The sequence below is a fragment of the Eucalyptus grandis genome, chromosome 8, assembly GCF_016545825.1.
Source record: "Eucalyptus grandis isolate ANBG69807.140 chromosome 8, ASM1654582v1, whole genome shotgun sequence".
Taxonomy (NCBI): domain Eukaryota; kingdom Viridiplantae; phylum Streptophyta; class Magnoliopsida; order Myrtales; family Myrtaceae; genus Eucalyptus; species Eucalyptus grandis.
Window position 1 is genome coordinate 29,955,962 of NC_052619.1, and position 72,089 is coordinate 30,028,050.

The 72,089-nt window shown below is 37.7% G+C and overlaps 4 protein-coding genes across 4 annotated transcripts; all 4 read left to right on the forward strand.

The window, feature by feature from the left end:
• Positions 1–21,330: 21,330 nt before the first annotated feature.
• On the forward strand, positions 21,331–28,960 carry LOC104414041 (GTP-binding protein At3g49725, chloroplastic). The gene is made up of 13 exons (XM_039300938.1): positions 21,331–21,755; positions 21,966–22,030; positions 22,114–22,176; positions 22,275–22,364; positions 22,477–22,589; positions 24,548–24,614; positions 25,935–26,081; positions 26,172–26,227; positions 26,349–26,399; positions 26,526–26,580; positions 26,671–26,727; positions 27,708–27,827; positions 28,064–28,960. Exons 1-13 carry the CDS (start codon positions 21,359–21,361, stop codon positions 28,571–28,573), a joined length of 1,791 nt encoding a protein of 596 aa, XP_039156872.1. The 5' UTR covers positions 21,331–21,358; the 3' UTR covers positions 28,574–28,960.
• Positions 28,961–30,368: 1,408 nt separating this feature from the next.
• LOC104414042 (DEAD-box ATP-dependent RNA helicase 16) lies at positions 30,369–39,304 on the forward strand. Its single transcript, XM_010025036.3, has 15 exons — positions 30,369–30,679; positions 30,798–30,956; positions 31,052–31,132; positions 31,240–31,368; positions 31,488–31,588; positions 31,775–31,889; positions 34,117–34,248; positions 35,603–35,668; positions 35,831–36,010; positions 36,482–36,577; positions 37,474–37,608; positions 38,064–38,146; positions 38,282–38,319; positions 38,404–38,618; positions 39,048–39,304. Exons 1-15 carry the CDS (start codon positions 30,470–30,472, stop codon positions 39,138–39,140), a joined length of 1,833 nt encoding a protein of 610 aa, XP_010023338.2. The 5' UTR covers positions 30,369–30,469; the 3' UTR covers positions 39,141–39,304.
• Positions 39,305–41,071: 1,767 nt separating this feature from the next.
• LOC104414043 (probable pectin methylesterase CGR2) lies at positions 41,072–46,052 on the forward strand. The gene is given in 8 exon segments (XM_010025038.3): positions 41,072–41,257; positions 42,046–42,173; positions 42,176–42,207; positions 42,312–42,351; positions 42,566–42,607; positions 42,989–43,363; positions 43,598–43,653; positions 45,658–46,052. Coding segments are annotated over 7 exon segments (786 nt in total). The 5' UTR covers positions 41,072–41,257; positions 42,046–42,085; the 3' UTR covers positions 45,811–46,052.
• A 16,700-nt stretch (positions 46,053–62,752) lies between these two features.
• LOC104416907 (1-aminocyclopropane-1-carboxylate synthase 3-like) lies at positions 62,753–65,403 on the forward strand. The gene is given in 6 exon segments (XM_010028241.3): positions 62,753–63,092; positions 63,346–63,373; positions 63,376–63,411; positions 63,414–63,475; positions 63,592–63,752; positions 64,222–65,403. Coding segments are annotated over 6 exon segments (1,404 nt in total). The 5' UTR covers positions 62,753–62,942; the 3' UTR covers positions 65,189–65,403.
• Positions 65,404–72,089: the final 6,686 nt, after the last annotated feature.

The window sequence follows — 72,089 nt, forward strand, 5'->3', positions numbered from 1 at the left end:
CAATTGATGAAGATGGCGCTGATGATGATAGATGGTGATGAATGATGGGGATGAGGCGATGAAGTAATGTTGGTCGTGGAGTTGTGCTAGCGGCCATAAATGAAAGAACCGAACATGGAGAGAGAAACGTGGAGGTTGGTAGAAGATTGAGGGGAAAGGAAGAAAGAAAAGATGAGGGGCAGAAGCAAGGGGGAAAGAAGTGGGCGTGCGCGAGAGAAGGGGGAGGGAGAGAGAGAGGGAGGGAGATAAAGTCAAAAAAAAATATCCAAATTACCCATTACATGTCCTAAAAGTCCTTGCCCCTACAGTCTTTGCCCCCAACCAATTCCAAATTTAAGCTCTAATTTCCTAAAATAAACCTTCTTGGCAACCAAAAAAGCCCTCCCAACAACCCATACGAATTTCTAATTCTTTTCCAAATTGTTTGAAAACTTATTTTTCCGCAAAATTTCAAACTTGTCAAAATTTCTCCGAAAAAGGAGACAATATTTTAAAAATAAATCATGACACATTTGAATATTCGATTCCCAAAACCGAGTTCAATTTAGTAGTTAAAATCAACCGAACGCGATTTTAGTCCAATCTAACATATCGAGTAGCTTTTAAGGATGTTAACGCAATTATATACATTGATGGCTTCACATAATAGGTTAGTTAACTTGTGAGTAATCAGCTCAGAGAAAAATGACTATAGGCGAGTTAGTGAAAAGCCCATTTCATTTTATTAAAATGGGATTGAAAATTTAGGATGTCACATCCAGCGAACTCGTCGGACCTCACCCTGGCCTAGCAACCCTCCAGCGAGCTTGTCGGACCTCGCCCTAAACCGGTGACCCTCTAGTGAGCTTGCTGGACCTCGTCACCAGCAATTGAAGAAGAAGAACAAGAAGAAAGAAGAGAAAGGAGAAAAAAATAAATTGGCTTGATTCTGAAATTGTTCTCGGGATCAAAGAATCAATTTTTTTTTTTTTTTTTTTACTTCTCGATTATATTCCAAATCTACTTTCGGCAACAACAAAAAATAGAAATTTTTTTTCGAAAACAAAAATTTTATCAAACATATTTCTATTCCAAATCTACTCTCGAAAACAAAAGAATAGACATTTTCACCGTTTGGTTGGTTGCCACCGTTTGGCTGGTTGCCAAACGCGCCCTAATTGATTTTCCATATCATCTTGGATGCACCGGTGAATAAATAAGCTAACAAATTAGTAAGATGATAGCCAAATTCGAAACCACGCTATAAAAACAAAGTATAGGATTGAATGGATATATTCTTCCAATATTCTTCTACTTCTCAACCTTTAGTTTCCTAATAAATCAAGGATTTTGACTATCAACAAGGTGTTCTCATCTTGACTGCGAAGAACTAAAGCTCCGGATAAATAAGAACTAAGAAAAATGTTCATGAGACTGAATAAGTTTCATATATTATAATCTTTAAGGCCTAATCCCCTAAAAAAAACTCTCAACTTTAACTCCAATTCCAATTTTACCATAAACTTTTTTTAATCTCATAAAAAATCACCAACTTTATATTCAATCCCAATTTTACCCTAATTTTTTTGTCTCATAAAAAACCATTGACTTTTACTTAAATCTCATATCTCCCCCATTAATACTCCATCCAAAATCACCTTTAGCGATGTAGTCTTTCCACATGTTACTCTAATTTTCCCCAAATTTCAGATCCAAGAAGACATTTTTTGGAGATTAATGTCCACATCAATCAAAATGATGTTCTTGGATTTGTAATTTGGGTAAAAACTAGAGCAATCAAGGTTAAATATGGTTGGCTTTCTTTAATTGCTCTTACTTTTAAGAAAGTCTTCCTTCTATCTAGCTCAAGGATCTTTGATTTTTGGCTTAGTATTCAATCTCTTGTGCTTATTAGTCTTCCATCTCTTTTGGTTGGAGTGCTCGTGCTTGAGATGCTCGAACAAGAGTTTTTCATCTCAAATTTTATATGGAAGGTTAATAAGGACAAATTTGAAAATTAAATAATAGTTGATGATTTTTTATGAGACAAAAATAAGTTTAGGGTAGATTGGGACTTCACCTAAAGTTGAGGGTTTTTTTTTTTGGGATAAAAAAAGTTTATGGTAGAATTGGAATTGAACCTAAAGTTAAGATTGTTTTAGGTCTCAAGCCATTAAAGTTAATATCATTAGATCCTCATTGAACAATGTAATTTGAAATGTAACTTCCAAGTCCATATAGTACTGATTAGACAAATGAGAAATTTTAAATGCATCACAAACTAGAGCGGCTTGGTAGGGTGAGTTTGTAATGTATGATGTCGGAGACAAGTTGGGAAAATTTCCTAATTAATCTTAAATATATCATACGAAAATCAATTTAATTTTAAACTTTTAAATATTGTCAATTTAGCATTAAATCTTGGCGTGAAATTTTAATGTAGTCCTCTTTTAAATAATGTTAATTTAGTATTAAATATATGCATGAAAATTTAATATAGTCCTTTCAGTCAATTTCATTATAAATTACTAACACGATAATCTAGTCATCATCGGTCATCCATGTGGCATAACGCTATGTAAGCATTTCCAATGAAATTGGCTAGAAAGATTATATTAAATTTTCACATGGAATTTTAGGCTTAAATTACAAAAATTTAAAAGTTTATGACTAAATTAGTAGTGGTGTGCAAAACAAACCGCCCAAACTAAGAATTGTCCGAACCAAACCGAACTAGCTAGTTGTGTCACGCCCCGAACCTCGAGTGCGCCAACATCCCACCATGGTCATTCAAATATGCGACGTTCCTAGGCACTTGTCGCAAACCCATTCATTTTAAATGCACATACGGAAGTGTGTTATAAAACCCTTGACAATGAAATACGAGATAGAAAAGCAGGAAGCGATTCCACAACATAACACTTTCATAAATCAACGGAGTTACAAACGAAGGCCCACAGCCAAAAGTCTACAAAAGACCGGCTCTTAAAAAGAGGACTGTCCTACGACCTACAAGTCGGACACGTTCTCCAACCCTCATGACTTTACCTCTGCAACTCCTTAAGGCCAACCAAAGCTATTTGGCCGCTCCGTCCATAAGGTGTTAGGGAAATCCCTTATGATGTTTTGAAGATGACAAAATAAATCAAAGGCTACTAACATGTTTGATGGTTGAGTAATAGACCATGCAGATAATATAACATGTAAAGGATATTATCAAAGTCCAAGACTCGCGACTCAAGACTCAAAGTCCGAAGACCGCCGCCTCGAGACTCAAAGTCCGAAGACCGCGACTCAAGACTCAAAGTCCGAAGACCGCCGGACTTTAGTATCAAAGTCTGTTCTACCTTAGAAGTCTGTCAACTCGACTAATTCCAGATTGAACGTGAATGATGAACCGGAAGACGGACTCTATGCTGAAGTTGAACCAAGATAGACTCTATGCTGAAGCCGAACTGGGTACGAGACCTTAAAGTCTAAAGACCCAGGTTGTAAAGTCTCAAGACTCATATCGTAAAGTCTCAAGACTCGACTTTACATCCAGTTCGATGAATCGTAACTCAAGCCCAATCATACAACGGCTAGAGATCTGGTTTGGATTCCACATCAAGATTGATTTGATTGATTCAATCTAATTGATTGACAATTGGATGTTGAAGACAAGAACTTTCTATACGAAGAAGCTTTACTTATGGAAACCAAGATTTCGTTTGTATGGGCGATCGGAATCAATTTGGGATTCTACCTTTGTCACTCAACGGCTACCAAATCTTCTAAGATACGTAGCTGTCCAATGGGTATATTGGAAGACGATTCTCCGGATACCGTCCAACGGTAGTTTGGAAGTGGAGGAGTATTTAAGGAGATCATGGACCGATGAGCAAGTAAGAGACGGAGCGTAGAATTTATAATTCCAAAGTCTAAGCGACTTTAGATCATATACTTGTCTCTTGAGAGTTTAAACGTTTGTAATCGTGAGAGAAATACCAAGAGAGTGACTTAGTGAGTTGGTGTGATCTACTACTAAGTGTTTACACTCGAAGTTGTAATCTCTTGTTGATTACATAGTGGAATCCAGCCAAGAAGGCTGTTATCGTGGGAGAGTGGACGTAGGCTTGGATTAAGCCGAACCACTATAATTTCTGTGTTCTTATTCTCTTCCCTAACTCCTTTATTTTGTTCATACTAGATATATCACAAGGGACCTAAAAATGTAATCCCACAACCGGGATGAGACATTGTCTCAGCAAGTTCAACCCCCTAAACCCTTATTAGAAAGAAAATACACCCAATGGTGACCTAGCCACACCACATAGAGAACTTACCTTGCCTCCGTTCCTTCCTGCAGGTTATCACAATTCAAATCACTCAATCACGTTCATATCACTCAAGCATATACGATAATAGAATTCAAACAATTCAATTACTCGGATCGACTCAGCAATCAATCGACTCAGTCGATTACATGACATCGAGGTCATCACATGGTCATTCTGACTATTCATTCTCGACCCTCAAACACAACCCTCCAAGCGAATCTAAATTTAGTAGTAATCATAGTTACACTCGGCAACTTTCAATATTTAGTGGCTTTACGGTCCCACTCGACCCTTTCAAGATTCAATTGCTTTACGGTCCCACTTGACCCTTTCAAGATTAAATGGTTTTACGGTCCCACTCGACCATTTCCATAAATCCCACCATTTTCTGTAGTCTACCAAAACATTTTTGGCATTGTCAACCGATGCCCGGTTATTTTTCAATTAATAACCAAAGATTATTCAATTTAGGAATAAATCCTAAAATCACTCATAAATCAATTTAGCACAAAATAAAACTCAAATAAATAAACTAACTGCACCACGATGATCAACATAAAATTCCGGTCATCGGTCATCCTCACCTAATTTCTGAAAATAATTAATTAATAAAATTTATTCCGAAAATTAAATAAAATAATATTCATATTTTTCACAATCCACACTCAGTTTATAATATCCAACCATCAATTTCAAAATCTAAACACACAGCGCGATTAGCATGAAATTCCGAGAATATAGGATCCCGACAAAATTTTCGAAATTTAATAAATAATTAAATTTATTCCAAAACTAATTAAATAATAATATTATAATAATTTTCGTAATATAATATTTTATTAAATAATCCAATAATTTCGAAACATTTATTTAAATCAAAATTAAATTCATTTAAGTCACATCAAGGCTTATATTAATATAAACATCCATTTAGCCCTAAATTAAACACACTTTAAGTTAATTAAACACCTTAATCTAATCTACACTTAAATAAATTAAACTAACCACCTAATAACACTTAACATAAACTAAACCTCCCTAAACATAATTAACCCTCTAATCGAGGTTTAGTTAGCTAAACTCACTCAATTAGTGAGCCGAGCGGACCAAAACGATGGGGACGCAATGGGGATCAACTTTTCTCAAGGCAAGCCAAGCATCCGGGGTCGGGAAGCCAGCCAAAACGGGCCAAAACCAGGCTGAAATACCCATTTTTTTGGCTGCTGCTCACGGTCATACGAAGGGGTGTTGGTCGCTAGTCAGGCAAGGAAACGGCAGAGAGAGGTAGCGGTAGCTCACAGCGGTGACTCACAGCGGCCAAGGAAGACCTCCGGCGACCTTGGCGACAATGAGCTGCAGCTGGACGACGCAGGCAACGGTGTTGGAGGCGGAACGGCGAGCTGGCCTGCGAGGCGCGCGCACGGATGAGCAACGATCGCGACGGACTCCGGCAACGTGCAGGTGAGGGGCTGCTCGGCTGGCTTCCAATCGACTTGGTGGCTAACAAACGGTGAGGTAGATGGCCAAAGAACACAGAACAACGACGGAGCAGAGGCTAGACTCGTGGCTGCACGCAGCTGGGCGCAACGGGTGAAGGAGCGGCCATTGGCGGCGAGTGAGCAGGCGGTCGAGTGGGCGGCGAAGGAGGAGCCGGACGAGCTGGTCTGCATAGCCTTTTCTCTCCCCTCCCATCAGTTCCCAAGAAGTCCCTTGAATCAAGGAAGAAGATGATGTTGATAGCCCACATTTGCCAAAACCAATCCCCACCATCCAATTGTCAAGATCTCCTTCAATTTGGCCCAACCACCATGACATCACATGATGTCATACTCCACTATCTCCAATCTCCCACAACCTTATTCCAATGGTTGCAATTTCTTTTCCGTCGTGGCATGACATCCCGTACTTTAAATTCTTCAATTCCATTCGATCTTCTTCCAATTGAACCAAATTGAAGTCCATAAATTTAATCCAACGTCACCACACTTCAATTCACATCTTCACTTGTCCATAGAACCAACTTAAGTCCCAAAAGCACGACCAAAAGCGAGCCTACCAATTTTCCCGAACTAAATTAACCATATGCTTTTTCTTCGCTAAAAACTCAGCTTGCATGAAAAAATTTTCGGAGATGAGTCAACCTTCCTAAAATGATTTGTGACACAACAGAACTCTCAATTTCTGAATTCGGGTTCGATTTCATGGTTAATTTCAATTCGGTGCGAATTTAGTGCGTCCTAATCTACTAGGAAGCTTTTAGGAATTTTCGTGCATTTGACCTATGGTTGATTATTTTCAAGCCACAAAGTACATCTTCGACACATTGGCGACTCTCGGTTGTCGTAGAAATCTCAAGGTTTTAAATACGGACACAGGGTACCAAAATGACAGAAGAATTGGTCTAGTGCTGATTGACAGGAAATGTGCAATTAGGTGGAATCACCCACACTTAATCACATACCTTTGTCGAGTCAACCTATCTCCGAATTTCTAATCAATCTTACTGTGTCGTAGTGATCTCTTGCAGATTTGCACAGTCGATCAATCGTTTCCTGGTTGAATTCTCAAGTCTAATGCGTTAGAATCCCTTAATGGTTTCACCTAATAGACTAGTTATCCCATGAGTGATCAGTTCAGGAAAATGACCATAAGCGCGTCGATGAAATGCCCAACTATTTTGATCGAAATCAGAACCTGAAATTTAGGATGTCACAAGTTGGGTCCATGTCCTAGGAGTGTCATTATAGTTCCTAGTTCCTAAAAGTAGAATCAATATCCGGATAGGCGGTTCCTAGTCCTGGACCCAAATGACTATATATACTTTTTTTATTATTATTTCTTCAAAAAAATTGATGGTTTAGTTTATTGTATAAGAGCCTAATTGGACAATAATATATTTGGAAGATTTGTCTTGAACTTTGAATTTATACCTGATCATGCTTTAGACAATAAGATTTCCATATAGAAACATGAAAAAAAAAAATGATTGGTTCAATTTGATCGGATTGGGAATTGATTATCTCTATAAATTAGTAAATGTATAATATATTTAGGAATGATGATAATTTTCTCGAGATGTCCCATATAAGAAAAAAATTGATAATATTGAGTTCTATCTGTGAGTACCATATATTAGGATATTGATTTAGATTGTGAGCTATCTAGGGCGCACATAACAACTTTTCTTGGCTGGGGAAGAGTTTTTCTTTCAGAAATAGTTATTTTTTATTTCTATTCCGGAGAACAATTTCTAAGTAAAAGAATGCGTTTGGTAACTATACAAAATTTCTACTCTTAGAATAGAAAAAGAATAAAAATGTGTTTGGTAACACAACAGTTTCTTTTTTGTATTTATTCGTTTTTTATTCTTGCTCATAGATTATCGACTGCCAACCGCCGGTCGCTGGCGCTACACGATCGCCACTCTCCAACCATCACCGCCGACCGCCGTCGCACAGCCCATCGGCCGCCACCTCCCGCCCAGCCGTCGCCATTGCCGCCGCCGCAGCGACGGCGATGCCGGCGGCGGCAATGGCTCCCGGCACTTGGAGGTGGCCGCCACAAGAGAGAGCAATAAAAGAAAAATAAAAAAGAAAATTGACTTATTTCTAGAAATTGTTCCTGGGAACAAGAAGTAACTTTTTTTTTTCTCGTTTCTGCTCCAAATCTATTCACAGACTAATTTTCTATTTCGGGGAATAGAAAAATAACTTGGCGTTACCAAACGGATTTCTATTCTTTTTTTGTTCCGAGGAACAAAAGAACAGAAATCCGAAGGAACAGAAACATTCTCATGTGGAGCCCTAGTGGACCGATAAGCATCAAGCATTACTTGACTTGCTTCACTACGACTAATCCTGACTTGGGCTCTTGGGCTCTTGGGCTCTTGGGCCTCTTCAGCTATAAATTATCTCATTAAACTTTATTTCTTGAGCAAATCGAAATTTTTTAAAAGTTGGCAGAGTTTCAAAATTATGATAACTTCTGCACTTATCCATTGGTTAGTTATACTCAAGGTTGAAATTTTGGGGTTTTTTCATCACTACTCTTAAAGAGATATCACTTTTAGATTTCTTCCCCTTAAATTTTTACCTTTTTCTTAAAAAAATTTGGTAGATAGAAAAATCAAATAGTAATAACACTCACTAGCATATTGTTTAGTTTCTAACACCCACAATCCGTCATCATCTATCTTTTAAGAAAAGTAAAATGTATATTTTTCACTTTAAATTCGCGTATAACAACTATTTGAGTAATTCAATTTTGAATTTGTCTTATCTCTATATGGCTTAAAACTTCGTTGATTTACTTGATCTTTCGAGTACTTCATTAGTTTTCATCTCCTAGATCTTGTCATCTCACCTACAATGATCATGGCTTAAAACTTCAATAGATTTACTTGATCTTTTGAATACTCCATTGGTTTTCATCCCTAGATCTTGCCATCTCACCTATAATGACCAGTTTCAAGGTAAGTCAAGTCCCTGATTACAAAAAATTGAAATTGGAAACCAAAATGGACGTTTATGGAGCCTGGGCCGATCTGGTTCCCAAATCTACATGGGAATCGACCCGTTTTATGTTGTGGGTAAAATACCAAATTCTTATAATGAAATATAAAAGTTCCACCATTTTACTATAAAAACAAGCGGTTGCGTTATTGATTTCTTTATGTTGAAGACCACGGTTTGATTCCCAATGGGTGCCGAAATATGCCTTTGAAAGAGGCTTCAAAAGGTTCTAAAACCGGCCATCCAAACCAGATCCCAGGACCAATGCTCATCCCTAATTCCATCCACGTACACACAAGAGAGTACATTTGGAATTCTTGTAACAATACGAACAAAACGAAATTAAAAATAAAATAAAAAGCATGTTAATGTCGTATTTTGCAAAAAAGCAAAAGACTCTTGTGCATCCTAACGTTATAAAGAAACTTGAAGAAGGTAAGCACGAGAGGAAGAAAAAAGCGAAGAGCGAGCGAGAGAGAGAGAGAGAGAGAGAGAGACGCTAAGGTCATATCTCTTGCAAAATTCAATCTCCTCTTCGCAGCAACTTAAAGTGAAAAACTTGAGTCCGAATATCCCAAAGCAGCCCAACCTCGTCGCCGGAGTTGAATACCCGATTTTGGACAATGTCCAGCCACCCCAGTAGGTAGGTCTCGTTCGGTCCCCATTCCCATCACCACGTGGTTGCACATCTCGAGTGTCCAGTAGCGGAACACGTGATGAAAGATGTCGTTGTGCGAGAGCATGAGTTTTCCCGTCATGATCTCACTGCTGCCGACGGCCTTCCGTATCAGCCACGGGTAGTTGGGGTCGGCGAGGAACTGCCCCGGGCCGATGTCGTTGATCTCGACAAGGATCCGGGTCACTTGGTAGTGCAAGGTTTGCGCCTTCGCGGCCTCTTCTTCGGCTTTTGTGGGGATGAAATTGTAGAACCATATCTTCGCCATCATAGTGGAGTGTTTGGTGTCTCCTCTTATGTGCTTGAGCTATAGAGAGAGAGATTAGGGTTTTCGAAGTTTATGGTTCTATATTTTGGATGTTACCAATGTTATAAATATATAGGTGAAAAGAAGATACGCGTTTGTTTAGGAAATAAAAAGATTTCTAACTTAAAAAGATTTCAGACCTCTTTTATAAGCAGATAGAAGTTGAATTGCGAAGGTATGTCTTTGCCGAGGGATAGAGATATGAGATTAACGAGAATTTTGCTTGCTATTTCGCTTATAAGTAACAATAATGAGATCACAGTTGTTCCCTCCTTTGAAAGTGGAGATTCATCTAAGCGTAACATAACAACTAAGAGCCGAAAAATTTGAAGGGATTACTGTAGTGGAAAGTATGTCTGTCTTCCCTGATCAATGAATGGTTTTAAAAGCACCATACTTACGTATTACTTTCGGCCTTCCCAATAGTACAAATCTGTGTATTTCCGGCTATTAAACCTGAATTGGCAAGTTTTCTCAACATAACAAGTGAGAGCCAACATTTCGTAGGAATTACTCCAGTGGAAAGTATGTTTGTCTTCCTCAATCCATGAATGGCTTTAAAACATCACCCTTACGTACTTACGTATCTTGATCGGCCCTTCCAATAGTATAGATTTGTGTATTCCAGCTATTAGACCCGGATTGGCAAGTTTGCTCAACATAAAAACTAAGAGTCGACAATTTGAAGGGATTACTGTAGTGGAACAGTATGTTTCTTTCTCAATAAATGAATGACTTTAAAAACATCATACTTAATTTACCTGAGCCTTCCCGGTAGTACCTATCTCTGTATTTCTGATTATTGAACCCGTCTCATCCTGTAGGAATTAATTGGATAGTCAAATATAGGTTGGATACTCTACTGTTTGGAAGAAGAAAGATAATAAAATAAAATAAAAAAGTGACACTTGCGCACCTACACAGAAATCGAAAGAAAAATATATGAAATTCCGAAGAATCCGAATATTGATTAATTCTTTTTGTCATAATCCGAATATTGATTAAGATGCACTTCTTTCATTGGAGAGACTTGAAAAATCAGACTCATGCGGATATTTAGTATTCCATGGTAGAATCATTAAGTCAGATTTTTATGCTATTGCTGGATTTGAACGATCAGAGGCATCATCTATTACAAAAGGTTCAAAAGGCCGTTGTGAATTTTGTAGTTGAGTAGGGATATTTAGTAATTTCGAACAGTCTATAATTGGTCAATTAAATTAGAAGATAATTTGTACTTCAAATTTAAGAGATAGACATTACATTACATCACCAACAATAAATAGATAATAGAAAAAAGCTAATGATTGCTATAAAATTTAAAATCCCTCTATATTTATCTTGTCTTTTTGTTATTTTATGTGTTGCTAAGTTATTTCCGTATTATTTTGGATAGACTGGTTGGTGAATAATCTACATCAGTAATATGATGACCATATTATATACATGTATACATATCTATTTATTTAATAAACGGACGAATTCTAGAGGTTTGCAAGTGTTTTTAGCCATTTTGCTTAGGAGGCAATATTAGCACTATTTTTTTCCACCATTAGGCTAAGCTATTTATTGCATTTGCTCCTTTCACTCTCCTTATTACACTCCATCATTGAAAAGATGTATCCACTTAAAAAAAAAAAAAAAAAAAAAAGTTAAACAAAAGAAAATTTTGATACATGAAATACTCAGAAAGAGAGAGAGAGAGAATGGCTTTACCATTCAATCATAACCCTTTCAATTTAGGTACTAAAGTGGACATCAGTATTACATGGCGTAATCAATGCTATTGTATATATTTTTAATAATATTTTATTTTTTCTTTCTTTTTTCTCTTCATTTTGGGGGGCGAGGTTAAAGGGCCGTTGCTACCAAAGGCTATCATCAAATTTGGGTAAGGGCTGCCTCACTTGCTATCCAAAGATTGTTACCAGATCTAGGCAAGCTCACTACCTCACCTATCACCCAAAGACAATTGCCAGATCTTGACAAGGGCTACCTCACCTGTAGGCTATCGCCAGATCTGGGCGAGGGCTAGCTTACCTACTACCCGAAGACTAGTGCCAGACCTAGGCAAGCTTGTTGCCTCACCTGATGCCCGAAGACTATTGCCAACCCTAGGGAAGCTCATTGCCTCACCTACCCGAAGACTATCGCCGTACCTCACTTGTGATTGCTGGCCCTCACCAGCCAAAATGAAAAGAAAAAAGAACAATAGTTGAAATGTATATTGAATTATTATTTAAAAAATGTCCACGTTGCCTAGGGTCATTTTTTAGCCTAAGTTGGCTTGTATCGAGGTGAAAATGTTTAAGATTAAAATGGTGGTTTATGATTGAATAAGTATTTGTACAATAAGTTTAGGAATTTTTTAATACTTTTTTCCGGGTTGTTTTGAATTCAAGATGCAATTGGGGTGCACGTTTTTCCAGATTGTCGAAAAATTAAAATTAGAGGGGAATTTTCGGCTCAAAGGTTTTTACATCGATGTGCGAGACATCATTACCAACCCCTCATTTGCCGGAAGTTCTTATACTCTCTAGATCACTGAAGATGTCCTTTCGGAATTCTTATAACCATGCCCACGTATCGAAATTAAAGAAAAAACACACAGAGCAATCTAAAGGAAAAGGGCATTCAAATGCTACGCGAGAAAAAAAAAAAAAACTAAAAAGCACCAGAAAAGGAGCAAAAAAAAAAAAAAAAAAAGCACACATAACAACCGAACGCCCTAGCTGTGTCTTCGGAGAATCTTGAAGTAAAAACTCCCGGATCGGACATCCCAAAACAACAAGACCTCCCAAAACAACCGGACCTCACCGGGCTTGATCTCATCGGGGATCAAGCGGCGGTTGTGGACTATGTCGAGCCACCCCAGGAGGTAGGTCCCGTTCATGCCCCGCTCCAGGAAGGTGTTCTCACTCTGGTACCTCTTCGGGCTCTTCTCGTCAGTGAAGTCGACCAGCGCCACCAGGTACCGGCCGCCCTTTTCCACGTGATTGCACATCTCGACCGACCAGTAGTGGAACACATGGCCGAAGGTGTCGTCGCACGAGAGCACAAGCTTCCCCGTCGTGATCTCGCTGTCGCTGACAGCCTTCCGGATCAGCCACGGGTAGTTGGGGTCGGGGAACAGCTGCGGCAAGCCGAAGTGGTAGGTCTCTATGACGAACCGGGTCACTTGGTGGGACACGTTGCGGGCCTTCGCGGCCTCCTCCTCAGCTTTGGTGGGTATGAAGTTGTGGAAAAGTGTCTTCCTGGCTACCAGGACCTTTGGTGTCTCCATGAGATTAGAGGCTCTAGAGAGACTGATTAGGGTTTTCAAAGTTCATGTTTTTTTCTCTTGCTGCTCCATGGTGCTAAATACTCGTTTGATCGGGATATAAAAGACAAGGCACGTTTGTTTGGGAAATAACAGATTTCAAATCTCTTTTTGAAATATCTATTGCAAGTGTTCTTTTCGGACAGTAAATCCTAACAACCCATCTCCACATATTCCTAGTTCCCTTTGTTATCTTTAAGGAAGAGATCAGAAACATGAGATCACGAGAACTTTGCACGTAATCCTTGCCGGTCAAGAGTAGTAATGACAGCATTTATGGGTAATAATGGTGAGTATCATATTTTAGGGTCGATTAAGGGAAAAGCCATTCAACGGCTGTTTTCATTGGCACCATTTCGTTTCTCGAGCACTACCGTTATGGACCGTCATTAAATGTCTTCTTATCTCTTATGATAATGATTTTGAATTTCTTCGTGACTTTCCTTGTTATTGAATCCCATATTATGAGCGATAATTTTAGGTGATATCCAAAGTATACGTGGAAAATACTTAATTCAGAAGGATTCTACGAATGTGGCACGTATATTGATAAGTTACTCAGTAAGAAATATTACAAATTTCAATGGATTGAGTTTTCTGACTGTGCGCGTAGTCAACATGTTGAAAATTGACAAAACCTTCCATATGATGGGATAACTCATGGCATTCAGTGGAACTTCGCTGTAAAAATTTGAGGTGGAAGTAGTCATTCGATTTGCTTTAACCGGTAGCATAGAAAATACATTACACACATATATTTCAATTTCTATAGATTATTCTCTCTCTCTCTCTCTCTCTCTCTCTCTCTCTCTCTCTCTCTCTCTCTCTCTCTCTCTCTCTCTCTCTCTCTCTAGAAAAGATTATTCTCAATGACATAGTTTACTTATGAGAATGGTCAATTAAGGTATTTGTGAATTCACCAAAAAAAAAAATGTGCATAGGTCAAGTTTATTACGGGGAAAATTGTTGAAAAAATTCTAAATTTCAATACTAAACTTTTTAATTGTGCTAATTGAGTTCTAAATATTTTCATGTTTTGCTAATAAAGTCCATCCAACCAATTTTAACTAAAAATCTCTTACATAGACTTTGAACGTCTTATATGACAAAACCAGTGCTAACCTGGACAATTTCTTTTCATATTATTCTTAAATTTTTTATTATATTTTTTCAATTTTGGCTGTATAAGGAGTTTACCAACATTAAGAGCATTGAAAAAGCATTAGTTACTGTTCCACACATTGTGTAAGTTAGTCTATAGTAAAGAGATTGTCGTGTACACGAATAAAACAACTATACAACTAAGCAAATTACTAAGTAGAAAGAAACTACAGGTTGGACTCATTAGCAGGAGCAGAAGGAGTTCTTGGAACCTAAAAGCAATATGAAGACTCATTGGATAAAAAAAAAAAAAAAAAAATCCATCCAAAATCCTGACCGTGTTATCTTTTTGGTACTCTACAATGGCAACATGAGTTCCTAAAGGTAATTTATGCTCCAACCCTCATCGAGTGTCATGAAGGCACTTTTTAAATGAAATCCGAAATGGAAAATGACACATAAGTATAAAGAGACCAAAGAGACCTTCTCAAGATTTTTAACATTCTTCGAGATCAAATTAATTTAGTTGCTATTGATATGGTCTTTGAGATACTTCAAGCCTATCTTCATCAGCTTCGTGGCGTAACCCATTGTCACTAGGTTATCCAAATAAAGCCACCTACTATCAGAATACCAATTAATGTTATAAACGTAGGTATTCAGAAAATTCATAAAATAGTAAGAGACTCACTGGACATAGAAAACTCATCAAAGCTGGTGACCATGTTATACTTTAGTACGTTACAATAGCAATATGATTTCCTAAAGGTAATTTACACTCCAGCCCTTATCGAGTGTCGTAAAAGCACTCTTTTCTAATGAGATCCGAAATGGAAAATAACACATGAACATAAAGAGACAAGAAAGACATTTATCATTCTTCAACGTCAAAGTAATTCAGATCCTACTGATATGGTCCTAAGATCCTCCAATCCTATCTTCATCAGCTTCGTGGCATAAGCCATCATCATTAGGTTATCCAATAAAGCCACATACTTGTCATAATATCAATTAATGATATAGATTCACAGGGTTTGGAAAATTCATAAAACAATATAGAGACTCAATAAATATAAAAAACTCATCTATACTTGTGATCATATTTTCTTATTAGGACATTATAATAGCAATATGATTTCCTAAAGGTAATTTACACTACACCCATTATAGAGTGTCGCAAAAGCACTATTTTCTAACAAAATCTGAAACGGAAAGAGACAAGAAAGACATTTATCATTCTTCAATATCAAAGTAATTCAGATCCTACTGATATGGTCCTAAGATCCTCCAAACCTATCTTCATTGGCTTCGTGGCATAAGCCATCATCATTAGATTATCCAAATAAAGCCGCATACTATCATAATATCAATTAATGATATAAATTCAAGGGGTTTGGAAAATTCATAAAACAGTATAGAGACTCACTGGATATAAAAAAACTCATCCATGCTTGTGACCGTAATATCTTTTTAGTACGTTACAATAACAATATGATTTCTTAAAGGTAATTTACACTACAACCCTTATCTAGTGTCTTAAAAGCACTCTTTTCTAGTGAAATAGGAAACGGAAAATAACGCGTGAACATAAAGAGACAAGAAAGACATTTTTCAAGATATTTATCATTCTTAGATATCAAAGCAATTCAGATCCTATGGTCCTGAGAACCTCCAAGCCTATCTTCAATGGTTTCATGGCATAAGCTATCATCATTAGGTTATCCGAATAAAGTCACATACTATCATAATATCAATTAATGATATAAACTCAAGGGGTTTGGAAAATTCATAAAACATTACACAGACTCACTGGATATAAAAAAACTCATCCATGCTTGTGACTGTCTTATCTTTTAAGTACGTCACAGTAGCAATATGATTTCCTTAAGGTAATAACACTCCAACCATTTTCGAGTGTCGAAAAGGCATTCTTTTAATGAAATCCAAAACTGAAAATAACTCAAGCATAAAAAGACAAGAGAGACCTTTCTCAAGATTTTTTAAATATTCTTCGATATCAAAGTAATCTAGATCCTACTGATATGATCCCAAAACACTCCAAGCCTATCTTCGTCGGCTTCATGGCATAAGCCATCATCACTAGGTTATCCAAATAAAGCAACATACTATCATAATATCAATTAATGATATAAACTTAGGGGGTTTGGAAAATTCATAAACTGTGCAAAGACTCAATAGATATAAAAACCCATCCAAACTTGTGGCCGTTTTATCTTTTTAGTATGTTACAATAGCAATATGATTTCCTAAAGGTAATTTACACTCCAACCCTTGTTGAGTAAAGGGGTTTTCCGAAATGCCCTTGGGAGAATGCAAATACCTTTGAGGTAAAGAGGTTTTCCGAAATGCTAGACTGTTTGGTAAACTATAACTGAAAAGTGCAAAATGCAAGACTGTTTGGTAAACATATATTTGAAAAGCCATTTAGTGTAATCAAATTAAGTTTTTTAGTTTTAGCATTTTTAAAATTGCAAAAAAGAAATAATAATTATATAACATTTTACATTTTCATATTGAGAGTAATGTAAAAGATATATATTAGTAAATTTATTTAAAAATTATATTAAAAGAATTTGATTATAGATTAGATGCAAAGCTCAACTTTTGGCCTAGGGTTCTTTTAGGTTTGTTTTCAATTTTGAATAATTTTTATTTATTTATTGTAGTATTAATCATCTTCGTTAATTAATGATCATTCTAGTGTATTGATAAAAAGTTGGGCTATTGATTGTCAAAAGTTAAAAATGACAAAAAATTCTTACCTTTTACCAAAAAAAAAAAAAAGTTAAAAATGACAACAACAAAAAGGCGAACCCAACATTTGCAAAGAGTTTTTATTATTTTTAAAAATAAAAATAAAATCCGATGAAACTCCGTCGCCGATCAACAACAGTTGGAGTGTGGGGAAGATGATCAGTTTAAAAAAGAAAGAAAAAGAAGTCAACAGATGAATAGTAGATGTGGATTTACATTTTCGAAATGCTGAAAGCTCAAAGTAGGTCCCCACATGCTTTGGACCTGCTTTGGACTTTCAGCATTTTAAAGGTCAGTATTTGGCCAAGGACATCTCCAAATGCTAAACCAAATATCTAAATTTTTTCCTAATGGGCTTTCAGTCATTGGGAATGCTGAACCAAACAAGGCCATAAAAGCCCCCTTTTAATGAAATCTAAAATGGAAACTAATGCATAATCTTTCTCAAACTTGTTAACATTCTCTAAGATCAAAATAATTTAGATACCAACCACCAGGGTCATAAGATCCTCCAAGCCTATCTTCGGCGGATAGCCATCACCGCTATGTTATCCAAATAACGCCACATAATATCATATTTTCGATTAATGTTATAAACAAGGGGGTTTGGAAGATTTATAAATCAATAGAGAGACTCACTAGATAAACAAACCCATCCAAAATTGTGACCATGTTATCTTTTTATTAGTACATTACAATAGCAATATGATTTCCTAAAGGTAATTTACAATCCAACCCTTACCAAGCGTCGTAAAGGCACTCTTTTAATGAAATCAAAATGGAAAAAAAAAAAAACGAAAGCATAAAGAGACGAGAGGGATTTTTCTCGAGATATTTAATATTCTTTGAGATCAAAGTAATACAAAACCTACTGATGTGGTCCTCAGATAATCCAAGACTATCTTCGTTGGCTTCATGGCATAAGCCATTGTCACTAAGTTATCCAAATAAAGCCCCATACCATCAGAATGTCAATTAATGATATACATTCAAGGGGTTTGGAAAATTCATAAACAGTACAGACTCACTGGATATAAAAAAATATATATCCAAGCTTGTAACCATGTTATTGTCTAGTACGTTACGATAGCAATATGATTTCTTAAAGGTAATTTACACTCCAAAGTCTCACCGAATGTCGTAAGGACTCTTTAATGAAATTCGAAACTGAAAATAACGCATAAGCATAAAGAGACAAGAGAGACCTTTCTTGAGATTTTAAACATTTTTCGAGATCAAAGTAATTCAAATCCTACTAATATCCTCCGGAAATCTTTCGAAACCCATCTTCGTCCCACTTTGTGGCATAAGCTATCATTACTATGTTATCCAAATAAAGCCCTGATCCATCAAAATATTAATTAATGATATAAATTTAGGGGGTTTGGAAAATTCACAAAATCTCTTCAATTCTCTAGATCAAGAAACCAAAAATAAATAAATTATAATACAGGTGTATGATCAAGGGTGCTTGTAATAATTAACAAAAATAGTGCAGTAGCTGCCATGATATCACAATATTAATTGGCCATTTCACTGGATCAGAAACGACTCAAACATAGATTCACCAGTCAAGCTTTTGATATCAGTGACATAGCCCCAACTTATAAGGTTTACCCAACTTATAGGGAAGCAAAAAATGGGAAAAAAAAAAAAAAAAAACCCAAAACCCTAATAAGCAATAGAGTCATTAACCAGAGAGAAGTAGAGAAAAATAGTACCTTCGATGGAGAGAGAGAGAGAGAGAGAGAGAGAGAGAGAGAGAGAGAGCAACTAGGGCTGAAAGAGGAACTTGAATACTTGACAGAGTTTATTAGGTCAAGGGTTTGCTTCTTTGCTGTTGAAGTTTTACTACATCTATGGGTTCGGACTCAAACTGATCTTATGGAAATACAATGTGTCGTTAGTTTTGTGGCCCGAGTGATGTGTAGTTTTGATGATTCTTTCTTAAAATATATCTATTTTGAAATTTAATATTCAAAATAGATTCCTCTCAAGAAAAGTTTATTTTATCAAGAAACTCACCATTTTATTGATGTTACACAAATTTACCCCAAACTATTTTTTTGACCATGAAAAACCCCAAACTGGTAAACTTTTGACAAATTTACCCCGACTGATTATAAAAAACCATCGTGGACTGCAAAAAAACTCTAAACCTAATCATCAGGTGACAAATTATCCTATGAATTGTTAAACTCACCATTGAATGTTAAAGTGATTTAACAATAATTTGAGAATAAAATTAACAAAAACTAACATCCACATATATTTGTCAAAAGTATACCATTTGTTTTTGTTCGTTTGGGGTAAATATTAAATTTTTTTTTAATATCCCTAAATTTTAAATATAAATATCTTGTCAATTTTTAATAATTTGGTTTGTAATTACCATCTAATGTTAATTACATATTATGTGACTATATTGAAAAAAAAATGTTATATCATAACATAGTTAACCTTGTGGTTGAATTAACCTATACAACAATTTGAGAAATTTTTAATATAATTAGTAATAAAGGTTGTCATTGTAATCATACCTAATAGTAAGCAACTGTTATTATGCTAATTATCACTTGATAAGTAATCTTTAATCGAATCAATAACTATATAATATCACAATAAATGATTGTTAATACATAATTTATTTAAGTATTATTTGATCATTTATTTGCCAACTAATATACGATAATGTAAAATTAATTTAGTTATAACCTTGTGGTGAATTAACCTATACAACAATTTGAGCAATTTTTAATATAATTAGTAATAAAGGTTGTCATTGTAATCATACCTAATAGTAAGCAACTATTATTATGCTAATTATCACTTGATAAGTAATCTTTAATCAAATCAATAACTATATAATATCACAATAAATGATTGTTAATACATAATTTATTTAAGTATTATTTGATCATTTATTTGCCAACTAATATACGATAATGTAAAATTAATTTAGTTATAGTTTATATAAATTTTGATAATAGTTGATAAAATATAACATTGGTAGAGTGAATAGAAAAAGAGACGGAAGAATTCAGACTATACCAGGTACTACATAGAGGATCGTGTAATAAATATTATAATTGTAATAGGGAATGCATTAAGATCGTTGTTATGATAGCAAATGCTATTCAATGATTGAGAAAAGAATATTATGAGTGTCATAACTTTTTTTTTATGTCAAAACTTTTAGCTAGATCACTTTAATGCCACTTTTGGAAAAGACGATTACTTAAGTACCATAGCTGATTCGAGACACTAAAAATTTCAGTATAGTAATATTTTACCATTTTTCCAGTCAACATGACTTGCCAATAATAATTTGGACAAATCAAGTCATTTCCCTCTTCTTCAAACTTTAATTCGGACCAAGGCAATTTGGGGCAAAAACGAGAGCTCAATTTTGCAATGGAAAGTACAAGCAGCTCAAGTTCATTTTAACAAAGCCCGGACAAATGTGAGTATTACTATTATTAGAGATTCAAAAGTCTAAGAAAAACATCTAGATAAGGTTGAATATGGGGAGAAGATTATGGGAATACACCAGATAGAAAGAAGATTTACAGTGTAAATATATAAGATGAGTCGGTGCTAAATTTTTAAGTCAAACAGTAGATGTGATCGAACTGTAAATATATAAGATGAGTAAGTGCTAAATTTTTAAGTCAAGTAGTAGATGTGATCGAATTGAGATTAGGAAATTTTTTTTAATGTCATGCAAGATTTTCACCTCTTTCTTCTCATCTTTCTCACTTCCCTTTCAAATGAAGAGCCTTCTCATGCCATGATTAGGGTCGTGCTCCTATTGCTCCTGGTTGCAGCTTCTTCAGCTTCAACATCTTTGCTTGCAAGTGAGTTCTCAAGTTACCTTTTACTTGCCGATCAAACAAGCGAGCGAGTCAAAATAGTGGAGGGGGCCGGGGGAGAGAGGAATCAAAAGAACCATGTGGGGAGTGACTAAAGTTCTTGTCGCCTGTTTTTTATTCTCAATATATTTGGACTTTCTAGTAATCATTTAATTTAGAAATGTTACGCATGAAATTCACATACCATTTTTTTAATACACATATTCCGAATTTACACAAGCTAATTTAACCTCAAATAGTACATTTATAATAATGTTACCCTATGTTATGTTAAATTTTGATAATCTCGAAACTAATTTAGAATTTGTCACAAATATATCGATTTATAATTTTAATAGTATTCACAAAAATATCAATTTAATTTTTTTGATAATTAAAAAATTAATTTGAGATAATTTATCATAAATATACAATTTAAGATTTTGAGTGATAAAAGCCCTTGCTCCAAGTGAAGTTTATACGGCAGATGCTCAGACCACCTTAAACCCCTCGAAGAGAGATGCTCAGAACAGCTTCTTCTCTCTGTCGACGCCACCTCGCCCCTCTCCCGACACCCCTGCGCCCGCCCTCGCCATTCCAATTCCTCGCTCGCCCCTTCTCCCGCACCTGGACGCGCGGCGGCGACGGCGGCGGGGAGGATGGCGGCGGCGGCGGCGGCGGAGGAGGCGAGTCGCTGATCAACAGGGACCCGAGGAGCCCGCCCCGGCTCTTCGTGGTCCAGCCGCGGATCCGGCCCGACACCCTCCTGCGGGCGAAGCTGGACGAGGCCCTCTGCCTCGCGAACTCCCTCGAGGACCAGCGCGATGGGTTCTTCGACACCGACTTCCTCGACAAGGCCCTGCCTCCCCACGCCCTCGTGCAGAACCCGCTCGTCCGGTCCCACCGGGCCCGTGCAGGTTCGGTCGATTCTTGAACTCTTTTTAGCTGCAGTTGCCCAGCTTAGTCCTGATGCGAGAAAATGCGATTGAATGGGCGGAAGATGGAGTGTTTTTTTTAACGTTCGGCTAGTTTCTTGGGGAATGTTTGTGGCTTACTGTGTGTGGAAGTGCCCTTCTGGCTATAGCTTCGGTTCTGAGTTTCTTGTGGTTCTGTTCTACTTTGAGCAGACACTTATTTTGGACCCGGCACTGTGGACACGATTAAAATCCATTTGAATGAAGCGGAGACCAAGGCAAGAATTTGTTGCTATATGCATGATTAGGCCATTTTATTAAGGGTTGGATCGCTAACTTAGCGAAAGATGCCAATTTGCAGGGTGAGGTTGATGCTGTTTTTGTCAACACAAACTTGTCTGGGATTCAGTTGAGGAATTTGGAGGTGATGCATGTTTTCTTCTAGTCATATATGATCTGGTGCTAGGATTTTTGGTTATGAATTGCATTTGGCTTTAAGTATTCTACTTTTTCATGTGCCAGAGGCGCTGGGGTAAACCAGTACTGGACCGCGTGGGTCTTATCATAGAGATCTTCAATGCTCATGCATTCACAAAGGAGGCAAAGCTACAGGTGCTATATAAGATTACCCTTATTGAGAACGATCCTTTTGTGGTCTTTGATACTTAATATATCTAGTAAAATGGTCTGGTTTGATAACTTATCATACCTTTTGTGGTTGAAGGCTGAACTAGCAGCCTTAATGTACAAGAAAACTAGGCTTGTTCGTGTTCGGGGGCCTGATGGAAGATACGCATTTGGAGTAGGAGGTGAGGCTGAAGTTGTTAGTGCACGAGGGTGAGGCCACTCTTCCTGTTTTGGTCAAATGGCTTCATGTCGTCACCTGTGCCTTCAATTATTATGCATATTCTGGACAGAATCTGTTTTGCATGTGTGGGAGTATTTAACACACTGCTGATGTTTCTTGTCAATGTCAAAGTACCCAGAGTTCCATCATCTTCAGTTTCGCTATTTTTTATCTGCATCAGTTGCTCATTATTGGAAACTGTGATATGCAGAGTATTAGGCTTTGTAGTCAGCACATATATATGTCTCTTTGCTGGTTTTATAGGAACCAATTTAAGATATATTCCTTAATTGTATATAAATAGGGACAATCTAATGGTAAAGCTGCTAGCAATTTACTCATGCTACATGTTACACGCTTGTTTGGCTCGTGACATGAGTCGATCTTGTGATTCTCCTTACTTTACTATTATGGGCAAGGGACACTATAAGAGTCTTCTAGAAAGGGTCTGCACTTGTAATGCACTCTATAAGTATTTTTCTGTTGTCTTTGATTTATCAGTCTAGATTAACTTCATCACATGCCACACCAGTGCATTGGAAATTGCTAGCCCCAACTCTCACATAGTGGGATTGACTTTGAGTTGAGTACTTCTCTTGGGCAAATGTGCATGGCTTTGATGCAGGTCACTACAAAAATAGTAGTGGAGCATGAAATCTCTTCAAGTTCAATTAGTAAGCTAGCTTTTATTGCTTGACTGTAGTGGACACATTGAAAAACTGTTTCTGAACAAAGCAGATGTAAAGAGATTACTTGCATAATACCCAATAGATGTACATTTCAATATGCCTCTCTCTTACAAATTTTCTCTCCACACCGGGCAATGGAAAAAGCCTGAACTTCATTTTGTGCACCATTTTATCTGAGATTGCTTCAGCACCATGTATCTCCAAATGTCATTGACAGCAGCAAACCAAGACAATTTCTAGAAATAAACTTGGATTAAGATCCCTTTCAGATGCATTGTGGACCAACTAAAGCTTCTGATCACCCAATTGCTTCTGGTTCTGGCATCTTGAAAACACTCATTCAAGAACAGCTTTGGATACTCAATATGAAGTTCACAGAAACTGGAGGGCCACCCATTAATAAAATTTTATGTTGGTAACCATCTAGGGTAGCAGTCAATGCAATAAAGAGAGTTTAGGAATAGGTTGTGAGACATTGTGATATGAACGAAATATTTGGTTGTCATCAAGCATGGTTGTGGCCCTTGTGGGGGTAAGGAAGTGCTTGAGTTTCGTTATACTAGTACCTAGCATGGTGAGCCCACAACCTCTAGAATCCGGAATTACATGATTCAACATGCTAGGCGGTGTGCCTAGGACAACAACAATAACATTTTTGGGGGGGTTGGGGTTGTGGGGGGTGGGTGTTTATTGCAGGTTTGTGATATCATAAGTCTCACTCTTACATAGAGAGAAATTGAATGTGAATGTGATATTTAAGTCGAGACCCTCTCCTCATTGAAAACTTTAAAAATCTTTTTCTCCAACAAAGCTAACTTATGGAAAAATTGTGATTAGTTTGGTTTTTGCCTCTCTATACGCTGGTATTGATGGCAGAACCTATTTAATGTTTAGAGTCTGTTTGGTATAAATTCCCCTTAGAAGCTATAATTATGAAAAGGAGTGTTGTGGCTTTTATAACGTGTTTGGCAAATTCTTCTTAACTCATTATGCCTCACAACTACAATAGCTTATAGAAATTTTTAGGAAGTTGCCTCACCCACTTTGAGATGTTGCAGTTTTAATATAGACATTACTAAAAATGCAAGTTATGACACTTCATAGCACAACCAAGTGTAAATGTTACGGCACAACCATAGCCATTTTAAGTAGACACTTATATTAAAAAGTTCATTTATTTTTATCTAGATAAGAAGTAAGGTTTCCTATCAGTGGTTCCATTTGTATTAACATTTTCTAACTCTTGTGTCTTGTTTCAGGAGAGGAAGTGGAGGACATGGTTTTCTTAGTGGTGCTGGAGAAAGTGAACTTCATCTCCAAAGGAGGGGTATTTTATTGAGTGCAACTGATACTTGTATTCTCAATTGAAATTGCTTCTTGTATTAATCTGTCTTTTTGTGTGGAAAAGTTATCCTCCTACTTACCAAAGACAAGACTAGTGAACCCTCGAACTCAAATATAGTTTTAAGTTTTCTGGTGTGCTTCTAATGATAATGTGTAGAATTATGCGTGCTTTGTTGGTTTTAATTGGAGATAAACTTATTCTTGACAAAGTAATTGATTGAGTCAAAAGTGATAAGCAAAAGCTTTAGTTGGATGTCAAAGGATTGACTTTTGTAATCCTGTTATGTCCTCATTGCACTATACTATGTACATTGGTATAATATTTGATTCAACCTTCATTGCATTACCCAATAGTATATCAGTTTGTATATTCCACATCCCATTTTACTCTGAAGTACTCGCTGTCTTCACGCCTTACACGTTCCTTTTTACATGTTCCTTTTCTTGGGTTTTCAGAAGTTTTTTTGGTTTCAATTTGACATTCACTTAGTGCAATAAAGAATTGGTTTTCTTGAACCTAGTAAAGAGTTTGTTGCTTTACCTTTTTTCGATCATCTTTTGTTTAATTCTTCCCTCAATTCACTATTTGCGTGACTTAGCCGGCTACTTTCTTTCTGTCCTCTTCTCCAACATTGAGAAAGCTATTGAGAGCTAGTAAAGCACCAAGTCAGATCTCTCTCTCTCTCTCTCTCTCTCTCTCTCTCTCTCTCTCTCTCTCTCTCTCTCTCTCTCTCTGAGTCTCCATTTCAATTGTATACGTGATAATTCAATAATCTTATGGGAAAGATTTATTAGATTACAACTATAGGAATATGCTCAACTGTCTTTTAATAGTAGTAAACCATATTCAGATTGGTAGATGTCCAAGATTTATGGGAAAATAGTCCTCTTTTTTATTTTATTTTCTTTTAAAAGAATTAGAAGTCCTCTATATTCTTATATGTCTATGCCTGTACTTGTACAATTAGTCCTCATCTAACCTTGTACCAAACCTCGTGAATTTCACAATTGCTGTTTCTTATTGGACTAAGGTCATCCGAATTCTATCTCAAGTTGTACAAAGGTGTTATGTAGGGCAATTCCCATTCTAGGGATTTTTCACTCTCTTGAAAAATTGAATTTTTTTTTGCATCTGGATGAATTTGTTGATGGTGTTATCTGATTCATTATATGTATTTTGGTCCTTCAAGTGAGATTATGTGGGATGAATATGTTGCCTTATCAGTTCTCATGTTGCCCTTTTCAATCTGCTTTCGGTCTTATTATGATCCCTTTTATGATTAAAAGAAATGTTAGTTTCACAGGATTTTAGAACGCCGGCGTGTTTTGGAATCACAAATTGAAGAGGTCCGGCGCACAAGAGCTTCACAAAGGGCTGGTCGGAAGAGGCATAAAGACTCACATGAGTGCAGTTTAGCAACTGTTGCTGTTGTTGGCTACACAAATGCTGTAGGTGGTCAAGAAGCATTTTTTTTGGATGATTTACTTGAGATAATCAGAAAAGCAATAAAGTTTTGGGTTATTTCCTTTATCTTTCAGGGAAAATCAACTTTAGTTGGAGCACTTTCAGATACTGATCTCTATAGTGATGATAGGTACCTGATATGCTTCAGCTGTTTGTTTGAATTTAATTACCGAAACATTATTTAAGGCTTTCATTTTCTTTAATTTTAATATATCTCATGGCTTGTTGGCTGGTATGCAAAACTTCTGCAGATTATTTGCAACTCTGGATCCTCGACTAAGAAGTGTTATTCTTCCTTCTGGGTAATGCAAAGGAAAGAACGACTTTCACATTCACATGATCAAAGTTTATTTAGATAGGAAATTTCTTTTAGATAGGAAATTTCTTTTCATCGAAGTTGTTTAGCTGATTAAGCATACTATGTTTAGGAGGAAAGTGCTTCTTAGTGATACGGTGGGGTTTATATCAGATCTGCCCGTGCAGGTAACATGGATACCTACTGGAGTAAAAATTCAATATTTTATTTTTTCGGGGTAATTCGTCTCTGTTAAAAAGCTATAAGCATTATTGCAGTTGGTGAAAGCTTTTCAAGCAACTCTTGAAGAAGTAATTGAAGCAGACCTTCTTGTGGTACAGTGATTCTCACTCTTCTCTAAAAGGTTTTTATTTCCAATATTCGAAAGGGGTCATTGGATTTTACTCTGCATCTTCTTTCCTTTGGTCATCTTTGCAGTATTGTTATCGGAAGTTTGACTTATCAAAAATTTTATATGGCTGGGATATATATATATATATATATATATATATATATATATATATATATTTGTTGTATCCTGTGCAGCCATTTATCAGAGAGCACCAGGATCTGTTGCAATTTGTATTATATTTTTATGTAAGTCGTACGGAGGTGTCTGGAAACATTTGCAGAAACACATGGAAGCTTATGTTCAATGTGGTCTGTGTTTGTCTTTGTGAATTGAAATAGAAACTGTATGCACAGATGGTTGATGATTCACTTCTTGAATATCAATGTGTTTATGGCCTTATCCATTGGAAAAGAATTAGAATATCGTTGCACTTTAAGTTAGATTGAGAGCAAATTAGTTCTTGGTCCTATTTGGATCCAATTGCACGGTCTTGTAAATGTGCTGTTTATCTCGATCTTGCTGAAGAAACTGATATCAGATAGAGCGCAAATGGTGTAAAGACAATCCATGTAACTTATTCCACGGAACGCAATAAAGCTTTATCCTGGCCGTCATTCTTTACAAGCTCTGCCAATTGAGTCCTTATGGGACCCCTTTTTCCTTGGCTTGTTCCAATGTGGTGGATGAGTTTCGAACCCGTTTCGCCAGGCTGATTTTCTCCTAGTCTATGTATCACAGAAAAAGTACATATATTGTTTAAGTGCTAGTCTATTCATATTGTGGGCTAATTCTGGACCAACCATTAAAAAAATTCTCATGTTATGCTTGCAGATTGTGATGCTTTAAGAGGGAAATTTTATACCTATCCTTATCAACTGCAGGAACTTGCACCATTGTTATGACAAGAGATTGAAAGGCAATAGCTAAACTTTGGTTTCACTGACATGCTTTATTGATCTGCAGCATGTACTAGATTCCAGTGCCCCAAATTTGGATGAGCATCGTTCTTCAGTATTGCAAGTTCTCGAACAAATAGGTGTATCTGAGGAGAAACTTCAGAATATGATTGAAGTTTGGAATAAGGTTGGTACTTGGTCATCTCTTCCCTCTTCCTTACCCTCAAACATGAGATGAGTATACTGGAAGTCCTACAGCTTGTCTCTGGAGTGCAGTTACATCAGGATGCTTTATTGAAAGTTTAAGAATTAAATTGCACTCCGTATATAAATTTTAGGATTGCGAGTGTAGTTATCCCTCTCAAACACGTAGTGTAGACTTTAGGGGGAATATTCTAATGTTCAGACGTGTATTTTTGTCAGATTGATCTTCAAGAAGATGATGGAAGTCATTTTGATGCTAATGATGGCGAAGGAGCGACATGTACAGATGTAATAGATGAGGATGTCATCTCTGATGGTGGGGATGATTGCGGTGAAGGTGAAGAATCTATCGATAGGCTCTCTGAAGGAGAGCTTGAAGAAATTATTGAGAGTGAAGAAGACCAGTATTCTGATACCTGGCTATCACAGGAAGATGGTATAAAATGGGGTTCATCGATCTGCGGGGACACTTCAAATAATGAACCAAATGCTTCCTTGGGAGAATGGAGGACAAAGAATGTTTCCGATTCCGCTCAAGCTGGTCCACATGTCAAAACATCCGCTATGACTGGAGTTGGCTGGCAGGAGTTGCTAGAGCTGATCGATGAGAAGCTGGAATTACAGAATGACCGGTCGAAGAGGGAGAATGTGGTCGAGAGGAGTATCTTTTACTCGAAGTGGAGGCCGCCTCGCGCGGAGGAAGATGCTAACGTGGCAGTTGAGCAATAGTGCGTCTCAATCGACCGACTTGCTTGTATCAAGTACATTTTGGGGCGGTGAAGAGGCACAGGGTCGGCGTTCGACGATTCTTCTTCAGCAATCCTCTTGCCAACTGAAGTTCGAGGGAGCTGTACTGATTGAATATGCGGTTTCCGAAGAACCCAAAGTTACTGCATGCTCAGCTGTCCCATGTCCCAACAGATTATGCTTTTGCCCTGTGAATATATTGGTAAAAAGCATCTGGGCATTTTCCCATCGAGCAGCAATGATCTTCTCTTCCCTTTCCAGGAGAATCAACATGTAACTCACATAGATAGATTTACTTGGCAATATGTTAATTCCATAGTTGATGATACTTGATCTAAATTTATGCAATAAAGCAAAGTTCTTGTGATACTTTGTTTTTTCCAATTTCAATATGATTTCAATTTAATGTTTCTTTTGAAATTCTTATGACATGGAGGTAATTTTCTAGTTTAATTTTCAACTGGGTTTGTTGGCCCCTTCGCTTAAGATATATTTCGGAATTGATAACTATTTTTGTTGTTTTATATTTCGTTAATATTTTTGATAAATATCTTTGTTTTGTGTAGTATGTGTGTCTTGACATACAATTTGTGAAGCTTCTCATTTCGATGATCTGATGTTCGAATCAACTGATGAATATTCCATTGAATGTTTAAGTTAACTTAGAATATTTCACCTTAAAATTTTTAGATTGGAATACTCAGTCTTTTTCTTAGAGTGCTCAAAATTTGTAAAACATTTTTAAAAAATGGTTGATTATAGAATTAGTTGATGAAAATTACTTTTATTATCAACAACAATTTATAACTTTTTTATGAGCGATGAAAATATTTTTCATTTATATTGTAAACAACGTAAATTATCAATTATCAAAAATTATTTTCTAAATTTTGAATTTTCAAAAATTATCAAAAATTATTTTCTAAATTTTGAATTTTCATAAAATAAACGAAAACACATTTGGTAAATTTCTCTAAACTTTTTTTTATTTCTTTTATTTTTTAATGTTTTTATTTTATTTTTTTTTTTTTTCATTTTTTTTCTTTTGTTGGTCGCCTCGCCTTTTAGCCATGGTCCGGCGACCGCCGACGAGGGCTAGCGGTCTCACCTGCCCACGACGAGGCTCGCCGGCCCCCAAGCAAGGCCGAGCCTCGCCGCCTCACCTTGGCCGGGCGAGCTCGGCCGCCGGGATCCGGGCGAGATCGAGCTCGCTTAGCCGGCGGAGGCCGACCTCGCCCACCAAGGTGAGGCCGGGCGAGGCTCGTCCTCACCGTGGTTGGGCATGGCCGCCGCCCCTCGGCCTGGCCGTCGCCATGGTCGAGGCCGCGGACACGAAAAAAAAGAAGAAAATAAAAAGTCAGTGTTTAAGTTTTATTTCTCTATTTTTGTTTTAACAAAAGAAACAAAACGCACCAAATGCGTTTCTGTTCTTTTTTATTCCTTAAACGAAAAACAAAAAATGCTTAAAAACAAAAAAGAAATACAAACGGAAATTTTTCTAAATTTCTCCATGACAATCTTCAAAAAGTGGAGAAACAGCACACCACGTGCCTCGATTATTACATGCAAAGCTTTAGTATTTATTTATTTATTTTTTTTTTATCGGTCCTATTTTATTATTATTATTCTAGAATCAAAATTTACACATAAAACTAATTTAATTTTTTTTTCTATTTTCTTTAATCTTTCAAATAAAATGCTAATTGGATCGGGTCGGATTTTCTCTTCCTAACCCGGCTCCGGCGGACCCGTTCCCGCCGTCCTAACGTTCTGATTTTCTCCTCCTCCTCCTAAAGCCTCCCCAAAACCCTAATTTCTGCAGACTGCAAAACCCCCTTTTCCTTCCCGCTTCCTCCTCGCGGCCGGAACCGGATCACGATGGGCAAATCCGGCGAGAAGGAAGCGCCGCCGACCGAGCCCCCGGTGCCGCGCGACGGCGGAGGAGCAGGAGACGGAGGAGGCGATGAGGCGGAGGACGAGCGCAGCTTCGAAGAGATCGGGCTCGACCCCCGCCTGGTCCGCGCCCTGTCGAAGAAGGGCGTCGAGAAGCCCACCCCGATTCAGCAAGTCGCCATCCCGCTGATCCTCGTAAGCTCTCCCGGTCTTAACTCTGCCGTCCGAGCGAAACCGAGGATGATTGCTGGGACAGTGTCTTTCCTTGCTTGAATGTTGATTTGATTTTCTCTGGTTGGTTTTTGGGTTATAGGAAGGTAAAGATGTTGTTGCGAGGGCGAAGACCGGCTCCGGGAAGACTTTCGCTTACCTCCTCCCTCTGCTTCAGAAGCTGTTCAGCAGTTCTGGGTCGAAGAGTAAAGTTGCTCCGAGCGCGATCGTTCTCGTCCCGACCAGGGAACTATCTCAGCAGGCAAGTTTCGGTTTTTGGGGTCGACGGTGTGGGGACGAGCGGAATTTGTCGTTTTTGCCCGAGACGTGCTGATGTGAGGTGTGGATAATCTGCAGGTCCGTACTGAGGTCTTGTCCCTGATCGAGTTATGTCGAGTTCAGCTGAAAGCTGTGGAATTAACTGGGGGAGCTGATATGGTGGGTTTTTGTATCTTTCATTTAGGCTTGGTATGGAGATTGTGGAGTGATGGATGGTGGTAAGCCCTGATTCGCCACGATTGTTTAATATGTTGTTTTGCTTGTAGCGAGCTGCGCTGGCTGGATCGCCCGATATTCTTGTCTCGACTCCTGGTTGCATACGCAAATGTCTGTCATCTGGTGTTCTTCAACCAGCATCGCTGAGCAATTCACTTGAAATTCTTGTTCTTGATGAGGTGAGAATATGGTCATAGAGTTAAGCTGTGGGCTTCAGTTCTTATAATTTCTCTTATTTACAAGATATGGTGGGTAATGTTTTCTTACCTGCTGTCTTTTCACTGCCGTTGGTTTTCAGGCAGACCTCTTACTTTCATATGGCTATGAGGAGGATCTAAGAGCTCTTAAGGCACATATTCCTAGACGTTGTCAGTGCCTCCTTATGTCTGCTACATCAAGGTTTGTTTTTAGTACGTATGAAGATGAAGTATATATGAAGACTGACTGCGGATAAATTTTTTAATGGAAGTACATGATTGCGTCAACCATTTCATATAAAGTTCATAATTAGACATTTTACTTCTTCTTGTTATTGTTTGGATCTCTGTTTTCCGAATCTCATGGTGGTCAGTTTATACCCTGCAGTGCCGATGTTGAGAAACTCAAGAAGCAGATATTGCACAACCCGTTCATACTGACTTTGCCAGAAGTTGGAGATGTTAAGGATGATATCATTCCTAAGAATGTTCAGCAATTTTGGGTAATTTCCTTGCCCATGGTTTGCAAAGAAACTATCAAACTGATGAGCTATTGCTGGTGTCCATTATCTTGTGCAATATAAAACTATAATTCTCCTATATTACTGTTGGTTGGATTTTTTTCTTTTCCAGAAGAAAGGTTTACAATCTTAAAACAATGTCGATTGCAAAGCATTGCACGTGCACTGGCAGAGGTTTTATAGTGCCATTCTTCACTGATAACTAACCCTATTGAGTCTCCATTTCAAATGAAACAACCAAGATGGAGAAGAGTTGTGACTTATGATGAGGAGGCTCTTTATCCCAATATAAAAGAAATGAAAGTGACATTTGGCAGCAATGGTAACTGAAATGTGAAGGCTGCTGTTTTTGAGATTTTCTTTAAGAAGCATAAACACTTAATTTTTTATCGGATTGAAGAAGAATAATGGCTATGTTTTGCCTTGAAGTTATGACCCTATATGTATGAGGTTCATGGGCATAATTAAAAGAATATTTTGTCTTCCCACCAATTGATGCGAGTAGAAGCTTCTTCCTTTGGGATCTTTCTTTAAGAAGGTCATCATCCTTTTGTTTACTTTTGTTTGAGTATGAATAAATGGAAATGATGCGTGACACAAATTAAATTAAAAATTTTCAGCAATGTGATCTTGTGCATAACTTCAGTATTCTTCATGCAAAGATAAAAAAGACACACTCATGAAAGTCAATGAACTCATCAGTATATGTAGTGAGATCCATCTGTACAAAAGGAAATATGGGGCTCAAAGTTGTAGTCCATTATATCTGGCAATACCTGTAAGCTAACCTGATAAAATCACTCAATCTAATATCAATATTTTCTCCATTTTCCTTATGATGTGGAGTTGTTATGTGTTCGTGTTATACTTTTCACTTAATGATTAGCTATGGCTAGCAAAAGAGTAACAATGTTAATGGGTTATGTTATGTTTCTGATAATACTTTCATCTGGAGGTCAATGCTCCATATCTGTTGCTACTCCTTTTTTTTTTTTTGAACGAGGCATCCTACTTCATTGCATACTATTTTGCACTGCTAATAGCTTGTGCGCATGTATGTATCTGCATAGCATGACTATCTACGTATCATGGTCTTATTTTTAGCATATGTATTAGTACTGAGTGACTGTCAAATTTACTTGACGTCATTGTCTGTAGGTGATGCATACCTATGACAGGATATTTTATTTTGTCTGTTACAAACACCTCATTATCCATTCCTACTGCAATTTGTAAAATCCCTGTGATCAAAATAATTTCCAGCATAAATTTCTTTCCCACTTATGGATGCCGACTTTATCTGGCTATTGAGGAGCTAAAAGGTATTTTTTTCCCCCAAAACTTTGCTGAACTTAGCTCGGAATGCAACTCTTCACCATTAGTCCTCATAAAGGTCACATAATCCGGCTGTTCCTTGAGGGGTTTGGCATATAATAGAAAGGGTTTTGAGAGGTAATATGTTTTTCTTTATCATGGTTTAAGTAGAGGCTGCTAGCAGTCAGAGGCCCACATTGCTACCAACAGAGTTAGTGAGTTGTGTTTCCAATGGAATTATAGGATGATTTGTGATTTTTATATGTGTCAGAGGACTGTTTGAGTTGTAATTCAATTGGATAATTTCTTGACTGTTAAATATATGTGCCGTGGAAAATAGTCCTTTTGTATCTAAAGTTATATTCTGTTTTGATGATTATGTTCTCCATAAAATACTAATTAAGAAGGATTCTTCAATTTCCCTGTCTATCATTTGGTTGATCTGGAAAGAGAGGAACAAGAGACCCTTTGAAGGAGGGGTGTCATCCACTTTACGCTATTGACATCAAATTTCTATACTTCTCATGTAGCGGAAATTTGCATGTGGATGTGAATTCATTGAAATTTAGATGCTTTGTTTCGTAATGGAGCTCCTTTTTGGTTTATTTGACTTCTTTTAAATGGGTTTGCATTCCCTTGGTGTTGATTTACTTTAACACATCAAAAACATAAAGTAGAAGGCTGATATGACGCAATGTAAATTATGAGGCATGGTATGGTCAACATCCTGTATGTGTCATTGATGTAGCAACTATAAACCGAAACATCTCCCTTGCATATAGAAGAATGAAGCCACCGAACATAATATTTTGGGACCTGATCAAATGCTTTGTACTTGATTCTGCTTGACTTGTGATTGTGGACTGATGAACTTGAACTTTCATTTTGCTTTTAGATTTCATGCGCCGAGCATGATAAACTGCTTCACATCCTTGCTCTCTTAAAGCTGGAGTTAGTGCAGAAGAAGGTTTTGATATTTATGAATACTATTGACATGGGATTCAGATTGAAACTCTTTCTGGAGAAGGTATCTACTCATCTTATGTTAACTATTGTATTTTCTTCATTGATACTTAATTTGCAGGATGACCCTCTGGCATGGACTTGTCAAACATGCTTTAAGCCATGACTATAATGATCGACACTTTCTTACAGACTTGAAATGTTTAGCTTCCTTTTCTTTTAGGAATAAAAGGAGAGCATATTGTTATTTTAATGATAAAAACAGTATGTTGTAAGTTAGCAAATAACGAGATAATGCATAAAGATTTGGTCCATCTTGGTAATGTGAATTTAAATTGTTGTGAAAAAAAAAAAAAATTTATGGATTGACAATTATGATGAATTCAAATCATGAAGGTGGGAGATTTACTGATTATTGGCAGTTATTTTGTTGATTAATAAATTACGATTTTGTCCATCTCTACTTATTTATGGTCATAGTTAATTTTAAATGTTGACATGGACTTACTCATGATTAGTATAAGTTTGAGGTTGTTTGCTCATTGAGAGCAGAGACAAATAGAAAATTTTTGCTAATGGGCCTGAGAAAGAATACCTATTTTCATTTTCTTCATCTGCATATAGCTCTAGCCATCAGCAGCTCAAATAAAAGAATATCACTATATTTCTGCTGTGCATGTCTAATGGTTGATAATCAACATTGATATTCATTAGATTGCTATCTTGTTCAGATTATTCTAAGTTAAGTATCTATTTGGCTCATATATATCTCTAAAACTAAATTTTGGCTTTTAAGGGTCTGTTTGATAACATGGAGGAGAAGATAGTTGAGAGAAAATTTCAAATCTGCCTCCTCTCCTCCTTGCAAAGATTTGAAAACTGATCCTAGTTTTTACACCCACCCCTCATTTTCCCCTCCCTCCCTTCCTTCCCAAATAGAGCATAAGTGCCAATGCCAGCCAGCCAGATTTTCTGCCAATCCTTGCAGATGTGTGCATATATCAACGACATTTTGCATCCATTGTTAACTAAAACATGCTTGAGTTCAATCAACAAACCAAGTTAACATATTTTAGAGACATTCAATGTGTGCATTCATTCATTGTGACAACCTTTCTAGTGTATTAATTTGACAAAGCTGTGCTGTTAGTTTGGTTTTGCTGGTAAAACTCCCAACACTGAGATTCCTGGTTGCTGTTGATACCAATGTAATTGGCCGTGCTTTCTTTTACGGTAAATGAATCAACCATATTTGTTCCAAAAAAAAAAATCAACCATATTTAAAGATGGGCTTTTTAATCTCACTCATATTCATCTTCTCTTCATAAGCATGTATCATAAGTCAAGTATGCTTCAATAGCAACCTCAATAGTGGATATTGTTTATTCCTGATTGCACTATGATGTTGATATTGACAGTTCGGGATCCGTTCTGCAGTTTTAAATGCGGAGCTGCCACAAAATTCTCGTCTTCATATGCTTGAGGTATGTAAGCAAACTGAATCTGATTTACTTACAAAATTGAAAAGGATTCAACATCGTATAATCAACTGTCAGAAATGGACTTGTTCATGCTATATTGTCTGCTTTGATGTTTATATGACTTTGTGTTTCTACCTGTACATTTTGTGCTGCTGCTTTTCTCAGGAATTCAATGCTGGGCTTTTTGATTACCTGATTGCAACTGATGATAGTGAAATAAAAGAAAAGGCAAAAGCCAATGATGAGAACCAAGGGCAGCGAAAGAAATCTCGAAAGCATGCTAAGGCAAAATTGGACTCTGAATTTGGAGTAGTCAGGGGAATCGACTTCAAAAATGTTCATACGGTACATAGCTTTTCAGCCTTTGGTTATTATGTGTGTACTTGATTTTTTGGGATTAAATTTTCTTGCAAATGAGCGTTTGGTTGATTTTAAATGAGGAAATGGTTAAATTAGGTATCTCTGAATCTTCAAATGTGTTTGCTGAGATTGCTTTCTAGAAATTGCTCTGAAGAACCAAAGTCAAACCAATTTTGAGATGCCTCTTTAGCACTGAAATAAGAAAGTAACTGAATACCTGATTAAACAGTCAGGCTTCAAACATTTGGAGTTCATGTAAGCAGTACCCATATCAGTTCTGCAATAATAGATTTAATTGTCATGCAGCTTCAGCAAATCGGAAGGTCTATCTAGATTAAATAGGCTTAAGCTATAGGAAGTGCTAAGAGCCATTTGCATGGCGCTAAGCACTTTAGCTACAGTGCTGTTTTAGTCAATCGTTTAAGTGTCACTTCACTGAACATCATATTTTTGCAGGTTATTAATTTTGAAATGCCTCCAAGTGTTGCGGGATATATACATCGTATTGGACGAACTGGAAGAGCATACAACACCGGGTCGGCTGTGTCCCTGGTGAGTATACCTCCCTTGCCCTATTCCCCTATGGAGAAGAGCTGAGAAGATGAATGGCAGACTTTCTATGCATTCAGAGGCAATGCTAGGAAACTACACTGCTGGTTAGAGCCATAAAATCCAGAATCAGCCACTTGAGAACTTGAACTGGATTTGAATAGGGATTTGCCTTGATTTGCTACTTGTCGACCTTAAAGCTGCTTGTTAATCCAAGCCTGTTTCTGATGGTTTGGGTTGTTAGGTTTTGATGACCAGATTGGGCTGGTAGCACGGTACATAAAAGTGGGAATAGTTGAGCTGTTTTTTCAACTGCTAGGAAACTACACTGCTGGTTAGAGCCATAAAATCCGGAATCAGCCACTTGAGAACTTGAACTGGATTTGAATAGGGATTTGCCTTGATTTGCTACTTGTCGACCTTAAAGCTGCTTGTTAATCCAAGCCTGTTTCTGACGGTTTGGGTTGTTAGGTTTTGATGACCAGATTGGGCTGGTAGCACGGTACATAAAAGTGGGAATAGTTGAGCTGTTTTTTCAACTGCTAGGAACTCCAACAGAACTGGAAAATGCAACAATTGAAAGAGAGTCAAACTGTGGGTTGGAGTTCGAAATCAACCTAACTTGAGTATGAAATGACCTAGATATGAGGGAATGAACTAGAGACGTAATGGATCATGAAGCCATTAAATCTTTTATTGGTTTTTGTTTTACTTTGGAATAGTTTTTCTGGTACAGTGGAGAGCCAATTCAATGTTGGGTTTTTCTGTTAGCTCTTCCAAACTATTTTTATTTTTTTTTTATTCTGTGCTTTGAAGCTTTTTTGAGCTCTCCTTTTATCCATCTCTTCCTTTGTATGTAATGACCGTATCTGCTATGGAATTACTGATTTATTTGACAGGTTTCCCCTAAGGAGATGGATATTTTAGAAGAGATAAAATCCTTCTTAGGGGAGGATGAGAACAAAGAGTCGAATCTTGTGCCATTTCCTTTGCTCACAAAGAATGCCGTTGAATCCTTACGCTATAGAGCTGAGGTAATATGACTTGATCTTTACACACGCATGCACGCACACACACACACACATACTAGATTGGAATTATCTTTCTTGTCCATGCCGTGTCTGAAAGATGAGTACAAGATAACATCAATCCTGATAATTTTTTCCTCCCAAATTTAACAAAATAGGGATTGCCCATCTTTTTGTGGACATTATGGTGAAGATCACTCGAATGGTTTAACATTGAGATCGGGAAGAGAGAATATGTAGTCTATTGCTTTTATTCGCCTTTCTAGTTCTGACCCATGAAAATCCAATGAAGGCTAGGAGATGTTTTTTCCCACAGCAGATTATATTTTATATGTTCGTGGTTGGTTATATCCTGTTGTTTCTATGTTGATTGCCTGGAGTATCGATAATGTCATTGACCAACACAAACAACTAGGTTTAAGGTCAAACATCTTAAGCATTTAGTTGTTAATGTGGAGCAGGACGTTGCAAAGAGTGTGACAAAAGTTGCTATCAGAGAATCACGGGCTCAGGACTTAAGGAATGAAATTCTGAACTCTGAAAAGTGAGTTACCAGCCATATGCATTCCATTTTTAGTGAATTTTTTTCTGGTCAGATGGTCTCTCTCTCTCTCACATTCAAATAGTTTTGAGATTTCCTCATGAAGGCATGGTTTCTCATTGTGCTATTGCCTGACAGGTTGAAAGCTCATTTTGAAGCTAATCCTAGGGACTTAGGTAAATAAAACAATAGAAATTCGTTTCTGTATTCTTAGTTGTCTGTTTACTTTGTGATATAGAGCTGAGATTGTACTTGAGCAGATTTGTTGAAACACGATAAGGTTCTGAGCAAGAAGCCCCCTGCTTCTCATCTACGTGATGTGCCCGATTACTTATTGGATCCCAAGACTCAGGAAGCAAGCAAGATGGTCAAGCTTGCTAGAGCTGCTATGGGGAAGTGCAACCCTTCTAATAAGCAGGTGACTAAGAGGAAATCTAGGAAAAGCAGAGATCCTCTCAAGACATTCACAGTTGAGGTACTTGTTGTCCCTTCTTCTGCCTAGATAAACTATATGAATGAATGAATTGGTAAGTTTGTGAGTTCACTTGGGGACAGGCGGTTTACCTGGTGATTTACCAGTACCAAGACCTCTCGCAAGGTCTTGGGTCTGAATACACCTTCTCTCTGCTTGCTATTTGGAAGGAAAAAAAAAGTGGAACAAACAAAGTACATGAATACATTTTTTTTTGTTCATTTGGTTTGTTTCTAGGAAATTTCACCATGGATAGATTCAAGAAAACGGTAAAATGATGTCATAATCCTGCAAATTTCAGGAAGTTTAATTCATTATGTGGGCTTCTTGCATGCCTAGAAATGAGATGGGAGTTAGTTTTTTTAATGTCTACGACGGTCGGAGAACATTCATGGTATGGTTGTTGATAAATATGTTTTGATTTGGTCTCAGGCGCCGAAAAGGGCTCAAGGAGGTGGGAACAAGGTAAATCAAAGGGATGGCGATCATAATCGCAAAAGCAAGAAGAGGAAATCTGTAGATTAGCTAATTTACACAGCTATCCATTCCCTCTTTTTCTTTTTTGGGATCTGTAAGCCCACAATTTTGTATCGAGACACTTGTGCATCTTCAGTGTTTATTTTGAGCTACCTAACGGTCGACGACACTTTTCTCTCATCGATAGGTTTTCCATTTCTAACTGTTGAATATTTCGACCTGCCAAAGCTGTTGCTCCCTCGTGTATTGCAAGTGCAGATCTGTACTCGAGACGGGTTCCTTGCTCTTTTTCTGCCATTAAACTTTAACTCTATAATGTAATCCATGGATGCGACTTGTACTCGAAATGCTAGCTATTCCTTATGATATGAATCAAAGAAAAAGCTATTCTTTAGAAAGTGTACCTGAAGCCTGAAGGTAGAGGGCCTTGGATCTTAAACCGTAAAATTACTCACTTTTTAAGCTTTTGTTGGTGTAACTTTGCACTCGCAAAGCGGAGTTCCTTTGCCGTTTGTTATTGTGGCGACTCCTAATGCCCACAGTTCACTACTTCATCGCATAGAACCAACAAGGTAAAATGGCATTTAGCGGTAGCTATACTTTTTACTAGAAAAAAGAAAATGTTCTTACTTTTTCTTTGGTTTTAAATTGTCCCTACACATTTTAAAAATGTTCATCGTTGGTTCTTCTAAATTAAATTTGACCGTTGGAATGTTGAGATAGTTATTTTGAAGTAACGGTATGCAAAATAATCAGGAGCATCCCAAATTAGACCAAATAGGCTGATTCCTAAATTCAATAAATGGAAATTGATGAGTATTGGTCTGGTTTAAATGATAATTGTGGAACTATCCATCTAGATTGGATTGATATATTGATATATATATATATATATATATATATATATATATATATATATTCAACTTTTATGTTTTGAAAATACTAATTAGCTCATTCTCACGCTCGTTGCTATTCTTTCCTTCCTCCTTAGTCCTCATCATGCATGTTCTCTCTAAAAAAGAAACCCTAGCCTTTGGTTGTCTCTTAGTCCTCCTCACACACAGTCCTCTCAATTGAGGTCTCACCTCCAGCCCTCTATTGTGGCATCACAGTCGCACCTTCACATCCGATCCTCTCTTGCAATCACGGCTTTGCCTCCTCTCACTCTCGCCTCAATATAATGGTCATTCTCTTGCTATTCTTATTTGATTTCTCAATATAACGGTTAGTTCCATGAACCCATTTAAGAATTGGACCAGATTGGTGGTCCCATTCCCCGATGGGTCCAAGAATTGTGGACAGTTTCTAGTTTACATTCTATGAATTGATTCTTAGTAAGTAATTACAATTTTAAGATCACAACCGTCTATCTAAAACCAATTACCCCTATTTTGAATGGGAAATTGTTCAAGAAATCATAAAAATTATTATATGGTGGCCAATTCAGCATGGTACTTTCTCTCATAATCGAACTGAATTCATCGGTTAGAATTCTGACCGGCCTCCAACAGTGGATTTAAAAAAATGCAAGAAGCACAAGTAAAAAGTTCCAGTGGAACAGCAAGAACCAGGGGGCAACGAGAGTCAACGAGAGAGAGGGAAATGATCCCTTTGCTTTCCACCTCCGTCGGTGCACCCCCGAATCAGAGACCGGCACCATCACCGTCACCGTCGCCATCGCCATCGCCATCGCCATCGCCATCACCACCACCACCACCACCGCCCAGCCGCGCAATGACCGAACTGCCCCTCTCCCCCCGTCACATCGCCAACGCAAGTTGGCTTCGGGGATGGCCTCGCCGACAATCCCCCGCAGGCTCCTCGTTCCCATTCGCACTTCGCGTCTCGATGGGGACTGAACGACCGCGCGTTTTGGCTTCTCTACAAAACGCGTGAACACGTACATTTTATGGCAGCCGAAAAAGAGAAAGAAACGACAACAAAATAAAGAAGAAGGGCGCCCATATATTTCCGCTTTTTGCAAAATTCTTGCTTTTCGCCCCGCTAAGCAATTATAAGCTCCTCTGCTCTCTCTCTCTCTCGCGGTGCGGGAGCGCATTTCCCAGATCCAATCTGACATTATCATCATTCATCCGTCCGTCCTCAAGGTCCCCCCTTCAGACCCCCGATGCGGTGTTCTCGTGCTTGATTCGATCTCTCGCCAGGTGATTACAATTCACCCTCCTCCTCCTCCTCCTCCTTTCTTCTTCTTCTTCTTCTTCTTCTTCTTCTTCCTCTGCTTCTTCCCAGTTCGATGCCCGTTTCCTGTCCGTCTGTGCATCCGTGTATGTTTGTTATGTGATGCGATGCGATGCGACGTTTCCTCATTTGGCAATGAAGCTGATGTGGGGTCCGATTCGCCGCATTGTGCTCTGCAGTTTCTGGGTTCTCCTTGTTTGTCGAAATTACGGTCGACAAGTCGTCGTGCATCCTTTAGTTTCTGCTTCGTTCTTTTTCTTTCTTCGTTCTTTTTTTTTTTTTTTTGGGCATTGCTCTCTCTCTCTCTCTTTTTTCGGGTTCTTCGTGTAGCGAGGCCCGATGGGATCTTCCTTTGCGGGCAAACCCAGATCCAATTTGTAATTCTTGCTGCTGGTTCTGCTTGTCCTGTGGCTGCATGCTAAGAAACTCCGTGCCCGCTGAATCCCTGTTTCGTTTCCGTTGCTGCCCATTAGCCTGCGGCCTCGGATGATTGCCGGGCTCGCGTCAAGTTTCTTTTTTTATTTGAGTGATGCCATCGATGCGTATTAGTTTCAGATGTGGGTAGCCAGATTGAGCTCTGCAGAGATTGAATTCACTTGATCCTTTACCCTTGATTTAATGGGGAAGCAGCTACACGTGGTTTTGATTGATGCATATTAATCTGACGCTCTCTTGTTCCATGAGCCGTTGCTTTTACCTTCTTTTCCCGCTCGGTAGACAAACTCTCACTTTCTCAGCTCTTCATTACTCTTAGATTGCGCTAGCAGGGTCGAGGCCTGTCAGATCGGGTAACCATGTCGAGGAGGCAAGTGGGCTCCACGCGTAGGTTTGTGGATACCGGAAGCTTCCCATTCGCAGGATCTTTACATTCAAAGTCTCGATCTTCCCCCTGTTGTCCATCGGCCTAATTCTTGTGGTACTTCCCGATACTCTGTTTATACTCTACAGCTTTGAGATGATGGCCTCCTGATTTGTGTGCAAAGTAACATTCTAATTTCCATTGCATACTTACTCTACCAGGGAGCAGCCCTGCTCATTTGCCTTGCTTATGGTGGCTCAGGTCTGTATTTGGATTTGATTACAATACTTATACCATACTTATTGCCTTGAGGATTTAGATAAACATAAACTGATTCTTCACTGCACCAATTTAATGTTGCTGAAGCCATGATGAGCATAGTGAAGGCTCGAGTATTGCTTTTTCTGTCTGTCTACAGTACTTCTTCTCGATATGTTTTATACTGTCATTGATAAAGTGGTATTTCTTGCAACAGGCATATTTGGAGGTAACAAAATTGCAGTTAGCAAGGTTGAAGGTAAAGTTGCCCTTCTTTTTATGTATCATTATAAGATTCTGTTTTACAAGAAGTGTTTTCCTTTAGTTGGTTTCTTATTGAAAAGGATACAAGACTTCGTTTGCAATGAGACTCAATGATCGAACATTATCTAGTCTCATTCCTGTTTATGTTGTGTTTAGGCCTTTGTTGTGTCTATTGGATATAGGTCGTGTCAACATCCCCAGAATAGATTAGAATTCAAATGGAATAGCATCATACAATTCAGTAAGCATACACAAATGATGGCCAAATGGAGATATAAAATGTTGACGTGAAAGTTTTTACTGGGTCTGGTTGGTTTTAGTATTTGAGTATGCATTCTTGGTTTCCAACTATTGGTTTGGATTTGATTATGTTCAGGTGACTTCTTGTGTACATCAGAAGTACAGAGAGCCATTCCTCTTCTGAAAAAAGCATATGGTGACAGTATGCGCAAGGTTTTGCATGTGGGTCCTGATACTTGTTCAGTGGTTTCTTCACTGTTGCAAGAAGAAGAAACTGAAGCTTGGGGTGTGGAACCATATGATATAGAAGATGCTGATGCAAGCTGCAAAGGCCTTGTTCGTAAGGGCCTTGTACGTGTTGCTGATATCAAGTTTCCTCTCCCATACAGGCCAAAGTCTTTTTCCCTCGTAGTTGTATCAGATGCTTTGGACTATTTATCTCCTAAGTATTTGAACAAGACTCTTCCCGACCTGGCAAGGGTTTCATCTGAGGGTATCGTAGTTTTTACTGGTAAGTGCTTGAGTAGTTTATTTTCGTTCGCTAGCTAATAACATTCTCCAACCTTAATAAGTAGTCACTGAGTCCTCCTTGTACAAATTTTGTAGTTGATAAATGTCTGTCATCTTGTCCTTCTGTGAATTTAGAAGGATCAATTTTACCTGTCCCATGAAGATACATGTAACAATAAATTGGTCTTGCTTGCTCCATCAATTTTCTGTTGTAATTATTTTCTCTTGGTTTTAGGTTTCCCCGGTCGACAAAGAGCTAAAGTTGCAGAATTGTCTAAATTTGGACGACCGGTGAGTAGCTGTCTCTTCCTTAAATAATGCTGTTATTGATTGTTCAATTTGGCTGGTGGACACATCTTATATTGTTGTTCCATCCTACTTAAAGTTCTTAAATCAGTTCTTGTGTTCTTCTCAAGTGCTTGGAAGAAAAACTGGCACCTTTTCTTTCTTCCCACACTCTGATTTCTCACAGCTTCATTATATTGTAAAGCTTTAATTGAGGTGTTTAACAAAGTTATCTGGATAAGTTATCTGATCTGTATCAATTTGAACTATAGTTATTGAAAGGGGCAGCTATCTATAGTGCAGTCAATTGATGTCAATTTGATAGTATGAGAGAATGCGAGAATGTATGAGATGGAATGTGCAGTTTGATGTATCTGTAAATATCTAACTTAAAGGGAATTTATGGTTGCACTAGGTTGATCCTGATGAAACTAGCATGATCCCAATAAAGGCACCCATGGGAACCATGGATCGGGTGTAGTCACAACATGAGTCCATATTAGCTGGGTGCATGCAATGAATCTTCTGCATTTGGACTCTTGACTTGTGTCTAGTTAGCAGATGGTAGATCAGTAATAATTAAAGCAGGTTTGGTAAAAAAATCCAGCTGCAGAGTACATAAGGGTGAGTAGATCTTTGATTGAACAGATGGAAAGGTTTAGGACTCCATTGCCCTTTTCAATTCTCACCTGTTGATTCATTGTAGATCTATTGAGAAAGAGATAGGGTGAGATAATCTCCACTTTTTCCCTCATGCCCTTGTAACTATCAATTTTTTTTTTTTTGGTAAAGAATTGTAACTATCAATTGCTCTTGCTTTTCCTCTCTTTTCTCCTTCAGTCTATTAATCTCTTTCATCTTTTGATTCAGTGAACTTTATATTACTCTGATTTTTTTGCTTCAATTTTGGACCTAATCAGTAATCTCTAATGGTTCTCTCTCTCTCTCTCTCTCTTTATATATATAAACCAAAGAATGCAATAATGGTTCTTTTACTTGTCTGTTGGAGAACATTATGGAAGCCAACATAGATTTATCTATAGAAGTGTTTTCAATAGTTCGTTTAGCTGATAATTTGTGTGTACAAGCTTTAGTTGTACTTTGAGGAGCTTTTAGGACCTGTGTTTTTGGGGACCTGTGTTGTATGTTCTACTACTGGTTTTTCCAGGTTGCAAAGTTTCTCTTTGTAATGAAGTGTGATATTAAATATCTAAGTGGTAGAATAATATTTATAAAAAAATGCAAAATACTAACTCTTGCCTTCACATGTCAATCTATTTTTACATTTATCCGTTCTTCAAAATTTTTACTTATTATTAAGTTCAATGGTTAAAATAATAGCAATTAGTAAATAATGTGTGAGAAGTAAACCAAAGTGGCTGTCCATTAAAAAGACATAAGGAAGAAGGTACAGAAGTTAATTGATTATAGTTAACATTACAACAGATGCTAACAGAGATGCTAACAGAGGAATGAGGAGATTTTTCAGCATCTTATAGTTTATTTGGACCTTTGTCTTAATACTACCATAACTGCTGCTTGTATGTCTATGTTGGAGAATATATCCATTGATCAATTAATTTCCCACCGTACATTCTAGAGGATGCAAATGTAATTAGGGGGAAACCTGAGTATGGCTTTTTTAGATTTCTGTATTGACTGATCACTCATGAGGACCACATACCTGGTTCAGGATGGGTTGCATCCCCAGTTTCAGTGAGATGTGGTTTTGGATGAATTTGTCTTCTTGCCAGACCCTGAGAGTTTGGAGTCGGCTCTTACCATGTCTTGTCAATGAACAAAAGTTGGGTGCTAAGTTGTTGCATAAGCAATGCAGTTATCTTGGATATTTAAGCATTGTGTTTCTCGTAAAGATAAATTCACAGGGGATTAATTTCTGTTGTTTTTGTTGAATCAGAGAAATGCTTCTACATATATCATTGAAAGCATTGTCCTTTGATCACATGAAAAATGTGCCAATATAGCTGATGATGATTCTTACTTGTGTAGGCAAAAATGCGGAGCTCGTCCTGGTGGATACGCTTCTTCTTGCAGATGAGCTTGGAAGAGAACGAAAGCGCTGGTAAGAAGTTTGAGCAAGCGGCTTCCAAGAAGTCGTATGAGCCGAACTGCCAAATTTTTCACCTGAAATCATACCACTGATATCGCAACATCATCAGATTGGCCTGTGACTATAAAGTTGCCTCTGTTCCCAGATTAAACAAGTTACTCTTTGGTTTATCGATTTAGCAGTATAGATGAATTCATGTAACTTGATGCTCTGTTCCTTTAGCACAACCCCTCTTTATCTTTATAGTGATTAATTCATTCATCATATTCACTTCACAGTACCTCCATGTATTTCACTATTCGATTTGAAATGATATGATTTTGTTCCACTTTCATATTTCTTGCATTTTCTAGTGATTACTTCTTCCTCAATAAGACATCCAACACCATTGAGCAATTCAAGTCTTTATTGTCTTCTGACTGAATCTTTGAGCTTATATCACCATGAATTGTATTCATCCATTTAATCCATATCTCAGTACTTCTTAAATTCGGCAGATAGTGGGATTCCATTGATCGACATAGTATCTTTCAAGGTTGTGAAGGTAAGATCTTACCTTTGAAATTGGTTTTAGGGAGTACTCGTGAATGAGTGTTCATATCGATAGGGATTTCACAAATCCATTTTTTTATTCTTATAAATATTTCAAGATCAAGACTGAAGTTTGCTAGGAGAAAGGTCAGTGATTTCTCAATTTTATATTCAGTTGTTGTCCTTACAACCTAGTACTACATAGCTTGAGATTGACAACAACAAACAAAATTTTGTTAACAATCTTCTGAAGTTATACTAATTATCGTGCACTCGTGTGTGATTATTTTCATTTTTTATGCAACGTTATAATAAAATTAGTAGTAAATTTTGTCGGATGGAGAAACGAAATATTCAACACCATTGCCTTTTTAACCACTATGCGGATTCTTATATGTAACAAACATTGATTGAACATTTTGCTATTTTAAAGATGATTGAAGACAAAAATTTATTAGGATCTCGCTAAATTCGTGCTCCATATTGAAAATGACAAGTACCCAAAAGTAGGAGTCCCATGGTCCCATTTCAACTCTGCTCTTCTCACGGTCCTCGGATGCCTTCCTTTTGGGCTGCTTTCCAATCTCTTCCCCATTGAGGCTTTGAGCTTGCACCACCACGTTTGTTGGGATCGAGGCCGCTCGAGGTAAGTCCATCGGATCGGCCTCGACCACCGAGGTGGTGAGCGCTTGGCGATAGCCTCCGTTCTCGAGCATGAGGCGGTGCGAGTAAAGAGAGGGGAGAGAGATACTGGCTGTGCCACAGCCTCTGTGAAACGGTGGGCAGTTCTGTTATTCTGTATGGAGCCAAAGTTTGGGTAGGAAAGTGAATGGTAAAGTTGGGTATTACACTGTAATGACCGCTGATGAATTTCACTGAATGTTAGCTAATTGGTGTTTGGCTTTTCTCTTTCACATCTTTAACCTTTTTTTTTTTTTTTTTTTTTTTGGGTGAATTTTAAAATTTTTTCTTTGATTTTAAATTGCATGGCAATATCAGAGTTCATATGTTTTCTTTAATTGGATCAACTATATAAAAGTCTTAGATAGAAATCGTAGAATGCTAGATGGGAAAGTTCAAAGTGGGTTAAGCTTAAACCCATAGATATAGATAGGGAGAGAAAATATATGCGTAAGCACGTCGAACATGATGAGTAGGGAAACGCTTGAAATTTTCATTAGTTTAGCTAAGTTATACCAAAAAAAAAAAAAAAAAAAAAAAAAAAAAAAACAGCTAAGTTAGATCTTGAGTCACTTAATATCTGTTGTACCTTCAACAGCTAAGTTAAACTGATTTGTCTTTATCTCTTATTATCTGGCCAGAAAGTACGAAGGAGAAGAATTAAAATTAAAAATTATGAAATCACTATAGTTTCTCCAAACTGATGTCAGTATTGGCATCAAATTATGGCGTATATATGACAGAAAAATTACACTCATTTTTTTTTTTTTTGGACTCACTGTGAAGTCTGTTGTACGTTCAATAACCTTAATTCATGGCAATATGGCCATTGGTCGAATCCTCTATATACCAAGTTTAGAATTATGATATTTGGAGTATAGGTGTTTAGAAAACTTTTTATTATCTTAGCTCAAGGATTTGAATAAGGAAGAAAATGAAGGCTTAATTGTTTGGGTTCTTAGGAAGGAATAATGAGAGGGAAACTCATCAAGGGGTGTCGAATTGTGGTCAAAGTACATCAATTGCAAAAAGAAAATTGAAATTTAGCGCATTGGATGGTTGGAATAAAAATCCAACGATCTAGTTGATGGAATTGTAGAGTCTAATAGAAAGTAATATTAAAGTTTAGAGTTTTTATTACTAATGACACATGTGATTTTCATTATAATTATGTATATTGTAAACTTTGCCTACAATGGAGTAATCTAAGAAGAATCAATACTCTGCAGGAGCCTTCGAATTGTGTCCAACATGCGGTCAACACATGTGGAAAAATCCGACACGTGATTAATTCTCGACACGCTCCAACATGTGAGTCCAAAATTCTGATACGTGATTCCAACACGTACAACGTTAATTTTAAAAAATTTCAATAATTGAGTGGTCAAAATATAAATAAGTAAAAAAAAAATAAAAAGATAATAAAAATAATAAAAGGGGAAAAGGAAAAAACTTAATCTTTTATTCTCCTCTTACTCTCATTTCTCGTGACTCATGATTTTTAGTGTAAATTCATTCTAGGCTCTTTTAATATTATTATTTATTTATTTGTGAATTTGAATCAAATTAATTTGAATGAAATAATAAAAAAATGATATAAATAAATTATAATAAATATATAACGTGTCCCAATGTGTTGGAATTCTCTACTTTTTGAAAAATGATGCGTTGGCATATTATGTTGTGTCATGTAACATGTCACATGTTGATGTTGGTACTATTTAAGGGGTAATAGTTTTTATCGTAACAATTCTGAAGCTTAACAATCTTAAAGCTTGTGACTCTTATACTAATAGCAAAGGAATTGGCATATTATGTTATGTCGTGTAACATGTCACGTGTTGATGTCGGTACTATTTAAGGGGTAATAGTTTTTATCGTAACAATTCTGAAGCTTAAAAACCTTAAAGCTTGTGACTCTCATACTGATAGCAAAGGAATTGCCTTGTGTGGCACTATGTTTTGTTTTTTCCTTTCTAATTTTGAAAGGGTTTTTCGTGTAAAAATTCATTTGTCTTCTTCTCTAATTTTTCTTTTCAACCGGTAAGGATTTTGCATTCATAACAATTGGATTAGAGCCTGTTTTGGCAAAATAGTGGGAGCGATGAATATGGACGAAGGGACAGTGAAGATTGATTGATTCGATGCAAGGACTTAGGCTCCTAGAAGAGGGAGATTGATAGAGTTATTGAGTCTGATAAAAAAAAAAAAGTAATACTAAGGCTCAGAGCTTTTATTGCAAATGCAATACGCGTAATTTTCATCATAACTATATATGTCCTAAACTTCTATCAAATATTGAGGCAATACCTTTTGTAGTGATGACACCGAAGCTTAAAAATCCCAAAGCTTGTAACTTTGATACTGATATTGATATTGAAGAGATCGCTTATTACAGTATCATGGTTTTTCCCTTTCTGATTTTGAAAATGCTTTCCACGTAAAAATCGTTTGTCTTCTTATTTATTTTTTCTCTTCTAAGATTCGAGTCCTTGACGCTAGTTACAAACTCCACTAAATTCGTAGAAGCCACGTATAAAATGTATCCAGGTGCCTGTATATTTCAAAAGGTTTAGGCTTTTCGTGTTAAATAAAAGTAAAAATGCGTATCAAAGTTAAAAATAGAAGTTCGTCGAACAGACCAAATTGAGCCCACATTCCGAGACCTAGAAGTGTAACGCAGCTATGGGCCCTTAGTCTGGGCCCCATAAACTCCATAATGAAGCCGACCCAACTCAAAATGATGCTCCTCGAGACTGAAACAAGGGCTAATTTTTTTGAGAAATGACAGTCTGTAATCTATCTAAAAATTAATAATCTATTATGAGATACAAAAAATCAAATAATAAATAGTTACAAATTATTATGGGACCCACTTCTTAAAAATTTTGTGACTCATAATAAACTGTTATTCTCACGATACGTCAAAATCTATCATGCTAACGAAGCCTAATTTTTTACCCCACTTCCCCCACCCCAACACAGCACACGCCAGAAGATCAAAATGCACCCAATTATTATATTAATGCGAAACTGCATTGACCGTCGGCTACACAACTCTACAAAATCCATGTAGGATCTGAAAACCAAAGCTGGAAACGACTCCCACTTCACAAATCCGCCCAGACATGACCTTAAAAATCTTCTTGACCAGACGACAGAGCACGCGGATAGACAAAGGTGCTCTGTCGCTAGTGAAAACCAAACAGAACAAAACAAAGGAAAAAGCAGGGACAAATCTTCATGCCCCTAGACAAGGTCTTGCAAGATCCATAGCAAACGGCAACTCTGCCTCTTCTTTTTATGGTATTTCACGCCCTTTTGACTAGGAAAAGGGAAAAACAAAGCTGGCTCCAAGTATATTCTATGTGGATTTGAAGTTGGTGCTCATGAAGCCTACCTTACAGCATTAGCATTCGGTCTAATTTTTTATTTATTTATTGGGAATAGTTGCCAGATTTTCTTTGTGTTGAATTTAGGCATGACATGCCACCTGAGATTCAGCATGCGAAGGTCGGATGGGGGATTGCTTAATTTGGGTCCATCTCTTATTGGGTCCCTGGCCCATGCATTTCCCTCTTTCGGCTACATATCTGACCCATCAAACTTTATGTCTCCTGCATTTATTATGGGAGATTGTATACAAAATAAATAAAATGATGGAAGAGCTCCATGTCTCCTTGCATCACAAGGACACACCCCACACCACCTACCCTCGTTCGGCGGGTATTGAATAGTATGAGCTCCAGGGTATGACCGGAGTAGGAAGAGAAGCTTGCAACAAGGTTGTTGGCCTAGGTAACGAAGAAACAGTTTGCTCTTTTCTTTTTGGTTCTAGGTTCAAACATTATTAAAAGAGTTTCAGATGTAAATTCCCGAACACGTTAGGCTAATATGGGGGAGTGCGCCTTGAAGATTACCGGTGGAGGTGGAATAGCCGAGATGTGTGATAACTGGTTCAGACACTATCTTGTTACTACAATGAAAGAGAGAAGCATAAAATTAAAGAAAAAGTGCATAAAAGTTTACCTAATTATGTGCACGTGTATAGTGCCTACTTTAACCCTACACACGTGTACAGTGTAAGTGAAGAATAAAGAGTAGAATTACACTAAAGATACAAAGAATGATTTATGAAATTAATATATTATGTGGTGTGGGAGATATGGAGAAATGTTGAATATGACTCACCTGTTTAAAAATTTACTTATAGTCCATCACATCATTTCTTATATTGATTTTAGCAATTTTAGTGCATTAAGAGCCACTCAAAATAGTAGAAAATAACTCAGCTGGGATGCGAACGAATTGCTAACTTGAAGTTCCAGATTAACACAAAGAAATAGAAATTTTGACATGACTTTGCATTGAAAAAACCCATATATGTGCACAAGGGTCATTAATAATTCATTAACACATAGCGTCTGAAACTTGTGATAACGATTGATATTGAAACACGACCTTATGCATCGGAAAATTGTACTAGTTGCGTGAGAATAAAGATTTAGCAAAAATATCAAAGCCGTACTGCATCTTTCACCCGATGACCAAGACCATACCTATTATGGTTGAAAATATTCAATACATATCTAAGTTTTACTTTTGAAGATCTCTCGACACCTTTACATCAATTACCCTTGAGTTCTTATTTTACTGAAATGTCATTTGCTTTTCCGAAAATGCCTATCACAAACCTAAATTCTCACACCTACTTAAAACACTTAAAACCAACTAAAAATCGAATCATTTCAAACCCTAGGTGAGATACTAAAATTAGTTTGCAAAGAGGAGCAAGTTGGACTTTTCAATGTGGGGTTTTGCTTTGAAGCATGTGAATAAATTTTTGCAACGGTAGAAGTATGGAAGTCATCATCGCGTAAAAGATGAGGTCTATTTTCAATATTTCACAAAATATATAAGTTACGCATGTAAATTATAGAAAGATAGGAAGATTCGCAATATCTTCTCCTTGCCTGGGAACGAAACACTTGTTTCCGAATAAGGACAAAAGATCCCTCTCAAGCTTGGCTGGATAAGTCCCCATTTCCAGAGCAATATGGCACTCGTGCTTTCATTTTCTCAACTGTGGTTGACCGATTTGGTATCACTGGAGCATGAAACTGATTTGTTATGGCTCTCGACCCACCTGTTCACAACGAGACAAATCATTTCGGTCACTCGAAGAAACATGTTGGCCAAAGAGTAGCCCTAAGCTGGGACCTCTCCTTATAAATTTTAGGAGTGAGTTGAGCTGCTCACTGTTATGAGCCCCTCGATTCGACTCAATGCGCGTACGAGTTACGATTAAATCAATGATAGCAACCTCTATCGTGCATGGTGGGTACGTAAGATATCAACTAAGATAAGAATGTGATATGATTGGGATCAAATAATACCTTCAAGAAAGTCAAATTGAAATCCAGATCGAAAGTAACATATCTGCGTTGGAAGGATGATCGAGTGTGTGAGTAAAACCGGATTTAGATTGGCAAACTATGCTGTGAAGCACAAAGAAGCACAAAACATGCGCACAGGTGATCTTCACTTTTGCTCATTGGCAAAGCTCTAGTACTCTATTCTTGTCAAAGCTCTGAAGGATAACTATCTCATGCGTTGTGCTTTTCCAGTTAGGTTTAGTATTAGCCCTTTTCTCTATATAGAGAAGATCTATTTACAAACCCTAAATTCAGCAAAGGAAGTGTCGACTAGTATATATCATTCAAAGATATAGTTGTAACGAAATTGATTAGTAAGAGGCGTATCCTAAACAATACATTACCCTAATTGATATGACCCCTAAAATCGTTGTTGTCGGCCGGAAATCTGACCTATCCAATCTGATGAACTTCCATTTGGATAATCACAAGCCGATAATTCTGAAATTAGAAAGTCATGTTCATGTGTCCCACGTCAAAATTGCGTATGATTTAGGTTAGACACCTTTGCAAATGCGTGCCCATTGACTAACAAAGTCCACATTTTTGAACTCTTACATTTAATGTACATGTGCGACCAAAGAATTAGACAGCAATGTCCTATTGCATGCCAAGAATACAGATGCAGTCAAAACCTTGCCGTAATAGTTCGACGCAATAGGTAATCGATGCAATGATCGTGGGGCTTGAGGCTGATTGAGACATGAGATATAATTTTTCGTCCACGAAAATGAAATTTCGTGGAAGGATAAGTCATCTTCTTCGCCCGCGCTTCTGTAGGAATGTTAGTTCAATTCTCGAGTCTATCTATTGATAATCTAATAGGCGATAATTTCTGAATTTGGGTTGTGGGACGTGCCATCGACTCATCACTCTGCGTTTCCAGAGGACGTTACCATCAATCATAAAATTTTCATGCAGATGTGTAGACCTCAGTTACATGCGTGCAATAGGGCTTTGACAAATCACTTTTGCAGATACTGGCTGTATTTGTTAATTATATAAGATATCGAAGCTTTCGGCTTGATTAGCCTAATGTGCAAATACATGTAAAACGAGGCAAACGATCCACTGCGACTTAACAAGGGCGTCATGCGAACCATAAGGCCATCCGGTGGTAGTCTTCTTTCACAATAAAGATCCATGGAGTAGCAAATCCTTAACCCTAGGGTTGGTGCAGTTGCCTAGGGCTTTAGGAGTTCTCCAGCTCAGAAACTGGAGGCCATTTGTCCGAATATCATCACCTACATGCAAATTGCTCTCGATTAAAGTCATTTGTACAAGCTAACGATCTGAATTTTATTAGTTTATGAAGTTTGCGTAGTGTTTTATGGATATCCAAATTATTGAGATTTCATAGCCATGCTCCTGGATTATTTACAAAAAAGTAGTAAACTAAAAATTGTGAAGTAGCCACTCATCAATTTGTGCACACTAAATGAGAGTTTTGGTTTTCACGATTCGAAAGACTTTTAGTCGAGTTAAATCCCAGGAAGAAGTTTCTCTTTCTAAATGACATTTTAGAAAAGAAAATTTGAGTTTCACTCTTTAGTTGTTTGAACCCGAAATACACATTAGAAAACGAAGTAGTATAGCGATTATAACTAAAATGAGATTCCGACTTTCACGATTGGGCCGACTTTCACCAAAGTCAAGCCTAAGGAGGCCATCTCTCTTTCGAAATAAGATTTTACTAAGGGCAAACTTGTGTTTCAAGCTCAAGCCGTCTGACTTCGAGTTACACATTTCTGTACGTGCAGTTTCTTCTGCTTCAAGGATGCCGGAGGGGGTGTGCGTGGCTCTGGCGTTGACTGCTTGGGGGTCGGGGTTGATCAATTGGATGACAACACGTCAAAGTCGATCGATGGAGAGAGAAAGATGGGCCAGAGAGAGAGAGAGAGAGAGAGAGAGAGAGAGAGAGAAGGAGGGAGGCAGATGGGGCATAGTATGTCTCCTAGCAAGAGAGTGAGAAATGGACTAACGTGAGCATCATGTTAGATGTCATACGATTCGGACCCGGCCTCCCATGGTCCCCTCACCACCAAAGCGAGAGAGAGAGAGAGAGAGAGAGAGAGAGAGAGAGAGCGACCCTTGGAAAGCAATTATCAAAGAGAGACCTATACGAGCAATCAAATGTGGCCTTCACATGCCGCTCATAACCCCCCTCCACTCGCAACAACCCACGTTGCCCCCTCCATCTTGTAGCTAGTCCTCTCTCTCTTCCTGGTCTTCCAAAGAGTCTGATCTTGCCGGGGAACCATTCCCATTCTACAAGTTCACAACATGTGCCCCAGCGTCGAGAGAGAATTCGGTACAAGCGGTCTTACCCGTTCTTAGTTTTTTAGGGTTTTCAACTGCTTGCCCTCTCTCCCAAACCATGACAATCGAGAGGGGGATCTGTGAAATGAATCTTTGTTTATGTTGAAAGTGTATGTTATAAGTACCCGTCGAAAGAGCCACATGTAAAAAAAAAAAAAAAAAGCTAGCTAGTTGTTAGAGCCGGGAGAGCTCGAGGTCCCGTAATTAAATCCCATACAGACCGCCTGGGCACCCGAACACGTGGTCTAAGTCTCGTGTTTTTCAGACCTTTGCAAATCCACAAGCTCTCTTCAAGCTGGCATCGGATTGACCGTGTACCGGTCTTTCACTAGGCCAAGATGAACATTGCAATATAAGGATCACCATGCTCGCCAATTGACTGCATCGAGGATATTCCCTAGCTCTGATACCGATTGACTTGACTATAGATTTCTTTTTGGGATTTGCTACGGTTGTGGAAAATGAACTTCATCCTAGCCTACTTTTATGCTTCTAGGACAGCATCAACATTACTTTGTTCAACGTTATGTTTGTCTTCTCATTGAAGTAAATTTCGATTTCGCATCTATGATATGATGTTTGTCCATCTTCTTTTCTTTCCTTTTTTCCGCCTTTGCTCTTCCAACCTCAACAAAATAAAAATCATGAAACTTTTTTATCTTTTGAATATTGCAGCCCGAACCCGTATAGGTACGTAAACCTTGCGTTCTCTTCTGTTTTATTTCATCTGAAACTAAGCAGGTCGGGTGCTCACAGCTAGCACAAATCTATAGCATTATTCCAAACGTAGACATCCCTCAAACAAATTCAAGCACAATTTCACAGTCACAATCCTCACTTGTACCCCCAAAGCAAACTTATCGTCGTTCATGAATTCTATTATTGTGTATGGACCACGCAATAAGTTTGTTACTTGAGCCGGATGGTTCAAATAGTAAGCACGTGTCTTGATCATGATAATTAGTTTACGCGGGCATACCGAAAACCCAAGTACCTTAATTGCGGAAAAGAAAATTTTCACACGGCCAATTCAATGATATGAACATCTACCAAAATTATTCTTATAGCTACGACGAAAGAGTCCAACATGTAGCTCACGTATAATCCAAAGAATTCCACGCAGAGACAATGAAGCTTTCTGGGTTTCCCATCATGTCTTTTGCATGTCATATGGGCTTGCCTAGCGCTCGAGAAGCCAAGATCCTCAAGTAGAGTTCACATCAGTCTTATCATTTTACCCAATCTGGAGACAATCTCTGCTGGACGGTTATCAAGGAACAAACTTGATTAATCTGTGCTGTGTTCGTGTAATTGCATAACAACAAATCACTAGATTTATTTCACGTGAATTTGTCCCGTACATGTCACTACCCATCTGTACATTACTCCTATAACAGTATGTACTAATTTACTAGCTTTGTATACTCTTTATATATACACACAGATACATACACACGGAGTATCTCTCCATTTATAAACTTTCTAACTTGCTATTAGAGATAGGTTTTAACTCAATTTATTTTGCACTTGAGGCCCCATCTTATTGTCAAATTCCGCGCATCATTCTTGACTCGACTTGCACATAAAAGTCAGTCCCTCAAGTCGCTCGTCTACGAAACTTATATATTCTATTACCATGTCTAAATGTCCAACTTGATGTCCCATCTCACAAGCCATAGTTCTAATTCCTCTGCCAATTAACATCAATTTAAACTCCGTCGTATTTCTCACTTGTTATTTCTTTAAGATTGACGAGTCAACAGCTGTATGATGCCTAGGTTTACTACAAGAGTGGTTGGCACGTTGTTTTCCAGGTGCAAGCCTTTCAGGTTGATGAAACCTGCGCATAACAATTGCAACTTGATTACGATAAGATAAGTACTTAATGGTTACTTAACTATTTACCTTTTTCCTTGGGGTCATTCGATGGGACATTATATCCTTAAATTAGATGTGGAACGATAAATTACATTGCCACAGTTACTTCCTCGTATTGACTTACAAGGGGGCTAAAGCATGGAAAGACAGTGATCCTTATTCTGAGCATGATGTGCTGAAATTGATGACTCGAACGTCCCCAGCCGCAATTATTACACACAAAATGTAGATCACGTTTTCCTGCTAGGTTAGATATCATCGAACGCCGTGTAATTATGACGATATCTAGGATGCCTAGAATTGTTTGTTCGTCGTGTGGGCGTTTGTTGATTATGACTTGAAACTAATCTCGTTTGACTTGAAATCGACACGAGTTTAGTGTTCTCAGGACACCGGGGTGTTTGTAGGTGCTTGGAACTGGAGACACATGATTTGAGGAAGTGAGAAGACAACCTGCCTAGCGCCCGGACAAGCCAGCCCCTGGGTGGCTCTTGGTAAACCTCCAGGGTGAAAATGCAGTTTCTAGCATAGCTAACTTATTTTTGTAATATAGTTATATATATAGAAATAAATAGCTAATGTGACTGAGTTTTGAAGAATTAAATTGATATTACATTTTGCCATCGAATTGGTTTGTTTCTCCTGCTTCTTTTTCTCAAATGTCAATCCCTCTATTCTTCCCTATCTCAATTTCAAAAGCTCTATCTTTTCTCTCTCTGTCGGCAAAACCCCTCATCTCCCAAAAAATTCTTCCCTCTTTTAGAGACTACTTAGTCTTTGATTTTCTTTTTCTCTGCTTTGACTGTCTTTTCTTTTCTCTCCCGATCTGTTTCAGGAGCTTGTATGTGTGAATAAACTTCTGCAGCTAATCTTAGGTGAACGTGGAGATTAGTTCAACTATTTGCCCTGTTGATAGCCACCGAGGAGGATGTTCATGATGTGATTCTACAATATATTTGAGATTAGGCCACTCTCCTCTTCCAATTTAGATTTAGGTCTAGATCTAAGGGGTTTTACTCTCTTGACTTCAATTTAAGTCCAGATCTTGGAGTTTCTTACAAGTATCAGTGTTCTTTCAACATATTGATGTTGGTGTGCTTGCACTGCGATGGTGATAAAAATGTTGAATCTAGATGCGCATCACAAGCTATTGCAAATACAATGGGGGATCTTGGTGTGTACTAATCATTGAATCTGTTGATCAGCCACTGAACGTTTATAGTGACAAATTTGTTCTTGAAGGATGAGAGGGTGCTTCTAGCTACATGCTTTGTTATTTGCATTTTGGCATTTATTTCGTTCAACAATTATTTGTGATTTGTTAAGCTTAAAAGCCTTCTATGTAACTTTTGAGTATTCTTTTAAAAAAAATTGCTAACATAGTAGTTTTTGGATTGCTGTGAGATTAACAACTTATTATGAGTCATAAATTCTTGAAAGAACGCACCTCACAATAATTTATAATTATCTGTTGTTTCGTTTTTTGTGGTAAAAAATAGATTTTTATTCTCACAATACATTAAAAACTATCACCTAATTATTTATCTGTGAAAAATGAATGGACTCTTACTTTCGACCAAAAAAATTTCCAAAATTAGTTTTACTATGTGCTCTACCAATTGATAAAAAAGCAGTCTTTGTTCCTCATCAATTGGTATTATAGCAATACCCTGATGATCACAGTAATTATAAGTATTGTTGAGCTAAAGTGACTAATAGGAGATGCCATATCGAATTAGAAATGCAAGGCATCTGAATCATGATACAAGATTTACATTTTGGAGTAAAACGGTCACACACTCAACTCCAATATGGTATCGGGATTTTAAAATTCTTGAACTCGATTCCTCATACTTCTTCACCCTTTTCCAAGTTTTAAACTTCTCACGATTCTACGACTTTCAATTGCTACAAATCCTTATCAGCCTTCACATGAGAAGAACATTCCGACATAAAACGCGGTCGGCATCGTTCTCGAGCGGTTATGTCAAAGCCATCGAACTTGTTGTGTAGACATCAATCTCGCTCTAGTCCCTCTGCAACATATAATGTTTCTTTAAGTGAGTGGGTCGTTTTTTGCCTAAAATGGATCAAGCAATGCAAAAAGCACAAGTGCGATGTCCCTCAATTTTGTTTTTTCTTTCCCCCTCTTTCCAAAAGAAGGCGAAGGAAAAGGAGGGGGCGATCTCCAAATCTAGGAGCGCGACCCTCGGTTTACTACTGCACTTTATTGTCATTGCCACCTACCTTTAATATTTTTTAGGGTCTTATTAAAAAGTGCCGTGTAGGCACTTGCTAAACACAATTAATGAGAAAATGCACGGACTGGTGTATGAAAATTATAAGTTTTCTTTATTTGGTTGTTAAACGAGTGCCCGTTGGATTGTTCCTTCAACTATTTATTTCACTTTTTCTCCATGTTCTGCCGTAAAAGGAAATGGTAAAAACGATATTGCACGTCCCTTGTGATGATTACTTCTATTTAGGGGTGTGCAATGGGAACCGCCTGAACCAGCTGGTTTAGGGTGGTTCCCACGGTCAGCGGTCCGGTTCCCGGTTCCTAATCCTAGAATCGATGGCTGGTCGGTCCGGTTCCCAATTCCAAGGTGGGAACCGGACCAACCGGACCAAACCAATTTTTGTATATATAATTTATATAAAATTATTTATAATATATAAACATTATAACTTATGTCAACCAAAATTGCAATTGAGGTAACAACCTCTTATGTGGCCAAAAAACCATTAAAACTCTTTTTTTTTTTTTTTTTTTTTTTTTTGGTAAAGTAAGATATGTATTGACTTGTAACCAAAAGCTATACAACAAGGGGAAAGGTACCAAAACCGACACTCATAAAGACAGAAGTGTCAAAACGAGTGGAAGGGTGTCGAAAAAGCGAAACACAAAAGGCCAAGCAATGACAACCAACCAGCCAAACCGGCACTGAAGCTACCAACCAGGCAAAACAACAAAATGGAAAAAAGAGACAAGAGGGAAACTGGATAGCAAACCAGTGACAACCCTCACAACAAAATAGAGAGGACACCAACAACTCTAGAAACAAGTATCCGGCTAATCTTGATTTGCTCAAAGTCCACAACACAATTGATAAACAAGTATCCGCTAATCCTGAATGCTCAAAGTCCATTACACAATTGATGTTCAAGCGCCAACAGTCTCCGCTGAAAAAAAGATAGTTGGATCCAGCCCCAGCTTTGTGGCATCCTCCTATTTCTTAAAGTATTTGCGACATTGCACAGAAAAGAGTTTTAAAACTCTTGTTTTTTTTTTTGGAAAAGAGTTTTAGAGCTAAAAAATCTTATTGTTACTATTTTATTTATAGAGAAAATTACTTGTTAGTTTTATCTTTACTCGATGTGGGATTAAGACTCCAAAAACTCACAAGACACTTCAAGCTTCCAAGAGTCCCACATTGACAAAACATTCAAAGAGCAAAAGAAAGAGTGTTTATAAAATCATAAGCCAAGCACACTTTAGTCAAAAGATGGAACTAAATCTGAACTAGGAACCGATCACTTCTATTTACCTAAAAAAGACATGTACCTCCAAGCGAAAAGGTATTGAAGTTTATTATTATTATTTTTTATAATTATTGTCCTTTACTTAAAATATTGGGGAATGCCTCTTGACCCAGGTCATGATGACAAATCAAAAGCTGTTTGGGACGAGGCTCCTCGAAATCCAGCAGCTAAAAACCTAGGGCGTCAATTGGTTAACTTAAAGTTTTTTAGCAGCTAAGAGTTGTGATTATTTTAGGGCTACTTGAAGCTGCCAACATAGGCTTACGAATCTCCAAGTCCCAAAATTTGTTTTTATAGCAATCTGGCGTTGAATTGGAGCTGGGCACGCACGAAAGAATCCATTTGAATGAAGCAAAGAATTGCAAATTTGAAATGCCAAGGATCTTTGGCTGTACGAGTTGATTTTCCATGATTACTAATGAGGATCAAATATTCAAAATCTTATGAAGCTGAAATCTTTTCGTACAGAAGCTGCAATTGATCTGCTCCGCTCCTTTAGTGAGTAGTCGACATGTACCGTCAAGATTTGGGAAAGCGAAATAAAAAAAGTTTAGCATCCAAAGTGAAAGAAATCACTTCTTTTTGGCTTTTGGAAGAACATGGCAACAACACATTCCTATTTTAACAGATGGTTGTTGGGGAAAAGGATAGAAAGTGAAAAATCATTTTGTACCCATTAGCAGATTCTAAAAGGGTTGACTTCACATGAAAGCATTGTTGTTGGCCTTTAGTAAAGCCATGGCAATATATTAAGGAGAAGTTTTATTATTCTTTATGACAAAAGGAAAAAAAAGGTGTCCGTGTTTTCCTTCATCTTTAGTCGCAAGAAACTCTCTCAAATCGAATTCCTAATCAGTAAGTAATAGTAACGAACTTGCCCATCTACAAAATTAATTACAGAAAGAGGCAAGCACTGTCTATATGTATAAATCATTAATCCAAAAAGACCAGTTGAAAAAAGTTTCTTAAAGAGAAGTTCAGTAAAAACGACTTGTAAATAAAGTCGATTTCTTTTCTGGTAGTGTATAATGACTCTGCTAAAACATTTCCGATCAAGTATGCGTAATTCATGATTCTTCAAGATTGTCTTTTGACGAAGATCCTATAAAGAAGAAAAACAAAAACTGGTCGACTTGAGTGCGATGGACCAATGCGACACACTGGAGGGAACAAATGGGGCCGAGGTAGCATTCCAGGTTTCAAACCCTAGTATGGACCATGTGGATCCCTTAGACCCCATTTCCAATAAGATGTGTCGGTAATGTTGTTTTAAACCCTACTTTACATTCTCCGCCTCCCCACCCAAGTCTTCCATCTTTTTGTTTCTTTCTTCCCGTTTTGAAAAGATAATCCCCCACCAATCCCTATAATTATCACTGTAGTCTCGCCCCCACATCAGTCGAGGAGATCAAGAAAGTCTTTCATGAAACAGAATCATAAACCCTAGTTGAGTAATTATTCTCCGGTGCATATCTAATTATTTAAAAATTGACGATAATTATAGATTTATTTCTATTTATATGACGTTAGTACAAGAACAAACATCTTTTTTAGAGTTTTCTTTTTACATGCATCTTATAATTTAACTAAAATGTAGTTGGTTGTTTATTTCATGAACGCCCGATAAGGTAATATTTGAATATACTACATTTTTTATAACTTAGAAAGTTTCATCAACATGTTGTAACAAGCCAATCATAATGCGTGTGCAGCATGATTATCAAGCAATTTTGAGCAAGGAATCTCTTCTTTGATCGATTGAGTTTACAACCTACTTTGGTTTAAATGTTAGACTAATCTGTGAACTATCAATTTTAGGTGCACACTGGACAAGCAAGATGTGCATTTATAAATTATGTTGGTCGTGAGTTGAGTTACGTAGTTTATAGACACCCTGCTAAATATGGCTCAAATTGTTAGTTGTCACTTCACACATATCACCGTGGGACACATCTTAAAATGAAAATTGCGATTAGGACTGCATAACCCTCAGGAGAAAGGGCACCATAAACGTTTCCTTTTTCTAGAGTTACGTGTATCTAATAATTTTTTATTACGAATGAAAATGTTATTGATAAATAATCAGTAAGTTGCTGCGAACTTGATATCTTATAATGGAAGGCACTGTGACAACTCGTTTACTTTTAGGTTATTGTGCTTGGGATGTTAGGATTGAAATGACAAGATAACGTGATGTTGTTATGGATACTGTAATTATTTCCAAGTGGTTTATACAATTCATGGGAGAAGTCCTCCTTGATGAAAAGGTACTTGGGATGGACACCATAGTTAAGTTGCACCTCAATAGTCACCCTTCCAACATAGAATGCGAGGTTGGAATTCAAATTTCTATCTTCTCAAGAGAAATTGAGATGATGATTTTAGTTTTAAGTGTGAGTTTCGACTCCCACATTCCGTTAGAAGGAAGGATAAAAATTAAAAGTGAGCGTTAGAGTAGGAGTAGAATATAGTCAATAATTAAATAAATAAAAAAGTGTGTTGCATTTAAGAAATGGTTAATGAATGTCTCTCTCACTCTCTATCTCTCTCTCTCTGATAGATACACCGCTCAATTTTTTGCACCTATAAATATATACGTCCAGATTGTAATAGACCTCCCCACTCCAAACCCACCAACTCACTCTCTCTCTCTCTCTCTCTCGTCAAACACTTGCCATCAATCAGTCTCCAAAATCTCTCAGCTGAGCTTCAGCAAATCAGCTTCTCTCTCTCTCTCTCTCTCTCTTCTCTCTCTTGCTCGCTCTCTTGCTTTCTGAGTATTCTGCGAGAACCAGAGGTCAAAACTCTTGAGAAACCCAGGAGGAGGAGGAGCAAGAATGAGGCCAATGTTGTCAGGGAAAGCCACATGCAATTCTCACGGCCAGGATTCGTCCTACTTCCTGGGATGGGAAAAATACGAAAAGAATCCCTACGACCAAACCCGGAATTCTCAGGGCATCATTCAGATGGGTCTCGCTGAGAATCAGGTATAATACAAAATTTCTCTCTCTCTCCCTCTCCCTCTCCCTTGAAGGGTGTACATTCAGAATTCGTAGGGGGAAAAGAAACGCGTCAATGCTTTCCCATATGCAAGATAGTTTGTCACCGTAGAGTTGACGCTTAATCAATTGGACTTTCTTATAAATGTGTGGATTACATGTCATGTCACCGACCGCGTCGTTTTCGATAGTACGTCCCTAACTTCATTCTTTTTATTTTCCTTTTTCCTTTTTCGTGCAGCTCTCGTTTGATCTTCTTGAATCATGGCTGTCGAAAATCAAGACATAGCCGGGTTCAAGAGAAATGGGAGTCCATATTCAGAGAGCTCGCGCTGTTCCAGGATTATCACGGCCTTCCCGAGTTCAAGAAAGTAAGAATGCCTCATTTTTACCAGTAAATATCAGCAATATACAAATAAATATGCGTATGTGTACATGTATTCCTATATTTTTTTATGCTGACTTTTAGCTGCTGCAATTTTGCCAGGCATTAGCGCAATTCATGGAGGAAATCAGAGGAAACAAAGTGAGCTTTGACCCCAACAAGATAGTTCTGACTGCGGGTGCGACTTCTGCGAACGAGACTCTCATATTCTGCCTCGCCGAAAAGGGCGACGCCATTCTTATCCCCACCCCATATTACCCGGGGTATGCAAGCTTTTATCGTGTGCAACTGTCCATATGATACTAGCATTATTGTCCTTATAGACCATGGCATTAATGAATCTAGATATTGTCTGGAAAATTTGTTACATCGAACTTTACAACGAGTCAAATGATTATCTCCTTCCCATATCCATGTCAATTTTCAACAATCAAATCGTGTTCTTTTTTCTCGAACAAACCCTCATGTGCTACACGTCATGTCATTTTCAAGCTATTTTTCGAACGAACAATAATAGGACTTGCATTATCATTTTTCTGGAAACAAACCATCCTTTTTTTCTTTGTGAGCTTAGCCGCCATCCTTCTTTAAGATAATCCATGTCCTCCTTTTTTTTTTTTACCTTATTTATTGCTACAATGTCAAGTTACTCGTTGCTTGTGTATGAAGCCGGCTGGTTGCTGATTTTTCCTTCGAATTTCAAGTCATTTACGTGTATTTTATGTTCTCCAGATTTGACAGAGACCTAAAATGGAGAACAGAAGCAGAGATTGTGCCAATACACTGTACAAGCTCCAATGGCTTCAAAATCACTGCTCGTGCTCTCGAACGAGCTTATCAAGAAGCCCAAAATCGTAACCTCAAAGTCAAAGGTGTCCTCGTCACCAACCCGTCGAACCCGCTCGGCACAACAATGACCCAAGCCGAGCTCGACCTCCTCATGGATTTCATTATTGAGAAGCAAATCCATCTTGTCAGCGACGAGATTTACTCGGGCACCGTTTTTAGCTCTCCAAACTACACAAGCATCATGGAGGTTCTTTCAAAGTACGAGAAAGCCGAGGTTTGGGATAGGGTCCACGTCGTGTACAGCCTCTCCAAGGACCTCGGCCTCCCAGGCTTTCGGGTCGGAGCTATTTACTCGAACAACGACTCGATCGTCGCTGCGGCAACCAAGATGTCAAGCTTTGGGCTCGTCTCGTCCCAGACTCAGTACTTCCTCTCCGCGCTCCTCTCGGACAAGAAGTTCACCAAGAACTACATCTCCGAGAACAAGAAGAGGCTGAAGAAACGGCATGCGTCGCTCGTCTCGGGCCTCCAGAACGCCGGCATAAGCTGCCTCGAGAGCAACGCGGGGCTATTCTCCTGGGTCGACATGCGACACCTGCTGAAGTCGAACACATTCAAAGCGGAAATGGAGCTGTGGGAGAAGATCGTGTACGACGTCAAGCTGAACATCTCACCGGGGTCGTCGTGTCACTGCAGCGAGCCAGGATGGTTCCGTGTGTGCTTCGCAAACATGACCGAAGAAACCCTTGAGATTGCCATCCAGCGTATCAAGGCATTCGTCGAATCCGTCTCTAGAGGCCACGATAAGGCTATTGGTGGCCAGAAGTGCCTAAACATAAATTTGAGAAAGAAGTTTTCCAAGTGGGTTTTCCGGCTATCGTTCCACGACCGCGAGGCCGGCGAACGATAGCCCGGCGATTACTAGTTTCCTTTTTTTCTTGGAGCACATTCTTGCATGGACCGGATCCGAAGTCTCGTCATAGCCACTGTTATCACATGGAAGCCACGTGACTGATATGGAAAAGGTTCACGATGATGATCCCTCTAGGTGGAAATTTTCATTTGGCTTTTTTGGACATAAAACCACAATCTTTACATTTAAGGGCAAAAAAAAAAAAAAAAAAACAGGAGGAAGGAAGAAGGTGATGGTGATGTAATTTTCAGTCTTTTTCAATTTAATTTTTGGGGTGATTTCCTTTTATGTCTTTATCAGTGTAAAAAATGCACTCTATCCTAGTGGATGAGAAGTGTAAGAGTTGAGTTCTTCCGTGAATAATATAATTTTTATTCTTTTTCCTCCTACATCAAGCTGATGCAATGTGTAAGTTGAAATTGAGGCTTTTTGCCCCCCCTTGTCCTATTTATAAATTAGTGGCATGTGCTTGCATTCTCAAATGACCTCGTTGGACGAGTAAATCCACGAATAGAATATCATATCTTCTTGTTGAAGCCTAAGAGATTGTGTCGTGGGCAAGAATGGCGGGGAAGGGGCGAGATATGCGGCCTTCAGGCGGTGGTTGGTGGTTGCTACTGCTGCCGACGGTGGGGGACGGCCGACAATTAATACAGATGTCTGGTCGACCGACTTTTAGCGGTAGTTATGTTTCCATCATGCGACTCTTCACGGAGTTCTAGCCGTGAGGAAAGGAGGAGGAGGAGGAGCTGGCAATTATTGAACCCATTTTGGGGTGTGGCTTTTCTTTGGGGGTGGAGATGCACGAAAATGTCAAAAGAGAATATCTGTGTGTGGGGGTGGCGACCGACCCATCGTCATCAAGTACGTAGTTTCCATGGTATAAGTCCTCTGTAGAACTTAAAAAGGAAAATGATGAGTTTTGAATAGGACATAATAGCTTTTGCCCTAGACCCTTGGTTGTGGCAGCTACACTCATGCCACTCTATTTGAGTCGAGCACTTCCAGATTGTCAATTCTTGACTTCTGATCGTTGCTCTGACTAAAGTTTGTTTGGTTTAGCATTTACAAGACACTTTAGGACCATCATACCAAAGTTGAGATGTTTGATAACATAATTTCAAAGGCCCTTCAAACCCAAGTCAGCATTTTGAAAGTCTCTTAGCCTAATGCAAGTTTCACCTAGCCTAGGCTTCAAGCCTTTTTGGAATGCCACTTCGGGGTTAATTGATGTGGTTTTTTGTTCTGCCAACTTTTCCTTTGCCAAGCTATCTAACTTCCTGTGTAAATCTCATCGGCATTGCTTGACTTCAGGGCGAGCTCAAATCTAACCACTCACGACCTCAGGCGAGGGCCACTTGGGGTTGCATGAGCTCGATGTGGCATCACCTGAGGTCTTATGACCTCAATGGGCCTTACCTAGGAACATGGTGGCTTGTTGCGTAAGCCAATGAATAAAATCTAGATTATTATGAAGGGGTGTATTAACAAAAATATTAAGATCCTCTCCAATTATAAGGTAAATTGACATCTTCAGTTTGTTAAGGGGCTAATTCCTTAAAAAATATCAAATTTTAGATCTAATCCAATTTTGGCCTAAACTTTTTTTGTTTAAAAAAAAATCTTAATTTTCACTTTAGTCCCAAATCTACCTACTTGTCCAAAAACTATTACTAGTTTCTTCAAGATGATGAACATCAAAAGGTTGTTGTTGTTGTTCCATACAATGGTGAGGATGTTACTAAAAACACAAAATCTGATAATGGACCTCTGACTGGCCCTAATATTGATAATTATAAAGAAACTAGTGACGATTTTTGGATGTCTAAGTAGATTTGAGACTAGAGGGAATGTGTGGAATTTTTTAGACAAAAAAAGCTCAAGACATAATTGGGATTGAACCTTAAGTTAAAGTTTTCAAGAGAATCGGGTCATTTAATGAGTACTAAACCAGCACATTAAGTTCGAATGTATGAGATGTGCCGCCCTTCCTTTTGAGGCTGAAAAGGAGCCAAATATATAGTTAAACTTTCCGACCTAATCTATTATATGTACCAAATGATATTTCGGAGTGATTGACTATATCTATAGCATGATAAATAATGTGGTTTAAGTTATAAAACAAATTTCATATATTGGTGTATATTATATTTAAAAGGGAGGAATATGGCCATGATTAGATCTTTTTAAGAAAAAGAATTATTGGGGTTTTCTATTCACGGCCACTATAATTCACAAAGTCAATGGGATGTTTGGTCAGAAAAGAAGAAATAAGAAATGGCTGGGTTGCTCCAAAGTCACTTCACCCACTACGAAAGCTCAGATCTTGAGCTTGCTTGCCAGTAAGCTCAAAAGTCAAGGAACTATGCTTTGATTTATTTCTCGTAGAAAGTGGCGCTTAAGGCGTTCTTGTCATAAAAGCATACGCGTTTTTGCGGCTAATTGGCAAGGCTTCACCCCGCATCAGAATCTTAGTTTTTTATATGATTAATGAAAATCTGTCGCTTGAATTGTAAATTATACGGTTGGACTGGAGTTATCGAGCTTATAATTGGTGACAATGTCGAGGTCACGTGTTCACACTCGGCTTTGCCGACCCCGTGGGCGCCGTATCTATAGTACGCCGAGCAAAATCAATTAACCTAATTTTAATGCTTTTCGGGTCAGCAAGAACGAAAAGCTGATTGGGGCGTAGGAGTGGGCCTTTTTTATGCCTACGCACTTTCGCTACTTGCCATCTTTATCCGACACCTTTTACGATGACGAAGAGATTATGGTTAAACAGTGGAAAATAGGGGTCACAAGACATGTGGGCTGTTGAGGGATTAGTGAACAAAACAATAGACATAATGGTGAGATACCACTAAATGGTGTGTGGCCAAAATTTGGCTTATTCATAGCAAACAAAACCTAAATAGGGTCGAGTGAATGTGTGGCCAAAATTTGGCTTACCTTGTGACCCTCTTTTCGGAGAATGGTTGAAATTAAGGTTAATTGGTTTCAAGATTGATAGATTGCAAACTAAGATTCATAGGACTCTACATGTTACACAAAATTCGAGTTTTTTGAATTGGTCTTCAAACCGACGACCAAAGAACTATCCTAGAACTAAACCGGCCGGTCCTAGAGTTGACCTTGGAATTGGCGGACCTCTTTTTCTATTTCAATCTTTTTAATGGCACTATTAAATGCTGTATTTTATCAAAAGTTCCCAATTATGATACAATAATGGCCTACTTATATTGGAATGGTCAACCTCATTTTTTTTTTTTTGCAAAATTTCTCAATTAAGAGATTTGTGGGGTTCGGTTTTGAACTGTTCAAAACTAGTTCTACTCGGGAAACCGACAACGGGAGCCAAATTGATAAAATTGGTTCTCAAACTTTTTACCTAGGATGTCAACCAGTCTAGTAAGGCCAATTCAGTTTGATCCCCAATTGAATCAACTTAGTTGCTTACGCCTAGCTAGAAAAATTTTCAAAGCAGTCTTAGGAATATGTACCTCATCCTCACCATCATCATTTTTTTTGTGATCAACCATCATTTCTCTTTGTGTCAACAATCACTTCTTTTAATATTTAACAATCACCTCTTTTCATGATGACAAACCATTTCAATAGTGTTCGGTCCATCAATTTCACTTCTCACACTCAATCTTGTTCGTACATGAGAGGGAGTGCTGATTATCCCACTTTGTGTGTGCACAGGGATTACATGAGACTCATGTACTTGTGGTCTCCCCTCAACTAATAATTCAAACTTTTGGGTTTTACATTCTATTGTAATATTAGAGTTAGGTTTTTTCCCAGATTTATTTCATGTATGGGGCTTCTTGTTCATCAATTTCATATGTTGTCCTCAGCCCAGTTTGCATGTGACAGAGGTGTTAAAGTATCACAATAGCTTGCCTATGAGGTATACATGGGTCTTATATGTGTTGTCGTTAAAGTATCACAATAGCTTGCCTATGAGGTATACATGGGTCTTATATGTGTTGTCCTCCACGTTTTAGCTCCTTGCCAACTAATCAAATAACTTAAATTAATAGATTTAAGTGTGGTTCAAAATTGATAACTCCATCACTCACTTTATGCGTAAGATGGACTTTTGGCTAAGACTAAAGAATTGGAAATATATCATAAGGGAGACAAATGAGGGGCTTAAAAAGATTTAACTTGCAAAATTGTGTCCTAGTATCAAGTAATTTTGTGAGGGATAGCCTATTGTTTTAAAACTTTAACCAATGGATGAATGGGTGATTTAACATTGAATACACTAGCCATATCATATTCCTTAACTTGACATGTATCAATATATTGCAAAGGTTAATCAGAGTACGCTATTTTAAATACCAGGCTCCTCTTTTTTGGATTTTGACAATTCTTTTGCGGTCTCTTGTGCTCCTCATCCAGCATCGAAGCCCCTCTTGGTTTGGAATCTTTATTTTTATTTACATAATCTAGGATACGAGCATAGAAACCTTGGACCTTAAAGGTGGCACTATTAGCTTCATGAAACATCTTGCAAATACCATGAATCGGTTAGGTCCAAACCTTGACCTGTACAAGTGGTTCACGGTAGTTTGTACATGGCTGAAGGTATGACCTCCCGTCATTGAGTTTGAAATCCCCTGTGCTCTAACCAGCTAAGCCAACTTTGGATATAAGTGCAAGAAATTTTGTCTCTAAACATTTAATATCAGTCGCTAAGAATGCATGATAGATATTTACGGTCGAAGCTTAACAACTTTATATCATCTTGACATAAACAATTGAACTGTTATGCACTTTTGAATTTATATCATCTACTCGAGCTATATGAAGATTTGGCTACCTCATACGTGCTTCCAGTGATGTTTGAACCACTTATCAATCGTTGAGGTATATAAAAAAGGGAAACATCAATCATGTGATATATATTGAAATGCTCGTGAGAGTGGAGCGGCATCCTTCAAACTAAGCTTAACCACAAAATTTCTAACTATTTATATCAGTTAATTGGCTAATTTCATGGAAGAATCAAGACATTCCTAGTTTCCCACCCTGTAGTTGACATTTCCTTGGATGATGACAAATATGGAAGGAGATCATTTCCAAATTACCCTTTCTTTAGTCCAAATTGCTATTATATATTATACAAAAGAAATTTTTTTTTTTAAGCTTGCATAATATGCCGCTAACCGCATTGGAAAATGCTTATATTGCTAGAATCTGTTAATATACCGGTCAACCAGACTAGGGAAAGATCTCGTGGATATAATATATTACTTAGGAGTACTTTATCAATCCAAACATATAACCCCCCCCAAAAGTGAAAAAATTTTTTTTTTTTTAATTAAGGACTTGAAGTGCTCTCATTTTTTTTTTCCGAATAAATGCATGAAATGAACATTGTTTTAAATAAGGGCTCAAAGTGCCATCATTTTCTCAAATAAGGTCTTAAAGTGGATATTATTTTAAATAAGGACTTGAAATGATCACATCGATTTCAAAGAATGGTTTGAACTCACCATTTGGTGAAGGCCAATTTCAACTTTAAAATTTACTAATTTTTTCCTTTTTCCTTTTTTTTTTTTCTTTCCATAAAAATAAACTAAAAAAACTAAAACTTACAAAAAAAAAGAAGAAGAAAAGAAACACATAGGATGGAAGGGCTCCCTTTTCACTGTTTCCATCGCCCCAATGCTGATGGGGCAATTGCGATGGCCATTTAGGACTTGTTGGTGAGAGGTCGCTACCCTCTCCCATTAGTCCTCGTGTTTAGTCGGCGAGGGTCACTAACACTCACCTAGGCACTAACAACCTCGCTGGCCATCGCCGTGGTCCCATCATTGATGGGGTGGTGGAAAATAGGCGAAAGGGCCTATATTTGTGCTGCTTTTTTAAAAATGTATCTTAAAAAAAAAAATCCAATTTAAGTAAAATTTAAATTAAAAAAGTGTTTGGACGAAAATACCCTTTATTGATTGGAATATTTTGCCAACCGGTGAGATTAGAACTTTTTTGAAACACTCATAACTCATTTAGGCCATTATTTGAAAAAAAATGATAGCACTTCAGGTCATTATTTGAAATAATATCTATTTCGGATTTTTATTTGAGAAAATGAGAGGACTTTAGTCCCTTATTTAGAATTTTCCCAAAAAATGTTTCTTCTATTTTAATAGATCTCTTTATTTTAATTTTTGTTCTCAATTCAGCTACTTAATTCATAAAAAAAATATTTGAAATCAATATTTAATTTTCGAAAGTGGCCAAATTTCATAATATATATGAATTTTAATAAATCTATAGAAGAACCTACTAATCATAGAAGGGATTTTGGTCGACTTTCATGTTCCTATTGACCAAAAGCACGTGCTATGGGAACCGCCTGGATTTGGTGGTGGTCAGCTAAGCCTCGTACAACTTATAGGTCTTCTCTTATAGTTTTTCTTTCTGGTACCCAATTATAAGAAATTTGTCAACTTGATTTTCCTTTAAATTAATTCGTTCTGGGGCAGCAGAAAACTTTCTACACGGCATCGGCGAATCCTCAATTTTATAATTAACATGACAAAAATAAAGTGTTTTTGTGCCCTTTTAAATTAATTTAGTGGGTTGTTATGCATGTGAAGTGTCAAATATCTTATTTTTGGGCGAATTGTCCAAAAATCTTAAATATATTGTATTTTTACTAATTCAATGTTAAACTTTTAATTGTATCAGTTGGGTCCTAAATTTTTTCTTATGTCGTCAATTGAATTCATATGAAATTGCTGATGCTGATGATTTTTAATAATATTTCAATTCTTTTAAAAAAAATTCCTTTATTTTTCTTTTTCTTTTCTCTTTTCCATCTTTTCTCCTTTTGTTTTATTGTGCCAGTGAAGGCCATTGGGGTCCTCACCAACCACTA

Bases quoted from the DNA above. Each gene is read 5' to 3' on its own strand.
- LOC104414041 (XM_039300938.1), top strand. From the start codon at position 21,359: ATGCTCAGAACAGCTTCTTCTCTCTGTCGACGCCACCTCGCCCCTCTC. The intron at 26,082-26,171 runs GTAGGTGGTCAA...TTTATCTTTCAG, and splicing joins TTGTTGGCTACACAAATGCT to GGAAAATCAACTTTAGTTGG. The intron at 26,228-26,348 runs GTACCTGATATG...AAACTTCTGCAG, and splicing joins GATCTCTATAGTGATGATAG to ATTATTTGCAACTCTGGATC.
- LOC104414042 (XM_010025036.3), top strand. From the start codon at position 30,470: ATGGGCAAATCCGGCGAGAAGGAAGCGCCGCCGACCGAGCCCCCGGTG. The intron at 31,890-34,116 runs GTAATTTCCTTG...TTTTGCTTTTAG, and splicing joins AGAATGTTCAGCAATTTTGG to ATTTCATGCGCCGAGCATGA. The intron at 38,619-39,047 runs GTACTTGTTGTC...ATTTGGTCTCAG, and splicing joins TCAAGACATTCACAGTTGAG to GCGCCGAAAAGGGCTCAAGG.